At 32.6% G+C, this 72089-nt stretch overlaps 4 protein-coding genes across 4 annotated transcripts; 1 reads left to right on the top strand and 3 right to left on the bottom strand.

The window, feature by feature from the left end:
- Positions 1–24479: 24479 nt before the first annotated feature.
- Positions 24480–25489, bottom strand: BDR25DRAFT_244050 (uncharacterized protein; the record flags this gene model as incomplete). The annotated part of the gene is made up of 2 exons (XM_033685835.1): positions 24480–25087; positions 25219–25489. 2 exons carry the CDS (start codon positions 25487–25489, stop codon positions 24480–24482), a joined length of 879 nt encoding a protein of 292 aa, XP_033540786.1.
- Positions 25490–25961: 472 nt separating this feature from the next.
- On the bottom strand, positions 25962–27912 carry BDR25DRAFT_346955 (uncharacterized protein). The gene is made up of 2 exons (XM_033694211.1): positions 26948–27912; positions 25962–26853 (listed from the first exon to the last, which is right to left on the bottom strand). Exons 1-2 carry the CDS (start codon positions 27669–27671, stop codon positions 26204–26206), a joined length of 1374 nt encoding a protein of 457 aa, XP_033540787.1. The 5' UTR covers positions 27672–27912; the 3' UTR covers positions 25962–26203.
- A 648-nt stretch (positions 27913–28560) lies between these two features.
- On the bottom strand, positions 28561–29689 carry BDR25DRAFT_307483 (uncharacterized protein). The gene has a single exon (XM_033690847.1). It carries the CDS (start codon positions 29651–29653, stop codon positions 28676–28678), a length of 978 nt encoding a protein of 325 aa, XP_033540788.1. The 5' UTR covers positions 29654–29689; the 3' UTR covers positions 28561–28675.
- A 1484-nt stretch (positions 29690–31173) lies between these two features.
- BDR25DRAFT_307484 (uncharacterized protein) lies at positions 31174–32486 on the top strand. The gene has a single exon (XM_033690848.1). The coding sequence runs from the start codon at positions 31248–31250 to the stop codon at positions 32235–32237; it is 990 nt and encodes a 329-aa protein (XP_033540789.1). The 5' UTR covers positions 31174–31247; the 3' UTR covers positions 32238–32486.
- The last annotated feature ends 39603 nt before the right edge of the window (positions 32487–72089 follow it).

A 72089-nucleotide genomic window follows, 5' to 3' on the forward strand; every position in this document is an offset into this window, starting at 1 on the left:
CCTAAAAGTCTAGAACGCTTACTGTGCCTTAGTCTTCTTTTAACTAGTAATAAAATAAGCTTGTAAGAGCTTTATTATATTCTTTACACTTTTAAACTAAAACTAGTCTAATTTAGCTAGGTATCCTAGCTTTAGATAATCCTTCGCAATACTAGCTGTGTGTCTCTATATTAATGCTATGTGTGCACACTTACTTTAATAGTAATCTAAATTAATATTAAGTCTATCTATAATAAAGGCTTACTATTATTTAAATGTAGGTTCTTTGCTGTCTATAAGAATTCTAATCTTAGGCGTACATTTAGTAAGGTAGATTTACTAGGTCTAAGAGGTGCCTAAAAGGTCTCTTGCACTTAAAGTAGTAAGAGTAGTATAAAGTGTTATTAAAAGTAATTTAGTAGTTAGTAAAAGTTAACTAGTAGTTTTTAGCTAAATTAGCTGCTTAAGCTATGCTTATAATTAAGTAATCTAATTATTAATAAATATACTGCTAAAGGTTAACTTTAAATTAGGTAGAAGTATAGCTTTAGGTGCTGTAAGAGCAGGTTTAGCTATTAACATAAATTATTAATTAACTCTAGGGGGCTTGCTTTAGCTAGAGTGTATGTTAATTCTAGAATTAAAAGGTAGTAGTTAGTTAAACATTAGCAGTTATCTCTAATTCTAATAAGTTATTAGTAGTCTTTAAGTTTCTACCTTAACACTTTTTTATAACTTTTCTAAAGGTAATTCTAATTATAGAGGATAGGAAGTTCTAAACCTAAAGGCTTTAGTTAGCTAGAGGTTAATAGAATCTAGTCTATAGACTAAATAGTTTAATATAACAGTGTGTAAGTATTATAACCTAAACTAAATTAGACATGTCTTAGAGCTTAAACATAGTTAAATAAATAATTAGTGCAATATTATATAAAGCTGTTACTAGCAAAAGTAAGTTTTTTTAATATAATGTAACAGCGCAGGCAAGACAATAGGTCTAAATGCAGTAGGAATCCACTTAGAGGCATATAGAAGTGCGTGGGGACTCTAACCCTAGGAATGCTATTAACACCTATAGGCCTTGTATAAAAGGATATTAGAAAACTACTAAGCTAGCTACAAAGGCAAGGTGCAACTAAATACATAAGGGAATAGAGGTACAGCAAGAGGCAGGGCACAGTTAGGGCTAATACAGGGTCCCTTTGGATAGGTTCTGGGCGACCTGAGATGGATACGATTCATGAGAATTGAATTAGGGTCAGAGCCAATACAGGGGCCTTCCGGGCCATCCGAGATGGAACGATTCATGAGGATCGTTACAGTTCGCGCACAAGCATCATGTGACATAGCTACATAATCCTTCTCTTGCGCGATAACTATCTAGACTGTAACGCTGTTGCTACGTACAGACAAGTGTTATATATATACCTCTGCTTTCTACACTTCTAGGCTTACCTAGGTTATTAAGATCTTACCTCTGTATTTTTTAGCTTATATGTGTTACTAGTCCCTAGCTCTTTTTATTATACACACACTTAAAAAGTGCCTTACTTACTTTAACTAAGGCTATAACAGATAATGTTTTAGTATAAAAAGTAAAAGTTAATTTTTTTAACTAGTAAGTTAGCTATTTAACTTAATAAGCTTAGTATATCTACTTCTCTAGTTAAGTGCACTTCTTAGAAATTATTAGTATGCTTATGCCTACCTTATATAAAGCGTGTTATAGAGCTATCTATAAGCTCTAGCTTAGAAGTTAGCTCTAGGGTAATAAGTGCTATACATTTATTAAAAACTGTGTAAATCTTTAGTAACTTACTTATTATGCTTGTTACTTACGTAGTTACTTCTACTTTTAAGTGCTAATTCTTTAGCTAGCTAACCTAAGTTTTAATAAGCTTTTTAGTTTTTATACTTTTAAGCTTACTGTCAGATTAAAGCACTGTTTCTAGGCTTCCTGAGATGAATGATGGGTTTAGATATGATGTATGGGATGATTGATTAATTGTATTGATCGTGTTAATTTATCAATCAATTTTCTGCTCTACTTGTGTTGCTCGGCTTTTGTTTTTCCAATCCAAGTCCCTCGCGCACTAGCCCTATGCGCGACCAGCTTGCAACATGCTGCAAAATGCTGCAAAATGCTGCAATTTGCAGCAACATACTGTTCAAGCTTATTGCTCGTACTATGTAGCAGCTTTCGTCAAACGTTCCTCCTGTCTTGACAGTAGGTGCGCATATCTGACACACCCCCTCAGCTTGGACATGCTTCAAGCTGGTTCCCAATTGCGCATCCTTAGTATGCTTCCAGGGCTTCCATTCTTGCTTCAATCTCTTCCATATCCGCTTCCTAACTAACTATCCTCTCCCTAACGTCAACTAGCTGAATTTGCTAAAGAAAGCTTAGCTATTTGCTAGCTAGAAGCGCTTTAGTAAGTCTGTCTATAAGCATCTTACTAGAGGGGACATAGACAACCTTAATTGTTTGTTAAGAGACTTCCTGTTAGAGCTAGTAGTTATAGATGTTAACATGTTAGAGCTTAGTTTAAAGTTAAGATATCTCTTTATTTACTAGTTAAATTGTCTGCTTGTTAGTGCACTAGATTATAATAGTTAAATTAAGCATCTTAACCTATAGTTTATTAAAGAGCATTCTTATAAACATAGCTTCCTTAGCAACTTAGAACTGTGCAAGTAATTCTGCTTTTGTTGTTAATGTTATAACTATATCTTATTTATTTACTTGCTATGCAATCTATCTGCTAAATAGTTAAATAATATAGCCCTAAAAGCTCTTTTTATTTAGTGTATTATTTATAAATAACGCATTACTTGCTACTATAAGGTAGTCTTCTCCTCCTAATTATAGTGCGTACGTCTGTGTCGCATGTAGGTACAGAATAACTTAATTAGCTGCATCCTAATAGTTAGATGCAGGATTTGTGAGAAACTGTGCAAGGCGTAATGTAGTAAAGGCAATGTCTAGTCTTATAGTAACTACTATAAAAAGCAGAGATCTAATCTTCTACTAATATTAATTTACTTCTAATAAGGTTGTAAAACTAAATTGCAGCATAAGTTTAATCCTACTTATAGGTGTAGCGTGCTGCAGGTCCTTTCTGTTAGCTAGCCTAGCTATTTTATTAATATATAATGCCTATAACAGCTAAATTATTTGTTACTGTTAATCTTTAATAATCTTAACTCTTAGAAACTATTATAGGTCCTTGCCTTTTGTTAGAGTATACTTCTCTTGTAACTAGTCTACTACACGCTGTGCATCTGCTTTAGAGCCTTTCTTATATATAATAATAAAGTTGTTTACATAGAAAAAGATAAATATTCTAGCTTTAGTTATGTAGTAGAGTTTATGTAAGACAGCTAAAAACTTAAGGCCTTTAAGAGTTATTATAAAATAGTGTTGCTAAAGTAGAAAAGAAATTTACAGGCTATATAGTGCTTTTTAAAGCTTTAGTATTATACCTAGTTTCTAATAGCTTCTTAGCATCTGCATGTAGATATTGCAGTTAATTGCTACATGTATAAACGCGTTAGTTACATTATATTATTTAAGCTCTAAGTTAAAGTGTGCAGATATTACTATTAGCATTTAAAATAAGCGTCCTGCTAGGGTAGCAGTGTAGGTATCTTATGTAGTAATGTTTCTCTGTTAATTACTATAAACTACTAGTTACACCTTACATCTTTATAATCTGTAGTGCTTATTAAGCTTATAGGTGTACACCTACATATAATCTAAGATCTGCTGTCTAGCTGCCTTAATTAGCTTTATTTAGACCTCTGTCTAGAATTTTATTGTCTGTCACGGTATCCTCCCCAGATTCCAGACATAACTGTATTAGACGCGTACTAGAGTATTATTAGTGCACGTCTGACATAAACACAACACAACACAGACATAAACTTAAGCATAAACTGCCTTAACACTAACTAAACCTAAAACAGGCTTAATTTATACCTAAAGCGCTTAGACTTTTAAGCTAAGTATTTAATTACTAATTTCCTTTTAAACCTTCTTATTTCTTACATAACGTCTTATACCTACTATAATACCTTACATAGTAATTAAACTAGACCTCTGTAAAGCTTTATAACTTTACTTATACATAATTATAACATTACGTTGTGTTAAAACTTTAGCTAAGAATAGCCTTTAAATTTAATCTAATAAGCTTAGTACTTGCATAACTTTAAGCTATTAAAGTAAGCTAAAAAGCCTTCTAAGAAGCGCTTACTCTATAGAAAAGCTACTATGTTGTAAACTTAGAAGCTTTTTAAAAGGACTTTAAAGAACAGCTTTGTGTTGTTAAGCAGTCTATTTCTGCCTTAACTCTTATTATAGTAGTAAGAACTAAGAACTTACTAGCCTTAAAGCCTACCTAGAAGTCTAGAGATAGCTTAACTCTCTTTTATCTAACACTGCCTATAACTTGTAACTTTTTTAACTTAGTAATAAAATCTAACTAACTCTCTAATCCCCTACTGTTTAATAAAAAATAGAAAGACTTACTTTCCTTCTTATATAAGCTTTAATATAAACTTAAAGAAAACATAGACTAATTCCTCTTTAAACACTCCTAGTTACTATATACCTACTCTTAACTTAACTGCAATATAATAGCCTTAATTAACTTACTAATAAATAAAGATATTATTAACTTAGATTAATTTATAGTGTTTTTATAAGTAACTTATAGAAACTTAAATAAAAAGTTAACAGCCTTAAGTTACCTAAACACCTTATAATAAAAAAAGAAAAGCTTTACTTTACACTTTACTAAGTTCTACTAACTCGCATCTAATATAGGCCTAAATAAAATAGGTCTAATTATAGCCCTATATAACTCCCTCTTAACTAAACTGCAACGCGCTATAGTAGGAGAACCCCTTCTAAATAACCTTAACGCGTATGTAAACCTAATTACTACTTATAATAATAATATAAAGTTCCTCCTTATACAAGCTTTAATACGCCTCTAAACTAGCGCAGTTGCAAATAAGAACCCTAACATAATAAAAATTAATTTAAATTATACTTTAGTTAGTTTTAAAAAGCGTAAAGATTATAAAAAAAAAAGTTAATGCTTTAAGTGTAGTAAGTATAGTTATATCTTTTAAAACTGCTCTGTTCCCCTTTTTTAAGTCTGCGTAAGTAGTGCTGCTAGCACTTATTAAAGATCTTTACTATTTTAATCTTATTCTTATAAGGGCTTTAACTTGTCTTTAAGCTTTAATCTTTTTTACTACTCTTAACATAGCTGCAGCTATAGTAGTAGGAGCCTATAAAAAGGCTTGTCCTAGGGCTAAGTTGCCCCCTAGGACTAATTTAACACTAGATCTTTACTAACTTATAGGCTAAGTCCTCTACTAATAACTAAAAGTACTAAGTTAATATTCTTATATGTTTATAATAAAAAACTATATTAGCTTTAATATAGGCTTTTATTAACTTAAGAGTAAACAGCATAGGTTATATTAATAGAGAACTAGCATGTAAACTAAATCTTTAATTAACACTACTTACTTAAATAATTTACCTAACTAGATTTAATAGAAAATAACTTAAAAAAAGTTTTATTTTTTGTACTATAACTATTATAATTACCTACTAACACTATAAGAAGTAGATTAAACTCTATGTAATAAACATAGGACATTATAACCTAATCTTAAGACAACTATAGCTGTATTAGCATAAGGTTGCCTTTAATTACTAAAAGTAAGTTCTAAACTTTAACTTTTTTTAATGCTAAGATGTATGCTTATGCTTACACCTAAACAATACTTAAATAGTACTTAATATAGAAGGTTTTTAGACTTACTCTCTAATAACCTAGAAAAGAACTACTTAAGTAAGGCTAATAAGCTAGGCCTCTTACTAAGATAGGCTATATAAAATAATTTAACAACTACTTAAACCTAAAGAAAAGAAAGCCTTTAAGGAACCTCTACTTACTTAATTTAGACACAAACTAGAACTTAAACAGTAGATAGACATCTGCTACATAGGACCTGCCTTGTTTGTAACTCTAGCTTAATAACTAGATTATAAAATCTATGCAGTTATAATTTCTAATATAGACAAAGCTTTAGCTCCCTAAAAACGCACTAACTTAAGGATAATAGTTTTTTAAGACTACTATAACTTGTTATATGTCTTCTTTTAAAATAAGTCTAATAAGCTTTTAATACAACATCTGTATAATTACTAGATAACTTTTAAGCCTAGTAAATAACCTAGTTATAGGCTACTATATAAGATGTTACTAAATAAATTAAAAGTGCTCTAAAAATACCTTAATAAGAACCTAAAAAAAAAGTTTATTTAAGCTAGCTTTTTACTAGTAGTGTTACCTATACTATTTATAAAGAAACCTAAAAGTAAGCTTTAATTTTATGTTAACTACTAAGGACTAAACACTATTACTATTAAGAACTAATACTTAATTCTTCTTTTATAGAAAACCTTAAGCTAACTAAGCAAAGTAAAGTATTTTATAAAGTTAGATATTATTACTGCTTTTAATAAGCTAAGAATAGTAAAGGGTAATAAGTAGCTAACAGTGTTTTAGACCTAATACAGACTATTTAAGTACTTAGTAATGCCCTTTAGCTTAGCTAACACGCCTAGTACTTTTTAACATTTTATAAACAACTTGCTCTAACTCTACCTAGACATGTTCTATACTACGTATATTAATAATATTTTAATTTATAGTAATAGCCTTTTAGAGCATAAACAGTATGTACGCCTAGTGCTAAAAGCTATAGAAGAAGCAGGTCTATAACTTAATGTAGACAAATGTAAGTTCTACTAATTAAAAGTTATGTATTTAGGATATGTAATCTTTATAGATAGCATTTAAATAGACCCTGTTAAAGTTTAGACTATGCTAGATTAGTAATACCTAAAAGACATAAAAGATGTTTAAGCTTTTATAAAATTTACTAACTTTTACTAATAATTTATTAATAACTTTTTGTACCTAGTAAGCCTTATAATTACACTTACTAAGAAAGAGATTTAATTTAACTTTAACTTAAATTACTAATAGTTTTTTAACTAGCTAAAAAAAGCTTTTACTAAAGCCTTAATACTTTACTACTTTAACTTTAAACTACTAATACTTGTAGAAGCTAATGCCTTAGACTATGTAGTAGTAGAAGTTTTTTCCTAGACTAAGCTAAATAAAACTATTAGGCCTATTACATACTTCTTAAAAAGAATAAGCCTTATAAAAGGTAATTATAAGATCTATAACAAGAAATTACTTACTATAGTACACTGCTTTAAATAATAGCAACCTAAACTAGAAGGTGCAGCGCATCTAATACAGGTCTTATCTAACTATAAGAACTTATAGTACTTTGCAACTATAAAATAACTTAGCTACTAATAAGCTTGTTAGTCTAAATATCTGTTTTATTTTAATTTTAAGATTACTTATTATCTTAGTTAAGATAGAAGGAAACTAGATACTCTTATAAGGTAATCTTAAAACATCCCTGCTTAAGAAAAAGTGTAAAAGGCTTAACACTAAACTCTACTTTAACTTAAGCTATTTTTAGACCTTAACCTAAATAAAATAGATTAGATAATTAATTAAATTATTACTAATAAGTATCTAAATAATAAATTTATTTAAGAAACTTTAGACCTGCTCTAAAACAGCGCTAGTTAGTTAAAGAAAGTAACACTAGCTAACTACAAAAACTAAAATAGTAAGCTGTATTACTATAACTAACTTATAATTTCTAATTTTAACAAACTAAGAATTAAACTACTTTAAATTATACATAACTTGCCTATTAAAGGACACCTAGGCAGAGGAAAGACTCTTAACCTACTACAGAGAGAGTACTACTAGCCCCGCATGTTCTATACTGTACGCTAATATGTATTATGTTGCTATACTTACTGTAAAGTAAAAGCCTTTTAAGAAAAGTATAATAGCCTGCTTAAACTGCTCTTAATCTCTAAATAAGCTTAAAAAGACATATTAATTAATTTTATTATAGACCTACTCCTATCTAAAGGGTACATAAATATTATAGTAGTTATTAATTACTTAACTAAGTATTAACACTTAATACTATGTTCCTTTATAACTGCCTCTAATATAGCCTAGTTATTCTACTAATATGTATAAGTTTACTATAGCCTGCCTAATATAATTATATTAGACAGAGGTACACAGTTTGTCTTAGCCTTTTAAGATAAACTCTATAAACAGCTTTAAATTATTCTTTATCTATCTATAGCTTTTTACCTAGAGACTAATAGCTAGACTAAGAACATAAATACTGTAATAAAATAAGTCTTATAAGTGTACACAAACTACTAGTAGGACAACTAGGTAAAATAGTTAGCTATAGTATAGTTTAAAGCTAATAACATAACATCTAAATTAACACAAGTATCCCTATTCTTAGTAAACTATAGATACTACCCTTAAATAGAATTTAAACTACTTTTAAATACCCTTTAACTAACTTATTAATCTATATAAGTAATAGATGTAAATAAACTTATTAATAAAATCTAAAATATATTTAAATATGTTTGTAAAGAGCTTACATAGGCTTAAGCTTTTTAATAAGAGTACGTAAACTAATTTTAAACCTCTGCCTCTGCGTATGCAGCTAGCAAGAAGGTCTAGCTAGATGCTAGAAATATCTAAATAAACTAATAATTAAAGAAACTTAATTAGAAGAACTTTAGCCCTTTTATAGTAGCCTATATAGTCTTATTGCACACTTACTAATTAATCCTACCTAACAGCATAAAGATACACCCTGTGTTCCACGTATTGTTGCTGCGCTAAGCAGCCTCTAAATCTAACTATCTACCTAGACAGCTAAACCTGCTACTTAAACCTGTTATTATAAATAATAAACTAGAATATGTTATAGAAGACATTAAATAGATTTAGTTTAACAAGAAAAAACGTATCTATAAATACCTTATAAAATAGACTAGATATAATAAACTGTTGTAGAAACCTGCAGAAGCTCTGTAAGAGAACTCTACAGTAACCTAATTCTACGCCTAATACCTATCTAAACTAAACCTATACCCTAACAAAGACAACTTAATGCTAGAACTACTAATGTAAAGAATTCCCTTCCTAATAAAGGGGGGGGTACTGTTACAGTATCCTCCCTAGATTCTAGACATAACTGTATTAGACGTGTACTAGAGTATTATTAGTGCACGTCTAACATAAACATAACATAACATAGACATAAACTTAAGCATAAACTGCCTTAACACTAACTAAACCTAAAATAGGCTTAATTTATACTTAAAGCGCTTAGACTTCTAAGCTAAGTATTTAATTGCTAATTTTCTTCTAAACCTTCCTGTTTCTCACACAACGTCTTGTACCTACTATAATACCTCACATAGTAATTGAACTAGACCTCTGTGAAGCTCTATAACCTTACTTGTGCACAATCGTGACATTGTCTAATAACTGTCTAGGTGCGTTCTTTCTGCTGCCTTAAACATCTTATGTAGAGAGTACTCCTCTAGTTGCTTTTAGGTTAATAGTAAAAGTAGTAGCTAGCTTTTATAAGGTGTCTTTTTTTTAAATAGCATTTTTATTAATGCTACTTTATCTAGTGTCTTGCTGCTATGCTTTTCTACACTTCTAAATCTTATACTAGCTATAAAGGCTGCAGCCTATAGTATAGTCTTTAACAACTCTATTTAGCTTAGCTTTAGTGCTGCTCTAGCTATTAACTGCATAAGCAATGCTGCAGGTAGTAGAGTATTTAGAGAAGACAGATAGTTATCTCTAATCTTCCTTCCTTAATAGTAGCCTAGTAAGTCTACTTTATTAAAATTTAATGTATTATCTATAGTGTTGTCTTTATAAAACAACTCTGTCTTTAGCTAATAACTAGGTGTTAGAAGCTTAATTATTCTAATGTATATAGCAATTTCCTTTACTATGTTATGTATAAGGTTATTTATTAGGTCTTTAGGCTTACTACTAAAAATTAAGTGTTTGTTAAAAATAACATTACATGTATAAATTACTTTTGCTAGTAGTAGTATCTATACATAGTAGATGTTTAATAATTAGTACCTAACTAGATATTTAATCTACACCTTTAAGTCTAGCCTTTATAGCTTAGATTTGTTCTAATGTATGTTATTAGTTATTATAAATGCTTTATAGCTATAAGCTTTTAGATATATAAAGCTTAGCTTTTAAATTAACATAACAACTTTATTATTTAAAGCTGCTTATATAAAGAAGATCTTATATAGTGTCTTTTAGTTATTAGCATAGTTTAGCGTCTAATTGTATAGGTATACGCTAGCTCTAGTAATGTATAGCTATATGTCTTATAGTAGGTTAGCATCTAGTTACATAGCCTGTAACTTCTTCTTATTTACACCCTCTAAGCGTTTAGCTCCTCTGTTCTAGGCTTATGTATCTAGTGCTAAAGGCTTAACAGTTATTCTATGCAATGCTAGCTAGTGTTCTACTTCTAGTTTTACTATTATAATTTTATTGTTAGCTTTAATAACTTTTACAGTAATGTTATAATAGTTCTTTAGAAAAAAAATAAAAATTATAAGAGCTTTAATAATTAATTTAGCAGGCCTATTATCTTTAAAGTAGAGGTCCTACTAAAGGCTAGAATACTTGTTAGTAATTAGCATTTAACTTTACTCTTTTATAATGCTTTATGCTTTATATGCATAGAAATTAATTAATAGTCTTTTACTAAGTCTACTATTACTAATTTATAGTGCGCAGCTAATTTATTATTATATTTTAGCTCTGCTACATAAGTTACATTAAACTATTATAATTCCTTTAATTTACACCCCCTTAGCTTGCTATATAAGGTGTTAAAGTGTAGCTAGTCTAGGGTATCTAAGACGCTTATGCTATAGCTCTGCAGATGCCTTTTATAGACTATGTTTAGTTCTTGTGTTAATTATATGTGTATAATATAAGCCCTTTTATAGTAGATAGTACTTTAACACTTATTAGCTATAGATCTCTATAAGATCTCTAATTATTATCTTATCTAAGGCCTTTAAAGCAGTTAGCTCTGCTTATGTGTCCTACTAGATTCCTTTCTATTATAGTAGGTAAAACAAGACTAGGTTGCACAGCAGGTCTAGGCACAGTGCAGCGTTATGTAGTACAAGACTGTATGCTTAACTATGTGTTCTATGCTTACTTTTTAAGCTTAGTGTAATTAATCTATAGCTTTAAATCTATATGTAAGAGTTTCTAGACTAGATAAAGTCTTCTAGTGTTAGTAGACAATAGTTATAGATCTAATTAAAATTATTTATAATATAGCATGTTAAGCCTAAGTTAAGAATAAATAATTCTCTTAGCAGATATTTATTCTAGTTTAAATTAACTATAGCTAGCAATGCAGCTGCCTTAACTCTTAATACTTTATAGCCTTTAAGTTAGTCTTCTTGTATCTCTAGCGTAGGTGTATGTAAACTTTTTAGAATTAGTATCTTTAAATTATGTCTACGCTGCCCTCTAAGCAGGCCTTAAAATTCTAAGTTGTGCTTACGCTTTAATGCTATAAGCTTTTTAACTCTCTTATTTAGCATCTACTAGTCTAGTGCTTTGTCTAGATAGACATAGAAGCAGTCCTTTAGTGCATAGATGTGTCTGCATGTAGGACATTTAGTGCCTCCTGTTTTAGTAAGTTTCTAGCTTAAAAATAACTTCTTATTATCTTTTTAATAACATTAATATTAAGGTTTACTCTATTTTCTTAACATTGCAACTTCTGCACTATAAGTGTCCCTATTTATGCCCTAGGTAGTCTTCCTACTTTTAGTAAGATATAATAAGTTATCTGTTATAAAGGCAGCTTTATGCTTTTCTATACATATTAGATAATTTAATATTATATGTTTTTAAAAGCGCTTTATTATTTCTTTCTAATTTATATTTAGTGTAAACTGTTTGCTTTTCTAAAAGGTTATAGACTAATAAAGGGCAACTTTATTTATAGTAGTTAGAAAGTCCTTTGCTACAGTATTAAACTATATTGTTTCTAGAACATTTTGTGTCTCTGCTTCTATAGCAGCGTAATTATACTCTGCTAGCTACAGGTCCTATATGCTTGCGTTTCTTAGCAGCTTTAGAAATGCATTATATTAGTTGCGCACATGTTCTTGTTTAAATTAGTTATTAACACCTACTGTAGCTTTAAGGTTTGTAATCCACTGTCTAAGTAGTTAATCTAGGGAACAGCATGTACGCTGCAGATGCAGGCTAACTGTTAACTAGATAAAGACAATAATCTGTTAAAAGCTTAATTGCTCTTTTTTATAATTATGTCTGTTACTCTTATACTTGTTAGCCTTAATCTTGTAGTATTTAATAGCTTCTTTAAAGGCTCTAACACTGCTTATTAATAGCTTGTTTATGTGCGTAGGCGTTTTAACGTTTGAGGCTGGTGAAAACTTAGCTATTAGCGGCATCTCTGGAGCTCTTAGTTTGGAGATCATTTGGATGGTCAACTTAGGATCCACTTGCGGCCAGATGCCGTGCGCTACACATCTCGATTGCAGCTGCATCATCCAGGCTCTGTAGTCGGTGTGGTCTCGAAGGACGACTGTCGCGTCTCGAGGAGGCTGGGTGGCCATTTTGTATTGATGGAGGCACTGAGACTCTTAATTGTTAGATTAAAGCACTGTTTCTAGGCTTCCTAAGATAAATAATGGGTTTGGATATAATGCATGGGATAATTAATTGATTGTATTAATTGTGTTAATTTATCAATCCTTTTTCTGCTCTACTTGTGTTGCTCAGCTTTTGTTTTTCTGATCCGAGTCCCTCGCGCACTAGCCCTATGCGCGACCAGCTTGCAACATGCTGCAATTTGCTGCAAAATGCTGTAACATGCTGCAATTTGCTGCAATTTGCTGCAACATGCTGCAAAATGCTGCAAAATGCTGCAAAATGCTGCAAAATGCTGCAATTTGCAGCAACATACTGTTCGAGCTTATTGCTCGTACTATGTAGCAGCTTTCGTCAAACGTTCCTCCTGTCTTGACAGTAGGTGCGCATATCTAACACTTACACTTTTAAGGCTTTTAAATTAGTATGTTACTTTACTACTTATTTAACTTTTAAGGTAAAAGCTTAAAGGCTTTTTTTATATTATAAATCTTGCTTTACTTAACTATTAAAAATTTTAAAAATTTTAAAAGCTTTTTTTTAAAAAATTACTTTATTACTTTTATTTTTATAAAAGTGTGTCTTATTAAAAGCTATGTTTTTTATAGTAATTACTTAGTTAAGTAATAAAACTTATATTTTATAAATATTTAAGACTCTGTAGTTTATAAGATATTTTATATAGCCTTATAAAGTTACTTTAAAGCTTTACTTTTAACGCCTAGCTGCTTACTCCCTATTAAGTAGGTAAGCGTAATAGCTATATGTGTATATCCTGCTCTAATTAGGCCTTAGATTAGCTATAGCACTTCTTACTTACTCTAGCTTATAGTATCTAAAGTATTTAGTAAACTATATGTCTAAGACTTTATTTAGTAAGTGTAAGTTATATATGTGTAACAGGCTTATATTATACAGCTATGTTACTGCGTCTACTACTTCTAGCTAAAGCTTCTTAAAGAGTTCTACACTACTTTTTATCTTAATAAACTTTATAATTATCTTTTATTTAGCTCTTTCTGCAGCTTTATTTAGCTTATAAGTATATAGTAAAAAGCTTTTAATATTAATCTGAAATTTTTTTACTTAAAGCTTATACCTTAGCTTTTTATGCTAAAAGAGCGTAGTAGTGTTATTATTTTACTATACTTTAGTAACCTAGAGCGTATACTAATTAGACACTATGCTTTAAAGTTCTTTATTACTTTTTAGATTTTTAAAAGCGTTTTTATCTAAAGAAAGTATAAAAAATTTTACTACTATATTTATTCTTTATAATTATTATCTATAGAGCTCTACTGCGCTCTAATAGCATATTAAACATGTTCTATACAACTCTTTAGAATAGATAGAGAGCTTGCTTTTTTAGTCTTTTTAATATAACCTGCTTAGCGTGTAATTACTTTATACTTATTATTTATAGATTTCTTACGCTTTTAACTAGAGCCTATAGAGCTTTTAAGCCTAGGTATTGTGTGCACGCATGCTAAAGCTTTTCTAAGTCTAAGTGTAGAAATATAGTTTATAAGTGTTAGTGTTTTAAAAGCACACTCTACACTAGTAAGTAAAAAACATAGCTTTATATTTAATAAATATAAAGTTATGTTTTTAGTAAAGTGTTATAAGTACTCTATTCCTTTTTAGTGTGCTTATGCGCAGTGTATAGTTAAGTTTTAAATACTATTGTTCTTTTTCTCTTAAATAATCTTTTAAAATAATATTAATGTAAACAACTTTTTAGAATAGGTAGAGAGCTTGCTCTTTTAGTCTTCTTAATATAACCTGCTTAGTGTAGGTTGTTGCGCAGTGTTTACAGCGTACTTGCTCTGTACTTGTTATTTGTACATTCCTTGCGCTTTTAACTAGAGCCTATAGAGCTTTTAAGCCTAGGTGTTCTACGCGCGCATACTAAAGCTTTTTTAAGTCTAAGCGTAGAAATATAGTTGTTGCGTTTGCTAAAAGGTTAACCTCCTAGCTAGCACAGCAGAAGGATATATATAGATAGATAGCTGTACACGATAATAGTTTATAAGCATTAGCATTTTAAAAGCACACTTTATACTAGTAGATAGAAAGAGACAGCTTTATATTTAATAAACATAAAGTTATGTTTTTAGTAAAGTGTTGTAAGTACCTTATTCTTTTCTAGTGTGCTTATATGCAGTGTATAGTTAAGTTTTAAATACTATAGTTCTTTTTTTTTAAAATAAGCTTCTAATATAAAATCTTTTTACTATAACTACTTTTTATAGTGTAAGATTTTTTATGCGCTTTTTTTATACTTTTTTTAATACCTTTTTAAGCTTTTTTTGTTTTTATTTTTTAAATTAGAAATAACTAAGTGCCTACTTTTACTATATATAAACTTTAAGCTTTTTTAAATAACTTAGGTATAAGTAGCTTTGTACTATTTACTAAGTGTGTAGCACTCTTATTATCTAAAATTATACTTATAAAGAGTAGTTAAGTGTTAAAATTTATAGTTATATGCATCTCTAGTTTTACTAAAAGCTTTAGGTTAATAAGTACAGTAATAATACTTTTTAGAAATGCTAGTTTATCTAATCCTTTAATAGCTTTTAAAGTAGAGAAGGCTTTATTTAGAATTATACAGCCTTTTTTAAGTAGTATAGCTTTTACTTTTTTATACTATACTTACTTAAGCCTTTTAAGAATTTTTTAGTGTATAGTTTTACTAAGTGTTTTTAGCTTTTTAGTAACTACTAACTTAAAGTCTTTATAGTTTACTACTTTTTATAAATAAAAAGATTGCCTTAGAGCTTTATGTAAGCATAAGGAGCCTAATTAGGCTAAAATAAATTAGGCTAAATTATTATTTAATTATTTACTAAGTATTATAAATATACTTATAGCTTAGTTGCTTACGCGTAAAAAGTGCTTTTAAAGTATTATTAAAAAAATCTTACTAATTTTTTAAATTATTAAAAGTTTTTTACTAAGTGTGCTAGCTTTTATAACCCTTTAGTGCATAAAGCGCGCCTAGTCTAGTGCAAGCTTTAAAGCTAGGGCGTCTAGAAAGTCTTATGCAGCTAGCTAGCCTTCTATATTAAGAATCTTATAGGTTCTTGCCTTAGTGTATAAAAAGTGCTACTACTAGTACTAATCTTTTAAAGTTATAGTGCTATACTTTACTTTAGTAAAGTAAGCTTTATACTTTACTTATATAAAAATTTTTATACTTATGTTTATTAGTGCTAGCTTTTGTTTTAAGGCTTATATAAGTGCCTATAATTGTCACGGTATCCTCCCCGGATCCCAGACATAACTGTATTAGACGCGTACTAGAGTATTATTAGTGCACGTCTAACACAAACACAACACAACACAGACATAAACTTAAGCATAAACTGCCTTAACACTAACTAAACCTAGAATAGGCTTAATTTATACCTAAAGCGCTTAGACTTCTAAGCTAAGTATTTAATTACTAACTTCCTTCTAAACCTTCCTATTCCTTACACAACATCTTATACCTACTATAATACCTTATGTAGTAATTAAACTAGACCTTTGTAAAGCTTTATAACCTTACTTATGCATAATTATAACATTATGTTGTGTTAAAACTTTAGCTAAGAATAGCCTTTAAATCTAATCTAATAAGCTTAGTACTTGTATAACTCTAAGCTATTAAAGTAAGCTAAAAAGCCTTCTAAGAAGCGCTTACTTTATAAAAAAGCTGCTATGTTGTAAGCTTTAAAGCTTTTTAAAAAGACTTTAAAGAACAGCTTTGTATTATTAAGCAGTCTGTTTCTACCTTAACTTCTATTATAGTAGTAAGAACTAAGAACTTACTAGCCTTAAAGCTTACCTAGAAGTCTAGAGATAGCTTAACTCCCTCCTGCCTAACACTGCCTATAACTTGTAACCTTTCTAACTTAGTAATAAAATCTAACTAACTCTCTAATCCCCTGCTGTTTAACAGAAAATAGAAAGACCTACTTTTCTTCCTACATAAGCTTTAATATAAACTTAAAGGAAATATAAACTAATTCCCCTCTAAACGCTCCTAGTTACTATATGCCTACTTTTAACTTAACTGCAACATAACAGCCTTAATTAACTTACTAATAAATAAAAATATTATTAACTTAGATTAATTTATAGTGTTCTTATAAGTAACTTATAAAGACCTAAATAAAAAGTTAACAGCCCTAAGTTACCTAAACACCTTATAATAAAAAAGAAAAAGCTTTACTTTACACTTTACTAAGTTCTGCTAACTTACATTTAATATAGGCCTAAATAAGATAAGTCTAATTATAGCTTTATATAACTCTCTTTTAACTAAACTGTAACACGCTATAGTAGGAGAACCTCTTCTAAATAACTTTAACGCGTATGTAAACTTAATTGCTACTTATAATAATAACATAAGGTTCCTTCTTATATAAGCTCTAATACGCCCCTAAACTAGCGCAGTTGCAAATAAGGACTCTAACATAATAAAAATTAATTTAAATTATACTCTAGTTAGTTCTAAAAAGCGTAAAGATTATAAAAAAAAAAGTTAATACTTTAAGTGCAGTAAGCATAGTTATATCTTCTAAAACTACTTTATTCCCTTTTTTTAAGTCTACGCAAGTAGTGCTGCTAGTACTTGTTAAAAATTTTTACTATTTTATTTTTATTTTTATAAGGGCTTTAACTTATATTTAAGCTTTAATCTCTTTTACTACTCTTAACATAGCTGCAGCTATAGCAGTAAGAGCCTATAAAAAGGCTTGTCTTAGGGCTAAGTTGCTTTTTAGGACTAATTTAACACTAGATCTTTACTAACTTATAGGCTAAGTCCTCTACTAATAACTAGAAGTACTAAGTTAATATTTTTATATATTTATAATAAAAAACTATATTAGCCCTAATATAAGCTTTTATTAACTTAGAAGTAAATAGCATAGGTTACATTAATAAAGAACTAGTGCATAAACTAAATCTTTAATTAACACTGCTTACCCAAATAATTTACCTAACTAGATTTAATAAAAAATAACTTAAAAAAAGTTCTATTTTCTGTACTATAACTATTATAATTACTTACTAACACTATAAAGAGTAGATTAAACTCTATGTAATAAACATAAGATGTTATAACCTAATTCTAAGACAACTATAGCTATATTAGCATAAGGTTGCCTTTAATTACTAAAAGTAAGTTCTAAACTTTAACTTTTTTTAATACTAAGATGTATGCTTACACTTACACCTAAATAACACCTAAATAGCACTTAATACAGAAGGTCTTTAGACCTACTTCTTAATAACTTAGAAAAGAACTACCTAAGTAAGGCTAATAAGCTAGGCCTTTTACTAAGATAAGCTATGTAAAATAATTTAATAACTACTTAAACTTAAAGAAAAGAAAGCCTTTAAGAAACCTTTACTTACCTAATTTAGACACAAACTAGGACTTTAACAGCAGATAGACATCTGCTACATAGAACCTGCCTTGTTTATAACCCTAGCTTAACAACTAAATTACAAAATCTATATACTTATAATTTCTAATATAGACTAAGCTTTAGCTCTCTAAAAACACACTAACCTAAAAATAATAGTCTTTTAAGACTACTATAACTTGTTACATGTCTTCTTTTAAAACAAGTCTAATAAGCTTTTAATACAACGTTTATATAATTACTAGATAACTTTTAAGCCTAGTAAATAACCTAGTTATAGGCTACTATATAGAATGTTACTAAACAAATTAAAAGTGCTTTAAAAATACTTTAATAAGAACTTAAAAAAAAAGTTTATTTAAGCTAGCTTCTTACTAGTAGTATTACTTATACTATTTATAAAGAAACTTAAAGGTAGGCTTTAATTCTGTGTTAACTACTAAGGACTAAATGCTGTTACTATTAAAAACTAATACTTAATTCTTTTTTTATAGAAAACCTTAAGCTAACTAAGTAAAGTAAAGTATTTTATAAAGTTAGATATTATTACTGCCTTTAACAAGCTAAGAATAGTAAAAGGTAATAAGTAGCTAACAGCGTTTTAGACCTAATATAGACTATTTAAGTACCTAGTAATACTTTTTAGCTTAGCTAACGCGCTTAGTACTTTTTAACATTTTATAAATAACTTACTCTAACCCTACCTAGACATGTTCTGCACTATGTATATTAATAATATTTTAATTTATAGTAATAGCCTTTTAGAGCACAAACAGCATGTACACTTAGTGCTAAAGGCTATAGAAGAAGCAGGTCTGTAACTTAACATAGACAAATGTAAGTTCTACTAATTAAAGGTTATGTATTTAGAATATGTAATCTCTATAAATAGCATTTAAATAGACCTTGTTAAGGTTTAGACTGTGCTAGATTAGCAATACTTAAAAGACATAAAAAATGTTTAAGCCTTTATAGAATTTACTAACTTCTACTAATAATTTATTAACAACTTTTTATAGCTAGTAAGCTTTATAATTACACTTACTAAAAAAAAGGTTTAATTTAACTTTAACTTAAATTACTAATAGTCCTTTAACTAGCTAAAAAAAGCCTTTACTAAAGCTTTAATACTCTGCTACTTTAACTTTAAACTACTAATACTTATAAAAGCTAATGCCTTAAACTACATAGTAGCAGGAGTTTTTTCCTAGACTAAGCTAGACAGGACTATTAGGCTTATTATATACTTTTTAAAAAGAATAAGTCTTATAGAAGGCAATTATAAGATCTATAATAAAAAATTACTTACTATAGTACACTGCTTTAAATAATAGTAACCTAAACTAGAAGGTGCAGCGCATTTAATATAGGTTCTATCTAACTATAAGAACTTATAGTACTTTGTAACTATAAAACAACTTAGCTACTAATAAGCCTGTTAGTCTAAATACCTGTTTTGTTTTAATTTTAAGATTACTTATTATCTTAGTTAAAATAAAGGGAAACTAGATGCTCTTATAAAGCAATTCTAAGATGTCTCTGCTTAAAAAAAAGTGTAAAAGGCTTAACACTAAACTTTGCTTTAACTTAAGCTATTTTTAGACCTTAACCTAAATAAAATAGATTAGATAATTAATTAGATTATTACTAATAAGTATTTAAATAATAAATTTATCTAAAAAACTTTAAACCTGCTCTAAAACAGCACTAGTTAGTTAAAGAAGGTAACACTAGCTAACTGCAAAAACTAAAATAGTAAGCTATATTACTATAACTAACTTATAATTCTTAATTCTAATAAACTAAGAATTAAACTACTCTAAATTATATACAACTTACTTATTAGAGGACACCTAGGCAGAGGAAAGACTCTTAACCTACTACAGAGAGAGTACTACTAGCCCTGCATGTTCTATACTGTACGCTAATACGTATTATGTTGCTATACTTACTATAAAGTAAAGGCCTTTTAAGAAAGGTATAATAGCCTACTTAAACTGCTCCTAATCTCTAAATAAGCTTAAAAAGACATATTAATTAATTTTATTATAGACCTACCTTTATCTAAAAAGTATATAAATATTATAGTAGTTATTAATTACTTAACTAAGTATTAACACTTAATACTATGTTCCTTTATAACTGCCCCTAATATAGCCTAGTTATTCTACTAATATGTATAAGTTTACTATAGCCTGCTTAACATAATTATATTAGACAAAGGTACATAGTTTGTCTTAGCCTTCTAAGACAAACTCTGTAAATAGCTCTAAATTATTCTTTATCTATCTATAGCTTTTTACCTAGAGACTAATAGCTAGACTAAGAACGTAAACGCTGTAATAAAATAAGTCTTATAAGTGTATATAAACTACTAGCAAAACAACTAGGTAAAATAGTTAGCTATAGTATAGTTTAAAGCTAATAACATAACATCTAAATTAATGTAAGTATCCTTATTCTTAGTAAACTATAGATACTACTTCTAAATAGAATTTAAACTACTTATAAATACTCCCTAACTAACTTATTAATTTATATAAGTAATAAATATAAATAGACTTATTAATAAAATCTAAAACATATCCAAATACATTTGTAAAGAGCTTACATAGGCTTAAGCTCTTTAATAAGAGTACGTAAACTAATTCTAAACCCTTGCCCTTACGTATGCAGCTAGCAAGAAGGTCTAGCTAGACGCTAGAAATATCTAAATAAACTAATAATTAAAGAAACTTAATTAGAAAAACCTTAGCCCTTTTATAGTAGCTTATATAGTCTTATTACATGCTTACTAATTAATCCTACCTAACAGCATAAAGATACACCCTGTGTTTTACATATTGTTGCTGCGCTAAGTAGCCTTTAAATCTAACTATTTACCTAGACAGCTAAACCTGCTACTTAAACCTGTTATTATAAATAATAAACTAGAATATGTTGTAGAAGATGTTAAATAGATTTAGTTTAACAAAAAAAACATATCTATAAATACTTTATAAAATAAACTAGATATAACAAACTGTTGTAGGAACCTGTAGAAGCCCTATAAAAGAACTCTACAGTAACCTAATTCTACGCCTAATACCTATCTAAACTAAACCTGTACCCTAACAAAGACAACCTAATGCTAGAACTACTAATGTAAAGGATTCTCTTTCTAATAAAAGAGGGAGTACTGTTACAGTATCCTCTCTAGATTCTAAACATAACTGTATTAGACGTGTACTAGAGTATTATTAGTGCACGTCTAACATAAACATAACATAATATAGACATAAACTTAAGCATAAACTGCTTTAACACTAACTAAACCTAAAATAAGCTTAATTTATACTTAAAGCGCTTAGACTTCTAAGCTAAGTATTTAATTACTAATTTCCTTTTAAACCTTCCTGTTCCTCACACAACGTCTTATACCTACCATAATACCTCACGTAGTAATTAAACTAGACCTCTGTGAAGCTCTATAACCTTACTTGTGCACAATTGTGACAATAATAGTAGATTAGTTTTTTAATATAAGCTGTATTATTATAGGTCTAAAAAGCTTTAGTGCAATAGTTATATTAACCTAGTTCTAAATTATCTAATAATGTGTTACATAGAAAGCCTAGTTACTTAATTAAGCTTAGTACTTAGTAATATTAGTTTAGTACTATATGTTAGCCTTTTTTAGAGGGTTCTTAGCAGTAATTACTCTAAGTATAGGCATCTCTAGAGCGCTGTCTATAGGATTTAGAGCGTCTAGTCTATCTAGATTAATTATGTCTAATAGGTTTTTACTAATCGCATAGAACTAGAGCTAGATAAACTAAAGAGGCTAGCTTATGTAGTTCTTAAGCTAGTACACTTCTATTAGAAGAAAAGCATCTTAATTAGCTATAACATAGGCTTTAAAGATAATAAGAATAAGTAAAAATATAAAATAAAGCTTTTAAACAGCTTTTACTAGCGCTATAGTTATATAAAAAGAATTATCTTAAGTTCTTAAAGCGCTAGGCCTATAACTATAGAACATAAAATAGCCTAGCAGTAGCTATTTAGAAGATTAGATAAAGTAACTCTGCTATCTAAGAGAGCTAAAGGCTCTCCTTATATACACTAAGCTTTGGAACATAATATCTCTAGATCCTAAGCTGCGTCCCAGGCTCTAAGCCCCAGCCCTAGGCTCCGAGCCCCAGCTAAGGCTCTTAGTATACGCGACAACTTATAACGTACTTCATGGGCGAGTTGCTCACACACCCGAGTCGCTTACTTTTGCTAAGACCCCACTAAACTACCCTTTCTACACTAATGCATTCTCTATAACACTACTTAGGCGCGCTAAAAGAATGTTAGATACAGCTTGCGCTCTAAGCTTTTAAATAAGACATAAAACTTTTAAAGAAATGTGCTATAGCTATGTGCAGGGTCTTATAAAAGATAATAAATAACTATAGCGCTAGATAACCTTTACAAGCTAATTCTACAGCTAAATTATAGAGGCTAGGTAATAAAAAGAAGCAGGTGATTATTAAGACTATACTTAAGCTATATGCGCAAGGAATTTCCCCTTAAATAGCATTTATAGCTAATATAGCTAATTCTTTGCGCGCTAAGCGTAATCTAGGCTATGTTTACATAAACTAGCCTAGTACATTTGTAAAGTGTTATTTAGAGCTTAAAGTAACATTTAAGCGTAAGTACAACAATAAAAGAGCCCTCTATAAAAGTCCTAGGGTAATTTAGGGCAGGTTTAGCCTTATAGAGAATATTAAAGCTAAGTATAGCATCTAAGATAATAACATGTACAACTTTAGCAAAACAGGGTTTATAATTAGCTAGATATCTTTTAACTATACTTGCGCTTAAAACTTTACTTTAAGCTTTAAATAACACTTTATAAACATACTAGGCTAGTTTATGTAAACATAGCCTAGATTACGCTTAGCGCGCAAAGAATTAGCTATATTAGCTATAAATGCTATCTAAGGGGAAATTCCTCACGCATATAGCTTAAGTATAGTCTTAATAATCACCTGCTCCTTTTTATTACCTAGCCTTTATAATTTAGCTGTAAAATTAGCTTATAAAGGTTGTCTAGCGCTATAGTTATTTATTATCTTTTATAAAACCTTACACATAGCTACAGCACATTTCTTTAAGAGTTTTATGTCTTATTTAAAAGCTTAGAGCGTAAGCTGTATCTAACATTCTTTTAGCGCGTCTAAGTAGTGTTATGGGGAATGCATTAGTGTAGAAAGGGTGGTTTAGTAGGGTCTTGGCAAAAGTAAGCAACTTAGGTGTGTGAGCAACTCGCCCATGAAGTACGTTATAGTATATAAGTTATTAATTATTTTTTAAAAGACTTTATATACAGCTCTAGTATGTTACTTTAAAAGTGTTATGTTTTATTTAAAAGCTTAATGTATAAGCTATATCTAACTTTTTTTTTTAGCACATCTAAGTAGTGTTGTTAAGAATGCATTAGTGTAAGAAAGGTAGTTTAGTAGAGTCTTAGTAAAAGTAAGCAACTTAGGTGTGTAAGCAACTTGCCTGTAAAGTACGTTAGTGTATGTTATTATAGAAAAAAATATAAGATAATAGAATAGGTTAGATATATTATATAGATAATACTTAAGTAAAACAAGAGTTAGAAGCTAGTATAGTTTTAAATAGCTAGCTAACTTTAACAGAATCTATCTTTAAAGTGTAATGGTCTACATAAATAGATTAGTTATATAATTTGTTTACTATATACAAGGTAACGTTAGAGCTTTTACAATAATAGTACTATTACAATTTACTTCGCTTAGCAAAATTCTTGCGTTTATATAAACTTTAGTATTGTAATACTTGTACGCAGCTAGAATTAACGAAATCTACCGCTTGTTCATCTCGCGTTCATGTTCGATAAACTGTATTTGTGACCGTCAAGCATAACCTAGCCGCACTTTACTGGTAGTGGTCTCGTTGGTCGTGTTCACACTTGCCAGGTTTGTGACGGCAGCGGTAGTTAGTGTGACGAATACAAAGAGAAGTTTCATTTTTGATTAGGCATTTTAGGATCCTGAGCTATGGGGCTGGAGAAAGGTTTGTCTCGGTCCCATATTTGACGCCATTCGGTTTACGTGTACAAACAGTACAACGACGAGGAATGGACCTTGCGGTAATTTGGGAACGGAGGCATGGAAGCGAATCCTACGCCGCGGAAAGGGTTTACGAACAAAGCAGCAATAGTTAGCATCTTGCCAGATGACTTCCAGACACTTTTCTTTGCTAGGAGGTAACCTGTAACTATGAGATCGGTGATATTCCTAGCTCTAGGTTAGTTGGTTAAGCCCGGCTACGGTCAGCGATTTCCAACTCTTCGTTGACGAGATTAACAGTGAAGTTATTCGCCAGAAGAAGGCCCCCCCCTAGTCAATGCCTCAGGAACCCAAGTCAAGGCCTTGACGACATAGCCCATTGTATCACCTTTTGGGTGGTGCGGATAGATGATGTGGTCTCGGGACACTCTACTCCGCTCCCCAAAAGTTGTCGGGCCCTGCCATTTCCATTCCTTGACACCCTTCTTTAAGCTAGGCAGCATCCTTATTCCATCTCTCCGACCGAAGGCCCACTGATGTGGTGTCCTCGTAATCATGGCCACAATTGCGTCCACTTCCTTTACCTTTGTCTCAATGGTCTCTAACTCCAAGACAATCTCGGTGACTGAGTCGGGGAATAGCATTCGTCCCCATTCAACCACCTCATGGACTGTCAACTGGTGGGCGGTATTTTGCTCCCAGTACCACCAATCCGTGTATCGAATCGTGATAGTTACTGTTGATGGCGATATAGCGGGTCGGAGGTGATTTTGAAGGAAAACGTGGTGTATGTTTTGTGCATTTAAAGCGTATAGCTGCGCTAAAATATGAACGTGTTTAAGGGCTGACCAGTATTGGGCTCGGAATCTCCGAATGTGATGCAGTTCAAAGACCTCACCAACTCGAATATAATCTAGCCGCGAAGTTAGCCTAGACTCGATATGCAGTTTCTTATACGTCTCGCCCTTTCCTCAGTAAAGATTCTACGACTACTGGGTACGTAGTATGGCAGAACGGAGCATTAGAATATCCAATTTCTTGTACCTTTAGGAGCCCTCATCTGACTACCAAGATATATGCAGGCGACCGTATTGCTCAATGGTATCACTTTTGTTTCTTCGTACACTCTCTTACATGTCCTTAGCAATGCTACCTCAATGCGCTTCGGCCCCATTTGCCCTGGCCGAGTGTAATATGTTTCTCTAGGGTACAACGTCTCAGGGTTATCAAACTCCTGCAACGCAAGCCAGAAAATCTCGTTCCGAATCTCCGCAGGGATGACACCGAATAGTGGTGATTGGGTTTGAGAGCACATTGCTATCACGGGATTCCGCTGGCTGGTTGCTTCGACCAGCGGCCCTTGGTGTGTCTGCTTGGGAAAGAGAGTAAGTAAGATGCAGTCTCTCAAGCACATGGTCAAAGATACAAGCGCTGGCTGGAAGTGGGGCGAAATATTTCTGCTCAATACGATGACGAGTTAAATAAGGATGGAAATGGGGAATAGAGGCGGGAGGTCAGGATTAGGAGACGCAAGGCAGCAGCGTGGCGCAGCCGACGCCGGTAACACAACATGCCGCTGCCCCATTCGTTGAGAAGGCCCTCCTACCAGCACCCTTCGCATTTTGAGTTGATGGTTCCCAACCGTAAAAGTGGTAGAGGGCATTCCCAGGTGTTATATTAGAGCTCAATCAGCCTTTTCCTTATAATTATATTTGAATATTTGACTTATCATATTCATCATTCTACTGAGGGCCATCATGACTTTGTAGCTCGTAAATGATTCAGCCGTGTCGACGTAGCTAACACGTCATGCATACCCAAGGACGCCAAGGGCAGCACTATCAGTGTGGGATTTATGAGACCTATTCCTTACCACCCTCTGACATTCCACACCAGAGTAGAAGTGCATGCTCGAAATCTAATCTGAACCTAATTCCCCGTTATTCGGCATTGTGCTGAAGTCTTGCCCGCCCAATCAACCCCTTTTGAACCAGCCCTTCGACTTTAAGCCACTGTCTCTTACGGCCCTCTAGAATTTCAAAAAAATATTCGTACGTTCAGAGAAAAAGCAGTTCCCCGCCATCTCTTTGCTTAAATCTTCCATCGACGCCTCCATGCGCGCCGCACTGAAATACACGGTGTCCCTGAAATTCCGACCAATAATGTCTCCACAGAGCTGAGCCCAAGTATCCATCGCATCAAGATTGCCCAATCTTGCATCACCACGGTGTATAGGGGTGCCACACCACGTGAAATTGAGGGTCTCGACGCTCCCAAAACACTTCCGAAGAATTTGAGCAACGAATGGAATATCTTGCATGTGCAAGCCCGAGATATCCACACTCAAGATACTCAGATGAAGCTCACGAACTAGGTCTTGAATTTGGCATCTCCAGAAATACTGCATGGCCCGTGGGTAGAGCGTCAATGGTGGGTCAAACAAGTCGAAGATCGGGTCGGGGGCGAACCAGCGGATACAATGGATAGGGGCATGCTCGCCAAATGCCAGGGTAACCTTCTTGATCCACGCGCGATTTACGGGGCCGGAAAGCCACATGAAGTTCGTGAATCCCTCAGTGCCGAAGTGGAAGGTTGTAGATCGATAAATCCAGGGGACCAGGTGCTCGTTCAAACTCTTGGAGATGAGGAAGATCGTAGATAGCTTCGTCACTTTCTCCCCTGTGGGTATGCTTAGCACTAACTTTGACGCGTTGGACATGGCTGAGGGAGGGCCAGGGATGAGCTGTTAGTAAGAGTATGAGAAAGTACGTACCGAGCCTTAATTTGGCGGCAGACCTAAGATAACTGCTAAATCTTGTGCTCTGACCAGGCCTGTAAAGCTCCAGTTTGCCAACTGAATATCCCAAGATCATCTGCTGGATTTCAAGAGGGAGACGGGTAAAGTGCCGGAACAAGGGACGAATGATCACCGTGTCTTTCGCTTCAGGTTTTGGCCCAAGGAGTTCTGACTTTATCTTTTTGTACCGATCAACTTCTTCGGAATGCCCATTCGCAGGCTTGGCATGTTGAAGCTTCCGATGCGTGAAGAATTCGTTGTCCAGATACTGCCTACCCGGTATCCATCCCGCACCAGATCGCAAAAGCAGCCGATACCTACCGCCTTTGTATCTCGGCTCAAAAAGCTGGATTAATACTACCTTCCTTGCATCTGGGCTCGCGGAATCAGTGAGGATACATTTAACTGGCCTACCGAGCTTGAATTCGGATCCAGACCCATACCCATAATACAGGCTAATGGATCCATGGAAATGCGGGCTTGAATCGTGGTTGAACGACCACTCGCGAAGGTGTTGTAGATACAAACGTCGCTCCTTCTCCTCCACCCATAATGAGTTCTCGGGATTCCATGGAGACCTGCAGGCCACTGGCCTGGTAGACTTGCGTGGTGTGCGCAGTGCGGCAGGAGCATTGGTGTTCAAGAATCCCGGACGCATCCCTGGTAAGAGGTTAAAACTAGAATCAGAACGTCGTGCCATGTTTAGCGTGATGGGAGCAAGGCTGGTGGGTCCAGTTGTCTGGAGCGCTGGCCACGCGAAAGCTCTTTATGGTGCAGACACTTTTGGGCTCTCAGAGGGCATGCCTCAGGCGCGCTATGTGGTGGAAGGCGATCCTTCTGGCGGAGATGCGCGAGAACCCTCGTAGTTACGACAAAGACGTAAGACAAAGGTATCGAGCGTTGGCCGTGATGCACATCGTGGAGAAGGCTGCGAATGCGCCCAGGTGCTAGTCAAGTGAAACCTTATAGGCGTAGAGTATCAAGTAGTAAAGGGAAGACTAAATACTGATGAATGCGGCCGGTAGTGAAACTTATGACGCTGTAAGTGAGATGAAGTTGGCTGTGGCTTGTGACATTGGAGCCTTCGATAATCCATGAATGACGATGCTCGCTTAGCCATAAAGCGCTTAACCCTATTCAGCATAGTTGAAAATGCCGGTGAATGCACGTATCCAATGGTACCCATGACCACATCTGCAAGAGAACATTAATAGGAGATCTACAGGAAGTAGGCGTAGATACGTACCCTTCTGGAAAGATGATATGTTGCTTTTTGTCTGCTATTAAAAGCAATCCTTTCCCCCAACAGTCAATCAACTGTAATGGGCAACAACACAATAGGTTGACCTCCCATCAGTTCTGCTCAGGGCACGAACTGCCGCGACGACATCCTATACCCAGGTTATTATTGGAAACAGCAAGGTTGTCAGCAGGATGCCCATTTCTGTTCATTTCTACATTGTACCTAGAACACGTTTCCATTCCAGTTTTAAACAAACATGGTAGGAGGCTAAACAAAGTAAACCTGTACAAGTCGTGCCCTTTGTTATATTACCACATTTTATTCAGGAAAGGCTATAACAAGCGTTCACAATTCATGCCGTGTCGGGAAGCATTAATGGTGCTGCCTGCTGTTACAGAAATGAATCTGCACATTCCATCATTTCACCATGCAAGCAGTGGAGGGGAAGAACCAAAGCAGATTCACGCCCTTCCCTCCAGGAAGCTCGCCGCCCTCTCCAGGATACGATTAAAACTCTTCGCTGAAGCCAACAACCCTCCCGAATCAACATTCTTGGCAACATTTTCCAGCACCATCTTCAATGGGGCATATGGACCTTCGTCTTCCCTTCCCTGATGTTGCGCTTGCTTCCGTCCGCTCCGAATAGCCATCTGGATGTCGAATATTGAGTTGCTGAGCTCGTTTTGGGCGTCAAAGGCAGCCTTCTCGTAGAAGTGGTGTTCACGAATCTGATCCATCTTGACTGCGAGTTCTTGGCGCTCCCGTTGAATGGCTAGGTACTCGCGCCGCTTGTCCAACTTTTGTTTCTTGAACTTCTTGAGCCGAAGCGAGGAGCCAACAAGAGAATCATTAGCATCTTGAAGCACCATTAAGCGTTCGCCCAAAGCCTCGCTGTAAGACAAGGTGTGCATGATTTTCGTCTTAAGCTGCTTACGACGGGCAGGGTTTGTTACACGGCTGACCTTCTCTGCGTCCTTATTGATCTCGCCCAGGAGAATTTCCTCCACAAGAGACCTTGTAGAGTCAGCAGCTGTGATACTATTATTGCGAAGACCGTTGATACGCAGTACGTTGATCAATTGGGTGGGTCTGCGCCCCTTCCGTTTCCAAGACCCGTTCCTAGTCGCTTTTGTGCTCTTGGAACCATTGCCGGCTGGGTGAGGTTGTTCTGGATTTTGCACAGGGCGAGCAGGAACAGCGGGATCCTCTCCCGCCTCAGATTCGCGGTTGTCATCCGATTCTTTCTTGGCGGTCGAAACGTAATGGACGTCGAGTGCAGAATGTATACGTCTATTCCGGCTGTGGCCAACGTCAGGAGACAGCTCGTCCATCTCCGGATGCTCCTCCATCTCTTCCACATCATCCTCGGTGCCTTCTTGCCTGGATGCTTGTACATTGCTGCCTTCTGTCAGATCAGCATTATGATGCTCATCTTCCATCACAATCCTCCGATTACGGCGGCGACCGTTATATATAGACGGAGTTTCCACGTCCGCTAGTCCAGGATCAGTGTCGGGGACTTCTGCAGGGACGAGCTTCCTTGATAACTGATGTCGCCGGTGGGTTTCTCTAGATTTACCAACCCTTGGATTTGATGTTCTTAGTAGAGGGAAATTGGACTGCTTCCTATTACTATTCTTGGACAAAGTCTCTTGAACTTGCTTGACGGTGTTCGGTGGGGAGAGGTCGGCCAGAGACAACTCGTCCGCATCGCTATCATCTCTTGCATGCGACGGCGTCGGCCGCTGTACTGTGCTTGGTGTGGCTGTTGTTTTCGGCTGGAGCGGGGTGAGTTCATCCTCACTCTCATCCTCGCCTTGGTCATTGTCATGGGTCGATGTCAATGCACTCAGGCTGTCTTGTACAGCGGGTGCGGACATGCCTCGTTTCGGACGGCTGCGGGAACGATCTGCAGGTGTGACGGGTGGTGGTCCAGCGGATTCGGCCTTCTGAGCAGACCGTACTAGAGCCCGCGACACGCCAATGGGCGGGCTAACGGACGAGGCTATTGGAGTTCGTGCTGGCGGACCTTCGTTTGATGATAGGGCTTTTGCAGCGCGCGAAACCAGCGTCATTTGGTTCATCTGTGACATATCTTGGCCTATATTCTGGGCGCTATTCATGATGTCCATGCCAGTCTCTACCAAAGAAAGCTCGTCGGGGGCATAATCGACCTCTTCCTGAATGGGAGAAACTGTGGCGGCCACCCTCCTACTTTTCTCCACTGAACCGAGCGCCCTATCATGGTATTCTGGACTCAATTGGTCAATCCCATCGTCATCTTGTTCAGATTGTGCGCCGACCAACCCGCGCTTCCTCTTGCGCACGATAGGTGTAATTATAGGCTGCACTCTTTGCTGACCTGGTGTATTGTGCTGCTTTGAGGAACCGCTTCGGTGAATTGAGGCACTGCGATGTCTCGGGGCTGATCCACTGATACCCTGGCCATCGGTGGCCACTAGCGTTCGACGGGAGGATGAAGACGGTGGCGCGGAGAGTTGTCTAGAAGATCGAGGCTGTGGCGTGCTTCTGGCGGAGCGTCGTGGGTGCAGTTGTAGAGCAGGGCCGGGGATATTGAAGGAGAAACTGGTTTGAACAGCAGTGGAACTGGTGCCGTCAGCAATCAAATAATTGGGCGCGATATGATGCTCCTGACCCTGCACCGCGCATACGCTGCTGGCGACGCTCCTGACGATCTAAATGCTGGGTTAGCTAGAAAATCGTAGATTTAGGAGATATGTTTCCACATACCATTTGGCGGCATTGGAAATGTTGTGCATAACAAATGGGGAAAATGGAATGGTTAATGTGTTGTGGCGTCAGACGCGTCGTGTTGTCGGTGCGTGCTCTGTTGTGAGCGGACCTGGGTCGACGCGCTATTGCGGGGCGCACGTGAGTGGCCTTTAGTCAGCGGATCATCGATGTTCCATCCCCCGCAAAATACCTCCACCGAGGTCTTCATGAAGTCTGCGTGCACTCCAACTAGACGATTCACGTAGGACCTACCACTTCGACTGCGCATAGTCGAGCGTAATGGGTTGGCTCTGGAGCAGCGGCGAACGCAGCTCAGCCAAAGATACCCTCGACCCCTCACTCCGCGAATTCCTTGATGCAGAAGCACCTACTGGCCCAAAGCCCCCCCTTCCGTCGAAGCTATCCCCAACCACCCCTAAGCCCGCCGAATCCTTGAACCCCGACCATCGTACTTCATCGCAACTCTCTACCTCCACCGTTCCGTCGCAATCACAGTTCAAGGATGGCCGCTATGCCGACTTGTGGAAAAATTACACGCCGCAGAGTGTCATAAATGAGCGTGGGAAGAACGAACAGGATAAACTACGGGACATTGTCGACGCATACAATGAGCGAAAAAGTGATATTGGCCGTGTGGCGCTCGAGAATTGCGCCTTCGAGTACATGGCGCAGTACGAGTGCTTCAGAAGCCCGAGCTGGTACCAGACAGCTACGCTCTGCAATGCCGAGTCAAGGAGGTTTAACCGATGCTATGACTTGCAAACCAAGTTCTTGAAGGCACTAGGATACTTGACTATGGATTCTAGGAGCGCCGAAGATAGCGAGAGGATACAAATGCATGCGGACAAGCTATATCAGCAGTTCAGGGAGCAAGAGCAGCTAATTGAGAAGGCGAAGGAGGAGGGGATGCCAATTCCAAGATTCGAGAGTGTGCTTTCCAAGGACAATGTTGCGCGAGCTGTCGCAGGGAAACCTTTGTCCAATTCCCTGGCATCAGAAGAGCAGGCAACGATAGAAAGTGAGAGTGATATTTGGAGTCACATCAAGAAAGAATCCCGGGAGGAGTATGAGAAGAAAATGGCTAAAATGTCTCCTGAAGATCAGGAGATCGAGAAAAGAGCTCTCCTTGGTGAATTGGAAGCCCAAACCGGCATGGCCAGCAAGGTGGGGAAAGTTTTTGTCGAAGAGAGCATAAATCGGATGAAGCGGAGAGAAGCCGGCCAAGCCACCATTGGCGACACCATAAAACACCTTTGGGGGTGGAAATGAAGACGACATATCGCATACACGGAGTTGTGGCGTTGACATCCTGGAATAGACCTTGGTCAGGGGACCAAACAATTAATACGGTGGGATTTCCAAGTGCATCCTGTGCATTGTTTTGTACCATACACGCTTTCTATCAATGCGTATTACTCTCTTCACTCTCCACTCGTACCTTGTGGCATGATCTTGCTTTCCTTTACTGCAAATTGTTATTTACAACGGGTTACAACGAAGTCCTAAGTTAGATCACAAACACGCGTCCTCTTAACACCCTCTTTCTTTGCACAAAAGTACGAATGCGAATTGAATTCATACTAGTAATGATTTGTAGTATGCGACAACATACTCCCCAGCTCCCTCGTTTTCGTAAGGTCATCATCAGTCACCGCTCTTGCCGCATTGTCCACAACCCCGGCCAGGGATATCCCATCGGCTACAAAATGCTGCTTTGTCCTACCCCTACACATTCAAAATGTCAGTTAACCAAGCTCCATAGTCTCCACAGAACTCATGGCACGATGACTCCAATCCAGCCTCTATTTGCAAGGTTCATCACCAACGGCAAATGAACCACCGGCAGAATCGCCGGTTCCCGAAGGCATTAACAATATAGGTTGCACTTGGATCCCCTACAGTCCTGCTCCTTGCGTCGCTCTACCATTGCGTTTACCCCGCCTTGATATTTTGCCATATGCATATGAAGACAGTTCTGAGCTCGTGAATGGGGCAGATTGACTGCTCGGGGGAGTAACTAGTGCTAGAAATGAAGAGTTTGTATCCTTCCCCGTTGCGAGTCTTGAATCTAGCGTGTACATATGCATTATCCGGAACAGCTGTCAGTTTATCTGTGAAGCTAAGAGGAGCACCAGAGGCATGAGGGACTAGATTGATTGATAGAAGAGTGCTCATAGGAATCTATACATATGCGAAATCAGTGGGTAAGTCTTGGCAACATAGACTATTGTGAGATGCATACAACTATGGTGACAACACATCTAACGCATCTAACTATTATGTGACTACTGCAAACACACACCCCTAGCTTAAATCAAGCAAATGTGTGGGTAATTAAACAGAGTAAAAGCTGCATAATATAAAACTTACTTATAGGCAATTTATATAGTAAAAGGTTAAAGAGATATGCGTAACGGATAGATAGTAATTCTAAGTTAATGCTAGTACGTGGTATTGCATAGTTAGGGGTCTTCTAAGAGTGAATTAAGGTCGCATGTAACTTTAGAGTTGTTTAAGAAGATGCTAGTATAGATGTTTATAGAGATATCCTTAAGACTGTAACGATTCTCATGAATCGTTCCATCTCGGGTTGCTCGGAACCTATCCGAAGGGTCCCCGTATCGGTCCCGACCCTGACTCGACCCTGTCCCCTGCTGTTACCCCTATTCCCCCTAAGTATTTAGTTGCACCTCTCCCCTTAGATAGCTTAGTAGTTTTCTAATATCCTTTTGTACGAGGCCTATAGGTAGGAATGGAATTCCCAGGTCATTAAGTCCCCACGCACTCCTATATGCCTCTGAGTGGATTCCTACCGCATTCAGTCCCATTGTCTTGCCTGCGCTGTTACAAAGACCTAATTAGTAGATAAAATCTTTATGTTTCTATTTAGATAGTGTCTTAGTAAGCCTATCTACAGACATTTAAGCTGTAGGTTTCTAGTTAACATGTAGTTTACCTGCAGAGATCTCTTGTTGTAACTAGCGCTAGCGTATAAAATACTACGCCAATTCATAAATGTCTTAGAAAAGCGGAGCTTAGAATAGTAAGAGGCATACATTAGTAGTAAGACTTTAACTTTAACTATCTCTATTAGTTTTAATCTAAACTAGATAATTAATAGCTTATTTTAAAGCCTATTTTAACTTTTATATTTTCTCTTTATAAATTAAATTTATTACACTAATACTTAGCTAGCTAATTTAAATAGAATTAAATAATATTTAAAAGCTTATAACTTTAGAAATACTTAATAAAAGATAAAAGTAAAAAGGTAGTTTTATAGCAGCATATTTACGCTATTAGATAAGGTTAAAAAACTAAGTAAAGAAAGATTAAAAGTAGAAGTAGAAGTATATTATAAATTAAGTAACGTACTTCACAGGCAAGTTGCTTACACACCTAAGTTGCTTACTTTTGCTAAGACCCTACTACACTACTTTTCTTACACTAATGCATTTTTAATAACACTACTTAGACATGTTAAAAGAACATTAGATGCAGCTTACACTTTAAGCTTTTAAATAAGATGTAATACTTTTTAAGTAACACACTACAGCTATTTATAAAGTTTTTTAAAAGATAATAAGTAACTAACACACTAGATAACCTTTTTAAGCTAATTATATAGCTAACTTATAAAAGCTAGATAATAAGAAAAAGTAGGTAATTATTTAGCACATACTTAAGCTAGATATGTAAGGATTTCCCCTCTAGCTAGTAGCTATAGCTAATATAGCTAATTCTTTACACGCTAAGCATAATATAAGCTATATTAGTATAAACTAGCCTAATATATTTATTAAGTGCTACTTAGAGCTTAAAGTAAAGTTTAAGTATAACTATAACTATAAAAAAGCTTTTTATAAAACTTTTATAGTAATTTAAAGCTAGTTTAACTTTATAAAGAATATTAAAGCTAAGTATAGTATTTAGAATAACAACATGTATAATTTTAATAAAATAAAGTTCATAATAAGCTAAATATCTACTAGAGCAGTTATTATAAGTTTAGAGAAATAAGGACAGCTAAAAGTAGTCTAGCTAGGTAACTAGAAGTAGACAACAGCTATCTAGAGCATTAATATTAAAAAGTAGGCTATTTTACTTTTTATTATTTTTTAAAGTAGTAATTACTTTTTAAACTAGTATAAAAAAATCTACTTTAAAATTAAGTTATTACAGTCTTTAAGTGTAGCTAGACTTCTAATTAGCTTAGTTTAGACTAGTTAAAGCACTTTAATATGTATATAAAAAAGTATACTATTAGCAGCTACTATTTACTAGTTATTAATAGCTATAAAAGCTATAACTTACTTTACTTTTAGTAATACTATAAAAATAATAAAATTATTACTATTTATATAATTTTTTACTTATTACACTTTTTATAGCTACTTAATATAAGTTGTTTTACTTTTTTAAAAAAAGTGTATAAGCACTAAGCTAAAAACCTTATACATAACTAAATTACTTATATTATAAAAATAAAGTTCTTACTATGCTTTAAAGTAGCTTATAATGCTATAATTACTTTTAGTAATATTTAAGAAGAGTTTTAAAGCGCTAGATTAGTTTCTTTTAACTTATAATAAGTTATAATAAGCTTTAATATAAAGTTACGCACTTTATTACTACTACTACTTATATATAATAAGCTCTAGTAGTTGTAAACTTTAAGTAATACTTTAAAACTTAAGTTATAATTAATGCTTATAAAAATAAAAATTTAAAAGTATATAAGTAGTTTACTAACTGCTATAGTTAAAGTGTTTAAAAAAGTTTTAAAAAGAGTAGTAATAATTACGCATAAGCTAGTGTTAGTGTACTAGAAAATTACTAAGCTTTAAGTAGCTAATAAAGCTACTACATAATATAAATTATATAAAAAAAGTAGATTAAAGTAAAAAAAACTTTAATAATTTAAAAAAGCCTACGCTTAATAGCGCTAAAGAAGTTTAAAGCGTGTAGTAACAGAAAAAAGGCAAAAAAGTAGGTGTAAGCTAAAGTAGGTAAGCTATTCTAAAGGCGCTGTAGATAGTGCAATTAGACTAGGCATAACACGCAAATATGTAAGTAAGAAGTAGAAGTAGTATCTAAATAATATTCTAGGCTGTACTGTACTATATAGTGCTAGAGCAGGTTGTTATAGGCTATAATAGAGTTTGTTAGAGTGTGGTCTTAGCAAAAGTAAGCAACTTAGGTGTGTAAGCAACTCGCCTGTGAAGTATAACGATTCTACGAATTGTTCCATCTCGGGTCGCTTGGATCCTATCCGAAGGGTCCCTGTATTGGCCCCGACTATGACTTGACCTAGTCCTCTGCAGTTACCCCTATTCCCTCATGTATTTAGTCGCCCCTTGCCCTGTAGCTAGCTTAGTAGTTTTCTAATATCCTTTTATATAAGGCCTATAGGTGTTAATAGCATTCCTAGGTTTAGAGTCCCTACACACTCCTATATGCCTCTAAGTGGATTCCCTCTGCATTTAGACCTATTGTCTTGCCTGTGCTGTTATATTATATTAGAAAACTTACTTTTGCTAGTAACAGCCTTATTAATAATATTATATTAATTATTTATTTAACTACATCTAACTTTAAAAAGTGTTTAATTTAGTTTAAGTTGCAGTTTTTACACACTGTTATATTAAATTATTTAGTTATTATAAATAAGATTTTAAAAACTTTCTACTAACTAAAGCTTTTAGGTTTAGAACTTTCTATCCTTTATAATTAAGATTACTTTTAGAAAAGTTATAAAAAGTACGCTAAGGTAGAAACCTAAAGACTACTAATAACTTATTAGAATTAGAGATAACTACTAATGCCTAACTCTTAACTACTCTTAGACTTTAGTAAAAAGCTTATAACACACTTAGGCTGTAGCTAAGGTAAGATGCCTACTACTAAAGCTAAACAACTACTAACCTTAACAGCTAAACCCTCTTTTATAGGACTTAAAGCTAAAAACCTACTAGATTTAGAGTTAAACCCTAGTAGTATAGCCTTTAAAGACTAAGTTACTTAATTAAAAGCATAAATTAAACAGCTAACTAAATTAAAAACTATTAGTTTTAATTATCTTCTACTAGCTACTAAATTATCTCTAATAATACTCTAAATTACCTTTACTACACTAATAGTAAGAGACTTTTTAGGCACTTTTAAGCTTTTTTAAAGCTACTTTACTAAACGCACACCTAAGATTAAGAACCTTATAAATAGCAAAGAACCTATGTTTAAATAATAGTAACGTACCTAACAGGTTGGCCGGCCACACGGGTTGGCCGGCCACTTTTGCTAAGCCCCTACTAAAACCACCCTATTCTCTTGCAAAACAGCCCACTTTAGCCCTATATAAAGTAATATAACATAAGATATTATTTAGAGTCTACTTTTACTACTTACTTACACATATGCAAGTTATGCCTAGTCTAATTACACTGCCTATATTACCTTTAACTTAGCTTACCTTTTTTAGCGCGCACTTGTGTTTTTAGCTTCTTCCTATTACTACACGCTCTAAACTTCTTTAAAGTAGTTAGACAAGCCTTATCTTTAACTATTAAAGTCTCTTTTGCTTAAATTTGCTTTCTTTTATGCAGTCTATGTTACATAGTAGCTTTATTTACTGCTTAAATGTAAAAAACAGGGTATACACTTCGCAATTAAGAGGTGTATTGACTAACAAGGGCGTGACTGTGACATAGGAGTACAATTGGTACCCGCCTAATTCCTAAGGCAATCCTCTGCTATCTAAAGAGGGCTTCTACAACTGGCTATATACTTCTCCAGAGAGCCAGGCAGGGCAGCGCTGGTAGCGACAGATCTAGTATGCTGTAGGTCCAGTTCAAAGTATTACCTGTCTAGGATACCTGGCTTTTTAGGCAAGGTAGGCATTGTCTAGGAAGTGCAGAGTTAACAGAACAGTTTAGGAGTTGTCTAGGACTGCCTAGTGTAGTCTAGGCTAGTCTACAACAGCCTAGGAAACACCTAGATAGCTAGTTATTATAAAGCCCTATCTCTTTTTAAGGCGTAACCCTGCGCCTAAATCTAAGCCCTTTTTTAAGGTTTAGAAGTTATGTAATTTTATGTTACTTTAAATTTAATTTAAGAGGTTAAATACTTTTTACTAAGCTAAATTTTTTATTACACCTACACTCTACTCTGCGCTTTTAGTACGTATTTTAGAGAGATTTTCTGCAGGAGCCCCTAGGCCTTCCTAGGGGTTCCTAGGGTGTTCTAGGGCCCCCCTAGGCCAGAGGACCCTATATAAAGCTCTGTCTGTCCTAGAGAGTCCCTATTCTAACTGCCTTTAGATTCTTCCTTAGCCAGCCACCCTAGCTAGCTATCCCCTGTCCTATTTTTAAGGCCTCTAGTCCTGTCTATCCTAATCTAGGCCCCCCTAGGCTCCCTAAGCCTTGTTTTGCACATTTTACTACTAATAATGTCTTTTCTAGCTAGTAGGTAGTTAGACAAGATTGCTTTAGCTATAAATAAAGCCTTAGCTACTATTAATTCTTACTTAACTTACTTTAATAAAATTATAGGTAAAATTATAGCGCATAAGCTAGGTGTAATTCTACTATGCTGTTTTCTTATTAAGAAGGATTATAATATTTAGACTTGTAATACTTATATCTATTAAGGCTTATTAAAGCCTAAGCGCACTAATAACCTTTTAAAGTGCAATAGCTGCTATAAGGGTAGCAGAAACTGCTATTAAGTAGGTTATTCTAGGGCTGTTTATAGCTGTCTAGGGGTCTCTAGAGTGCTTCTTAGTTCTTTTTACTAATTCTTAGGTTATAGTGCTTAGAAAACTATTACTTAGTAATTATAACTATTATAAGCACTATTCTTAGTAGTTCTTTTTAGCTTAAGACCTAAATTAACCTTAGTAACACTTAAAAGTACTTACTAAACATTATTAAAGGTCTTTATAAAAAGGTTAATAAGGTTATTATTTATCTTAATAAGTTTATAATTTTTAGCTACTTTTTAGACTTTTTTAGGTTTCTTTAGAGGTCTTTAGGGCTTTTTAGGGGTTTTTAGACTAATTTTTGCTAGGCTTGTCTATAGCAAGATAGCTAGTAACGCTCTAACCCTTCTCTATGTTAGTAAAAAGGTGTTTAAAGACTTAAGTATTATTAGTCTTAGTAAAGTAAAAAAAAGAGCATTAGTAAAGTGTAAAAAGGGAATAAGTAATAATAACAGCTTAGAACTTTTTTCTTTAGTTTTTAAGCGCGTCTGCACTATATGTTCCCTAACCTGTACCTATCTAGGCTCTTCTAGAGCAGTCTAACTCTGTCTAGGGTACTTAGCCTTCTACTACTAATTTTAGTGTTTTTTAAGCTTAAGTCTTTTTTTTTTGCTAAAGAATTTTATAAGAGTAAGTAAAGCATATAAAAAACTAACTTTACTTATAATTTTAACACTTTTAACTTTAAGTAAAACATTTTTTAGAAATAAGGCAGGTTGTTTACTTCTATCTTTAGTCTTTTTAGCATTTTTTTTTTATATTAGTCTAGCAGATCTAGGGGTCTCTAGGCCTGTCTAGGCCTTTTAGAATAGGTTTTGCCTTTTTCTAGGTTTCTACCTGCTATTCTTTTTTTTTTAGGACAGTTTAGTTTATTTTTGCATAGCAGTAGCTTCTCTAGAAATAGTTATAGCACTTTATACTTTTTTTATATTCTTTTTAGTAGCTTACTTTTCTTTTAAGTTTTTTTAGTAAAGTTTAGGCTTTATAGTGCATCTATCCCTCTTCTTAGAGGTATCTAGGCTAGTCTAGGGGTAATCTAGACTAATCTAGTAGTATTTAAAAACAGAGATAGTAAAAAATAAGCTAAGTTTCTAAAGTTTATAGTGCTTAAAAGTTTTTTTTAAATATTCTAAGCTTTTATAAAGTTATTTAGTCTAGGTTTATTCTTTCTAGTCTAGTCCTTCTTAGCCTAATTTAGCCTTCTTTTCTCTCTCTTTGTTCTTCTTTATACTAGTAGTCCTACTTATCTCTAGAATTTATTTATAGCTCTCTTAGATATGTCTTCTGCTAGGAGTAGTTAGTTATCTTCCTCTCTAAACCCTTTTTAGTGTACTCTATATAGCTATATTTTTTTATGCAGCTCTTAGTCTATAATGTAGTCTATGTTTTATATATTTATTTCTGCTTAAAGTATTACTGCCTTAGCTAGGGGTTGTTTATAAAGTAACAGGTAACTTAAAAGTGCTAGCTTAAGAAGGCTAATGTAGAATACTAGGTAGATTTAGAAGCTAGCTAGTAAGTCTAAGTAGTAAAATTAAGTTTTATATATAGCAAAAACTTTTTAAGGGCTTATATATTTATTATCTAGCTTCTTCTTTAGCTAAAAAGTAGTAATGTTTTTAGTGCTAAGGTATACCTAGTCTTCTACTAAGTATATTTTGTGTTTATATGTCTTATTATGCTATTACTTCTAGTACTTTTATGCTATTTTAAGGTGTTTAGCTAGCTTTTACTTAGTCTAGGCTAGTTTATTACTGTCTTAGAGTGCTTATAAAGAAATACTAGCCTTTTTTACTTATTTTAGCATGTCTATAGACAGTAGATCTTTCCTATAGACAGCCTAGAATAGCAATATCCTTATAGAGCTGTAAACAGTGTTGTTGTAGGCATATTCTATGTTAGAAAGAATCTCTACTTAGTTATCCTACTTATAGTTACAGTATATTTAGAGATACTGCTTTAATATTTAGTTTTAGCGCTTAGTCTAGCTATTAGTTTATAAGTAAAAGGTAGTAAAAAAAAGTCTCTTTATTTTTAAGTAGGCTGTAAATGTCTTTTAATAAGTAAACATAAATAAGGCTCCCTAGTCTATTATAATAAAGAAGGGGGGGCTATAAAGTTTTAGAATTTCCTGCTTAAAAGTCTTAGCTAAGGCTACTGCCTTTAAGGTGCCCCTGCTAGGGATATAGTAGGCTATTTTAAAAAAATAATTAACTATAACTAAGATACTATTATAGCTCCTTTTATTTAACTAGCTAGGTAGTAGCTCTATAATAAAATCTATAGAGATATCCTCCTAGATCCTAGAAGGGACTAAGAGGGGCTAGAGTTCCCTGTACAGGGCATGTTAAGGGGATTTCACGCGTTAGCAGGCCTAGCATGTGCTAAGGTAGTCTTTAGTGTATTACTACATGCCTAGCTAATAGAAGTCCTTTTATACTTAATAAAGAGTTTTGCTAAATCTAAAATAGCCTACTAAAGGATAGTTATAGTAGGCCTAAAGGGCTTAGATTTTTACTCTTTTAAGTATATAAGTCTTCCTTTTATAAGTAAGAAGTCCTTTTTTTTTTTTTAACTACTTACCTACTTAGTCTAGTTAGTCCTTTATATCTTTTTTCTAGGCCTTTCTTACGCCTTTAGTGTGCAGATTTTCTTTAAGCCCTTTTATAATTACTCTTATTAAAGAGCTCTTTAGGCTTTAGGTTTTATCTGCTATTCTAGTAGTACTTAAGGCTTTTATCCTAGTTACTTAGGTAATAGCTGCTATTTCTAGCTGTCCTAGGCCCTTTTAGGGTAATCTTGCCCTATCTAGCTCTAGTTTACGCTGTAGATTGCAAAGTGCCTACTCTTATAATTCTAAGCTGTCTTTATTATTACCCTCTTTACTCTTTTTATAATTAGGCCTTTTTAAGGGCCTATTAGCAGGGTTAGTCTTACCTAGTTAATAATAAATTTAGAAGTTAAAAGTAGCTACTTACTTTGCCTACTAAGCCTACTTCTTAGTTAAGGTCTTAGTAGTTATAAACCCTTAGAGGTTAGTGTAGTCTGTTAGAAGTTTTATTATATAGGCAGCCTTCTTTAAATAGTAGCGCTAGTGTTTAAAGCCCTTTACTATAGTAAGTAGCTTACTGTTGTAGGTGTTGTAGTTACATTTTACTACTATTATTTTACGCAAAAAAAAGGCTATAAAGTGCTACTAGTTCTTTTCTACCCTACCTAGCCTAGGCTAGCTTAGAATTCTTAAGATTACATATCTTAAGGCATTAGTTTTAACCTAGCAGTGTAGGTTAAGATTAAAATGTACTAGTAGTAGTTCTCTAGTAAATCTGCCCTTTAGTTTATTAAAGGTAGACACTACTTAAAGACTTAGCGCTAAAAAGATAGACTTCTTTTTATATTACTAATAGCCTTCTTTAGCTAAACTTTAAGGTTGTTAGGTAAGCTAGTGTAAGAGGGTAGTAATTTATAAGAATCTTTTTATAAAGTGTTAGTAGTAGTTAGTAAACTCTAAAAAGATCTAGATTTTTCTTACAGTTCTAAAGATTAGCTACCTCTAGATAGCTTTAACTTAGTCTTCCTTTATCTAGACCCTTTCTAGGGTAATAATAAAGCCTAGGTACTCTACTTTATTTATGTAAAATTTACATTTTAAGAGCTTAGCATATAGCTTATGCTAGAGAAGCTTAGATAAGACTAAGTAAACATGCTTCTTATACTTAACTTTATTTTAAAAGTAAATAAGTATATTATTTAAGTAGATAATGTAATATATGTTAAAAAAGTTTAACAGCATAAAGTTAATATAACTTTAGAAAACTACTAAGGTGTTTGTAAGTCTAAAAGGCATTATAGTGTATTTAAAATAGCTGTAGCAGGTCTAAAAAGTAGTTTTCTACTTATCCCCCTTTTTAATCTAAATGTAGTAGTAGGTGTTGCGTAGGTCTAGTTTAAAGTAGATTTTAGCGCAGCCTAATTAATCTAAAGATTTCTTAATTAATAAAAGAGAGTATTAGTTTTTTACTATAATAGTGTTAAGGCTTTAGTAGTTTACATAAAGTTAAAGTGTCTTATTCTTCTTTTTTATAAATAAAATAGGGGCCTTTACCCTTAATGTTAAGCAGCGTATTTATCTCTATTCTAAGTTTGTCTAGATATACTTTTATAAAACTTCTACTTTAGTAGTAGAGAGACTATAAAAGGGGCTATATAAGAGTTTTTTTTTCTTATCTAAGTTAATTACAAGCTTGTGTAGGCTATAGTTAGGCAGAAGAAAAGTGTTATGTTCTAAAAATGCTTTTTAAAACTTTTTAAAGTATGCTAACAGCAGCCTAGGCTTCTTTAAAGTTAGTTAGAATGTGTAAGCAATTACTATTATAAACATGTTATTATTAGGGTTTATTAGTACTTTTATAAATACCTCTAGGCTGTCTAGACTAATCTTCTTATAAAGTTAGTAGTGTTTTTAAAAATAGACTGTCTTATATATAAAGTTAGAAGTTAGGTTTTATTCTTTTAGCTAAAGCATGCCTAATATTATACTATAACTAGAGATTCTTATTATAAAAAAAGTAAATTTACTTACTTAAGACTACTTTTTACTGTTCTTAATGTAGTAAAAGACGTTAGCCCTTCTTATAACCTCTAATAGCTGTCCTTTTAAGGATATAAAGAAGTCTAGGTTTACTAGGTTAACTACTACACCTGCTTATTTAGTAAGGTCTTAATTTAAAAAGTTTACTTCTGCCCTAGAGTCTATTATAGCTTAGTAGTAGTAAAAGAAGGTTAAACCTTTAACAGCCTTTAAAAAAAATATAAGTGTTACTTTTACAGCACTAGGCCTAGCTCTTTAGGTACTTACTACTACTGCTTTCTGCCCCTCTAAGTATTCTACCTAGCCTATAAAATGTAGGGGGGGGCGTCCTAGGGCGTAGCTTTTTCTGCTAGGTTATTCTTTTTAAAAGGGTAGTTTTTTTACATGTGGCCCTACTTATAATAGTTATAGCAGCCCTTTTTTTTTTAGTCTTTAGCTTTTTGTGCTTTTTTAGCTTCTAACTTTTAAAGCCTAGCAGCTATAAAGTTATAAGGCTTTATATTATTTTTTTAGTGTTAGTTACTCTAGAGTTTCTTATAACTTGCTTAGCTTTTTAAAGGGTGTTTTACTTCTTCTAGGGGCCTCTTGCTACCCCTACAGTTTCCTTCTACCTAGAGGACCTGCTAGTGCTAGTTAGCCTCTGTCTTTAATTTAAAGAGACTACTCTATACTTTTAGTTAGAAGTCTAGCCTGTACTGCACTTTCCTGTCTAGGGCAGAGAAAAAGTTGTGTATTAAGTTTTAATTTAAGTTATTTAGAGCTTTAATAAAGTTAATATCCTTCTACTAAGTTTTAAGATAGTTAAAGAGTTTAGTAAAAGTCTAATTTTTTTAATTTATATTTTTAATCTTTTGCTTAACTAAATTTTTTTTTTTTTAGGCATATCTAAGAAAGCTTAACAGCGTTTTCTTTATAAAGCCCTAGTGTAATTAAGTTAGGTAGTTAACTATAAGGATTGCATATACTACCCTATTCTAACAGTTACAGGGGTCCTCCCCTAGGTAGCGCTAGCAGAACTCTACCTATAATGCTGCATTTAGGAAGACTAAGAGGTTTTAAATATATTTTTTATAGCCTTTAATGTATGCTTATAGTTGCTTATAGGACTTACCTTTAAACTTTAAGGGTTAGTTAGGCTTAGGCAACTATAGCCTAAAAGGGGTGCCCACAGAAGCAGCTGTTCTAGGTAGGAACAATAAAGGTTAGCTAGTAGCTGTCTATAGGGGGGCTGCTAGCCCTAGCCCTACAGAGGTTAGGTTATTATAGAGGGAGTTATAAGGCCCTTAGAAGGATTATAATGTTTTTCTTAATTAGTTTTTTTAAAGTTATTTTAGTCTTTTTCTTTTTTTCTTTACTTTTTTTCTTAGTTCTTCTTATTAAATTTTAGCATTTAGTTAGGTAATATTACTTATTATAATCTCCTCTAAAAGTGTCTTAGCTTAGGTAAAGAGGTCTAGGGGTAGCAGTCTTTAGGGGGGTTGCGCAGATGTCCTCTTTTTATTAGGTAGTCTATCTGCAGAGGGAGTCTGTAAGTTTTATATAACGCTAGCTTAAGTAGCAACAGTTATGCTAAGTATTATTAGGTAAGTAAAGAATTATATTATAAAAAATAAGGTATACACTTTATAATTAAAAAGTGTATTAACTAATAAGGGCTTAACTATAACATAGAAGTATAATTAGTACCTGCTTAATTTCTAAAGTAATCCTCTGCTATCTAAAGAGGGCTTCTATAACTAGCTATATACTTCTCTAGAGAGCCAGGCAGGGCAGCGCTGGTAGCGACAGATCTAGTATGCTGTAGGTCTAGTTCAAAGTATTACCTGTCTAGGATACCTAGCTTTTTAGGCAAGGTAGGCATTGTCTAGGAAGTGCGGGGTTAACAGAACAGTTTAGGAGTTGTCCAGGACTGCCTAGTGCAGTCTAGGCCAGTCTACGACAGCCTAGGAAACACCTGGATAGCCGGTTGTTACATTAAAGCTTTATAATCTTATAGCCTACTTTGTTACATTAATGCTCTAGATAACTATTATCTACTTTTTATTACCTTACTATATTACCTTTAGCTGTCTTTATCTCTCTAAAGCTGTAATAACTGCTCTAGTTAATATCTAGCCTATTATAAAGCTTAACTTATTAAAGTTATACTTGTCTTTATCTTAGATACTGTACTTAGCTTTTATGTTAGCTACTAGGCAAAACTAGCCCTAGATAACCTCTAAATCCTTATAGAGCGCTTTCTTATAATTATACTTATAATTAAACTTTATTATAAACTTAGAGCAGTGCTTAACCTACATACTAGTCTAGTTTAAGCTAACCTGGCCTAGATTGCGCTCTGCGGGCAAGGAATTAGCTATATTAGCTATAGCTGCAAGCCTAGAGGGAAATCTGCGTGTAATAAGCTTAAGTATGTACTTAATAACTACCTTCTCTTTAAGCTTAGTTAGATTCCTTAATTTAGGCTAGTATTCTGCTTGTAAAGGCTGTCTAGCGCGTAAATTACTTAGTGTTGTGTGAGAGACATTATAGATAGCTGCAGCGTGTTGTAAGGAGAGTTTTAAGTCTTATTTAAGAGCCTAAAGAGTAAGCTGTATCTAACGTTCTTTAGAAGATTTAATCTAGTGTTGTTGTTAAGGCATTATGTAGATAGGTAGAGTTTAGTAGAGGCTTAGCAAAAGTGGCCGGCCAACCTGTGTGGCTGGCCAACCTGTTAGGTACGTTAAGCTTTTATTATAAATAGACTTAATATTAATTTAGATTACTATTAGAGTAAGTGTGCACGCATAGCGTTAGTATAAAGACACACTGCTAGTATCACAAAGGAATACCTAGAGCCTAGATACCTAGCTAAATTAGATAACTTTTAGTTTAGAAATATAAAAAAAATAATTAAGCTTTTATAAACTTACTTTATTACTAGTAATAAAAAGACAAAAGCGTAACAGGTGTTTTAAACTCTAAAAATAAGTAAACAAAAAGCATTTTTTGCTTTTAAAGCTTACTTTATTAGTGCTGCTGTTAAAAAGTCTATATTAAAGTTAAAATAGTTCTTCTACTTATAAAAAAAAATACTACTTAGCCTAAAAGTACTAAACTTAGGTTTTAAACACACTTAGAAGGGCTTTTTTAAGATAATAGTAGCCTACCTAATAGCCTATAACATAAAAAGAAAAAACACTTCTACTATTTTAAAGTAAACTGTTAACTATACTTAATGTAAGGCCGGATGTCCCAGAACGGGCCAGTATGGCCTCACCTGACCTGTTTGGAGGTCGTATGACCTGTGCTTCGTATATAAGCATGAATCCTGACAAGCGAAGCTTGGCAGCGATTCGTCTCTCTTCCAATACACTCCTATCTTTCTCCGAAAGCTTGCTCTCAGTGCTATCCGTGCTACTTACCGTCCCATCTTTACACTTAATAATCTAATATTAGACTTATTATAAAGCAGTCTTAGAAAGTTTCTAGTAATACATCTAAGGTAGTATACTATTTAAGTGCACTCTAACCTGCACCTATGTTAGTACCCTAATCCACCCTAGCTACCTACTAACAACCTAGCTAGACACCTGCTTTTAAAAGATAGACAACTTCTAGTAACTATTATAATTATAGTAAACTAAAATATTTTACTAGCAATTATCTTATTCCTAGATTATAAAAAATTAAAGTAGAGTAATAAAAATTTAAGAAAAAGTTTATAGATATAAATAATTATAACCTAAACTTTTCTTAAATAAAAAATAAAAATGCTTAAAAAAACTTTTTATTTTAAGCTTAAATAAGTATAACCTAGTAAATATTAACTTATTGCACTTATTTAAAAAAAACATTTTAAAGTTCTTACTATTTTATGCTTAAAAGGCATTAAAGTTTAATTAAATCTTTTAGTTAATACTAGTGTATATAGTTTTCTATTTATTAACTTAACAACTACTAAGTTCTTATTTTAATGCTTTTATGTCCTTATCTAATAACGTACTTCATGGGCGAGTCGCTCACACACCCGAGTCGCTCACTTTTGCCAAGACCCTACCCTAACAAACTCTATTATAGCCCATAACAACCCGCTCTGGCACTATATAGTACAGTACAGCCTAGAATATTATTTAGATACTACTTCTGCTTCTTGCTTACATGTTTGCGCGTTATGCCTAGTCTAATTGCACTATCTGCAGCGCCTTTAGGATAGCTTACCTACTTTAGCTTACACCTGCTTCTTTGCCTTCTTCCTATTACTGCGCGCTTTAAACTCCTTTAGAGCTATTAAGTGTAGGCTTTTTTAAATTATTAAGGTCTTTTTTACTTTAATTTACTTTTTTTTATGTAATTTATGTTATGTAGCAGCTTTATTAGCTGCTTAAAGCTTAGTAATTTCTTATTATGCTAACACTAGCTTATGTGTAATTATTGCTGCCCTTTTTAAAACTTTTTTAAACACCTTAACTATAGAAGTTAGTAAACTATTTATATACTTTTAAATTCTTATTTTTATAAGCATTAATTATAACTTAAGTTCTAAAGTATTACTTAGGGTTTACAACTGCTAGAGCTTGTTATATATAAGTAGTAGTAGTAATAGAGTGTGTAACTTTACATTAAAGCCTATTATAACTTATTATAAGTTAAAAGAAACTAATCTAGCGCCTTAGAACTTTTTTTAAATATTACTAAAAGTAATTATAGCATTATAGGCTACTTTAAAGCATAGTAAGAACTTTATTTTTATAATATAAGTAATTTAGTTATATATAAGGTTTTTAGCTTAGCGCTTATACGCCTTTTTTAAAAAAGTAAAATAACTTATATTAAGTAGCTATAAAAAGTGTAATAAGTAAAAAAGCATATAAATAGTAATAATTTTATTATTTTTATAGTATTACTAAAAATAAAGCAAGTTGTAGCTTTTATAGCTGTTAATAACTAGCAGACAGTAGCTGCTAACAGTATGCTTCTTTATATGCGTGTTAAAGTGCTTTAACTAGACTAAACTAAGCTAATTAGTAGTCTAGCTATGCTTAAAGATTATAATAACTTAATTCTAGAGTAAGTTTTTCTTTTTATACTAGTTTAAAAAGTAGTTGCTACCCTAGAAGATAATAAAAAGTGGAATAGCCTACCCTTTAGCATTAATGCCCTAGATAGCTGTTATCTACTCCTAGTTGCCTAGCTAGACTGCTTTTAGCTGTCTTTGTCTCTCTAAACTTGTAATAACTACTCTAGTAGATATCTAGCCTATTATAAACTCTGTCTTGTTAAAGTTGTACGTGTTGTTATCCTAGATGCTATACTTAGCTTTAATATTTTTTATAAAGTTAAACTAGCCTTAAATTACTACAGAATCTTTATAGAAAGCTTTTTTATAGTTATACTTACACTTAAACTTTACTTTAAGCTTTAAGTAACACTTAATAAACATATTAAGCTAGTTTATGCTAATATAGCCTATATTACGCTTAGCATGTAAAGAATTAGCTATATTAGCTATAGCTACTAGCTAGGGGGGAAATCCTTGCGCATTTAGCTTAAGTATGTGCTAAATAATTACTTGCTCTTTATTATTATCTAGCTTTTATAAGTTAGCTATATAATTAGCTTAGAAAAGTTGTCTAGTGTGTTAGTTACTTATTATCTTTTAAGAGACCCTATAGATAGCTGCAGTGTGTTAGTTAGAAAGTGTTATGTCTTATTTAAAAGCCTAAAGCATAAGCTACATTTAACATTCTTTTAACATGTTTAAGTAGTGTTATTAGGAATGCATTAGTGTAGAAAAGGTAGTGTAGTAGGGTCTTAGCAAAAGTAAGCAACTTAGGTGTGTAAGCAACTTGCCTATAAAGTACGTTATTTACTTTTTAAAGTTATAGTTAAGGGCTTTTAAGACTAAATCTAAGTTCCTGTCTACTAGTATATCTGCTTGCATATGCAAATTAATAGTAGAAGCATCTAAAACTGCCCCTTTATTATTATAAACCTTAGCTTACAAGATTATATTATTAGCATTAAATAGTTATATTATTTTAAACTCTAACTAGATATAAAAAAAAAATTAGATTATATAGCCTAATAAGTATTCTACTACTTATAAACTTTTACTGCCCTTACTTATGTAATTAAGCTAACTTGCGCGCAATAAAGAAGTAGAGTTAGATATTAAATAACACAACGCACTATAAGAAAAGAACTACATTTCGCAGTTATGCAGCCTAATAATTAACTACATTAAGAGTTTACTAAGGCTACTAAAATTATACTACTTTTTTATTACTTATAGTTTAAAGACACTTAAATTATTAATCTGCTTATCTATTAAGAAGTCTAAACTAGGTCTAAAGGACATCTATTCCCTTACTATTACTTTTATTTTAGTAAATGCTTTTTGGAACGATCCTCATGAATCGTTCCATCTCGAGTCGCCCGGAACCTCCGGAAGGCCCTCGTATCGGCCCCGACCTCGACCTGGCCCCGACCCCTGCTGTTACCCCTATTCCCTCATGTATTTAGTCGCACCTCGCCCCCGTAGCTAGCTCGGTAGTTTTCTGATATCCTACGTACAAGGCCTATAGGTGTCATTAGTATTCCCAGGTCTCTGAGTCCCCACGCACTCCCATATGCCTCTGAGTGGATTCATACCGCATTCGGACCCATTGTCTTGCCTGCGCTGTTACACTTTTTATTTTAACATAAAAAAAAACAAGTTCTTTTTAACTTTTATTTATAAAATTAAGTGTTTTATTAAAGACAAGCAAGCCCTACTATTAAATAATAGATATAAAACTAAAGTATTAGTAAACTTCTAATTACTATCTAAATACTATTAGTACTAAGATGTATTTAGCTACACTGCAGCTTACTAATTACTAGCACATTACCTATACAACTATAAGATTGTCCTTATAAAACTTCTCTCTAACAGTTACAGCCTTTTGTACAAACAGAATGTTAAGGAACTAGAGGTAATAAAAAAGTACATTATAAATAATCTAAAATATAGCTTTATTAAGTAAAGTTAAAGCCCTTTTATATCTTCTATCTTTTATGTATAAAAACTAAATAGTAACTTATGTATCTATATTAATTACTATAAACTTAATGCTATTACTTATAAGAATATGCATCTAATACTGTGTATAAACAAACTCTTATTAAGACTTATAAAAGCAGCTATTTTTACTAAGTTTAATATTTACACAGTCTTTAGTAAAATTAGGATAGACCTAAGCTCTAAAAAGTGTACAACCTTTTAGACATAATATAAAACATATAAGTATAAAGTTCTGCCTTTTAAATTATGTAATAGCCTAGTAACTTACTAGCGCTATATAAATAACATATTAATTAACTACTTAAACAACGTCTATATTACTTATCTAAATAACATTTTTATTTACTTTAAAAATAAAGCAACTTATATTCTCTATGTTAAAAAAGTTTTAGAAAGGCTATAGTAAGTAGAATTATAAGTAAAGATTAAAAAAAGTAAATTTTATGTTACTTAAATAAAGTATTTTAGCTATATACTTTTAAACAAAGGACTAGAAGTTAACCTATAGAAAGTAGAGGTGCTACGCAACTAGTAGGCGCCTACTACTATAACAAGTGTAAAATCTTTTCTAGGCTTTACTAAATTTTATTAACAATTTATTTTAGAATTTTTTTATATAGTAAAACTAATTATTACGCTTTAGAGTTCTACTACCCCTTTTATATAGACTTTAAAGTGTAATATAGCTTTTAAAAAGCTAAAGTCTAAGCTACTAAAAATACCTACACTTTACTATTTTAACTTTATATTATAAACTAAAATTAAAACTAACGCTTTTAATAAAGTAGTAGCAGAAGTCCTATCTTAGAAACATGCTTATAAAAATTAGTGCCCTGTTTTATTCTATAGTAAGGTTCTATCTAGTTTAGAGCTAAACTAGGAAATACATAATAAAGAGCTATTTATAATTATTACTATGTTTAAATAATAAAAGGCTAAGCTTATATTAGTAATAATAAGCACTTTAGTATATACTAATTATTAATTATTAAATTACTTTATAATAATAAATGTGCTAAATGCTTATTAGGTCTATTAAGCTAAAAAGTTAGCTTAGTATTACTTTTAAATTAAGTACACCCCTAGTAAAAACAATGCTAGGGCAGACATCTTTAGCTGCTATAAATAAGACATAGAAAATTTAAAAGCAGCTTAAACTAATAACTAGTTAAAAGTCCTACTTAGAATACACTAACTCTACTTTTAAATTAATAAAAAATTAGCCTAGTACTATATTACTTAAACAACAACTTAAGCAACCTTACTAAATATTATAAAAAAACTAGACTAGGTTATGTCTTTAGATTTTTTAAAATTAATTAATATATTACTTTAAAAAAATTAAGCTTTTTTTATATAAAAGTAAAACCTTTTACTCTACTATTATTAAATAGAAAATAGACTACTTTTTTATGCTAACTATTTATGTGTTCTAGTAGACTTGCTACTGTGTACCTAACTTATCTAAGAAGTCTATAACTAAGTATCTTTAGCACACTCTAGTGCTACTAAGACTTATTAGTTACTGTTCTAAAAGTACTACTAAAAAAGTATAAAGGCTACTTATAAATAATATGTATAAAATTACCTTTTTTATTATAAAGCTTATCTAAAATAGACTTAAACTCTAGAGTTTATCTACCCCCTTCTAATTCCTAATTAACTAATGCAGCACTTGTGTATTAACTTTAAGGATTTCTTTAAAAATAAGTCTAGTTATAACTAAATTATAGTTATAATTAATTATATATCTAAATAAGCTATTTTTATTCCCTACTATAAAATAATTAACGCCTAAAGAATAGCTGCTTTATTTATTTAATAAGTGTACTATTTTAGCTACACACCTAAAACTATTATCTTTAACTAGAGACTTTAGTTTATATCTAGTTTCTAGTCTAAATTTTGTTAAATTTTAAGCGTAAAAGTTAAGCTTTTTACTACTTACTATAAAAAAATAAATAGCTAAATAAAGATTATAAATAAGTATATTAATTAAAAACTAAGGCTTTTTATATTTTTTTACTAAAACAACTAGAGTTTCTTACTACTTTTGTCACGATTGTGCACGAGTAAGGTTATAGAGCTTCACGGAGGTCTAGTTTAATTACTATGTGAGGTATTATAGTAGGTACAAGACGTTGTGTGAGGAATAGGAAGGTTTAAAAGAAAATTAGTAATTAAATACTTAGCTTAAAAGTCTAAGCACTTTAGGTATAAATTAAGCTTATTCTAGGTTTAGTTAGTATTAAAGCAGTTTATGCTTAAGTTTATGTCTATGTTATGTTATGTTTATGTTAGACATGCACTAATAATACTCTAGTACATGTCTAATACAGTTATGTCTAGGATCTAAGGAGGATACTGTAACAGTACCCCCCCTTTATTAAAAAAGAAATCCTTTACATTAGTAGTTCTAGCATTAAGTTGTCTTTATTAGGGTACAGGTTTAGTTTAGATAGGTATTAGGCGTGGAATTAGGTTACTATAGAGTTCTTTTACAAAGCTTCTGCAGGTTTCTACAACAGTTTGTTGTATCTAGTCTATTTTATAAAGTATTTATAAATACATTTCTTCTTATTAAACTAAATCTATTTAATGTCTTTTATAATATATTCTAGTTTATTATTTATAATAACAGGTTTAGGTGGCAGGTTTAGCTGTCTAGGTAGATAGTTAGATTTAGAGGATGCTTAGCGCAGCAACAATACGTGGAACACAGGGTGTATCTTTATGCTGTTAGGTAGGATTAATTAGTAAGCATGCAATAAGACTATATAAGCTACTATAAAAAAGCTAAGGTTTTTCTAATTAAGTTTCTTTAATTATTAGTTTATTTAGATATTTCTAGTGTCTAGCTAGACCTTCTTACTAGCTGCATACATAGAGGCAGGAGTTTAGAATTAGTTTACGTACTCTTATTAAAAAGCTTAAGCCTATATAAGCTTTTTATAAATATATTTAAATATGTTTTAGATTTTATTAATAAGTCTATTTACATTTATTACTTATATAAATTAATAAGTTAGTTAGAGGGTATTTAAAGGTAGTTTAAATCCTATTTAAAAGTAGTATTTATAGTTTGCTAAGAATAGGGATACTTACATTAATTTAGATGTTATGTTATTAGCTTTAAACTATGCTATAGCTAACTATTTTACCTAGTTATTTTACTAGTAGTTTATGTACACTTATAGAACTTATTTTATTACAGCGTTTGCGTTCTTAGTCTAGCTATTAGTCTCTAAGTAAAAAGCTGTAGATAGATAGAGGATAATTTAGAGCTGTTTATAGAGTTTATCCTAAAAGGCTAAGACAAACTGCGTACCTCTGTCTAATATAATTATGTTAGGCAGGCTATAGTAAACTTATACATATTAGTAGAATAACTAGGCTATATTAAGGGCAGTTATAGAGAAATATAGTATTAAGTGTTAATACTTAGTTAAGTAATTAACAACTACTATAATATTTATATACTTTTTAGATAGAAGTAGGTCTATAATAAAATTAATTAATATGTTTTTCTAAGCTTATTTAAGAATTAAAAGCAGTTTAAGTAGGCTATTATACTTTTTTTAAGAGGCTTTTACTTTACAGTAAGTATAGCAACATAATATGTATTAGCGTACAGTATAGAACATGCGGGGCTAGTAGTACTCTCTCTGTAGTAGGTTAAGAGTCTTTCCTCTGCCTAGGTGTCCTCTAATAAGCAAGTTATATACAATTTAGAGTAGTTTAATTATTAGTTTATTAGAATTAAAAATTATAAGTTAGTTATAGTAATATAGCTTACTATTTTAGTTTTTATAGTTAGCTAGTGTTACCTTTTTTAACTAACTAGCGCTATTTTAGAGCAGGTTTAAGGTTTTTTAGATAAATTTATTATTTAAATACTTATTAGTAATAATTTAATTAATAATTTATTTTATTTTATTTAAGTTAAGGTCTAAAAATAGCTTAAGTTAAAGTAAAGTTTAGTGTTAAGCCTTTTACAGTTTTTTCTAAGCAAGGACGTTTTAGAATTGCCTTATAAAGGCATCTAGTTTCCCTTTATCTTAACTAGGATAATAAGTAATCTTAAAATTAAAATAAAATAAGTATTTAGACTAATAAGCTTATTAGTAGCTAAGTTATTTTGTAGTTGCAAAGTACTATAAGTTCTTATAGTTAAATAAGACCTGTATTAGATGCGCTGCACCTTCTAGTTTAGGTTGCTATTATTTAAAGTAGTGTACTATAGTAAGTAATTTCTTATTATAGATCTTATAATTACTTTCTACAAAGCTTATTCTTTTTAAAAAGTATGTAATAGGCCTAATAGTCCTGTCTAGCTTAGTCTAGAAAAGAACTCCTACTACTATGTAGTCTAAGGCATTAGCTTCTATAAGTATTAGTAGTTTAGAGTTAAAGTAGTAAAGTATTAAAGCTTTAGTAAAGGCTTTCTTTAGCTAGTTAAAGGACTATTAGTAATTTAAGTTAAAGTTAAATTAAATCTTTTTTTTAGTAAGTGTAATTATAGGGCTTACTTACTATAAAAAGTTGTTAATAAATTATTAGTAAAAGTTAGTAAATTTTATAAAAGCTTAAACATCTTTTATGTTTTTTAAGTATTGCTAATCTAGCACAGTCTAAACTTTAACAGGGTTTATTTAGATGCTATCTATAGAGATTACATATCCTAAATATATAACTTTTAATTAGTAAAACTTGCATTTATTTATGTTAAGTTATAGACCTACTTCTTCTATAGCCTTTAGCACTAGGCGTACATGCTGTTTGTGCTCTAAAAGGCTATTACTATAGATTAGAATATTATTAATATACATAGTGCAGAACATGTCTAAGTAGGGGTAAAGTAAGTTATTTATAAAATGTTAAAAAGTACTAGGCGCATTAGCTAAGCTAAAGAGCATTACTAGGTACTTAAATAGTTTATATTAGGTTTAAAACGCTGTTAGCTACTTATTACCTTTTACTATTCTTAGCTTATTAAAGGCAGCAATAATATCTAACTTTATAAAATACTTTACTTTGCTTAGTTAGCTTAAGGTTTTGTGTAAAAAAGAAATTAAGTATTAGTTTTTAATAGTAACAGTGTTTAGTCCTTAGTAGTTAACACAGAATTAAAGCCTACCTTTAGGTTTCTTTATAAATAGTATAAGTAACACTACTAGTAAAAAGCTAGCTTAAATAAACCCTTTTTCTAGGTTCTTATTAAGGTATTTTTAAAGCACTTTTAATTTATTTAGTAACATCTTATATAGTAGCCTATAACTAGGTTATTTACTAAGCTTAAAAGTTATCTAGTAATTATATAAATGTTGTATTAAAAGCTTATTAGACTTGTTTTAAAAGAAGACATGTAACAGGTTATAGTAGTTTTAAAAAACTATTATTCTTAGGTTAGTGCGTTTTTAAAAAGCTAGAGCTTAGTTTATATTAGAAATTATAACTACATAGATTTTATAATCTAGTTATTAAGCTAGAGTTATAAATAGAGCAGGTTCTATATAGCAGATGTCTATTTACTGTTTAAGTTCTAGTTTATGTCTAAATTAATGTTACAATCCTTGCTTCAGGAAGCACTCGGGTCTGTTGGTATTCCTATGGGAAAGTAGGACGGGTGGTAGGGGCCAATCCGGTAGGGTGTACAGTCCTACGTACAGGCTATTGGGCTAATAGAGGGTGGTATAGGGAGACTAGATTGTGGTTTGCCCTTAATGCAGCAGTAGGGAGGCCAGGTTAAACAGTCCTTGCAGACAGGGTTAGAGGTATATATAGTGTAAGATATATAAATAGTATTACAGCTTTTTATAAAGCTAAATGCTACTTAGTCTATGTAAAATAAACTAAATGTTAAACACACCTTCTAAAGGTTGTTTAATGTGGGAACTATATACATGTGCTAGGGACGCTAAGGGGAGTTAGGGGAGTCTATAGGAGCCTGCTAAGGGGAGCTCCTTAAGCTCCCCAGGCTCCTAATAATACGTAGCCCTGTCCGCTTATTAGACAACGCATTCTTCTATAATCGCAGGCGGCTGTGCTGCCTCTAGCTCCTTTAATTAGTTTGTAAACAAGTCCTGCCCTAACCTAGCTAGACTGTGGAGCACTGCTGGTGGGGTTACGCTGGTCCAACCGTAGACTGTAACACGCTGCCCCCTCTCCCTAGCAGTGTTCTCACCGCTCTGCTCACACAACTGTGTTAGTAAGAGTTTATTTATAAAGTAAGCGTCTGCCTACTAGAAGGCACTTCTAACATTTATTTATTTTATACTAAATAGCTTGTTAGTCTTATTTATCTTACTGTTCTTATATTACTTATTGTTTTAACCCTTTTTACTAGACAAAAATAAGGCCCTGCAGCGCTTACTAATCGTTAGAGTTGCCTTATATGTTAACTTTGTCTTTAGATAAGTGCATTAAGTGTGTAAAAAAGCATAGTAAATGCAACACTTTTATTTCTAATGCTGCATAGAATTATTTAAAGAAAGAGAGAAAAGCACTTCTTTATAAGGTAGTAGTTATAAAGGCTTATAAGTAGAAACTTAATAACTAAATGTTATATTAAGTTTAAAAGACTTTAGAGGCAAAGGCTAAGGAGTGTTCTAAATAGAATTAAATTTAAAAATTACTAAATTTGCTAGAGGCTTGTTGCGCAAAGTACTTAGAGGGGGATTTATCCTCCTTAGATAAGATAAAAGCTTTTAAGGCTAAAGTAAAGGGTTATTCTCCTTCTTAACTGTTATTAGCTAGGACTTATCTCTAAAGGCTGCTGCTATCTAATAATAATGTAGCTATTTCTTTTAATATAGGTGCTTTATTACCTAGCTAGTTTCTTTTAAACAAGCCTAAAGGTACCCCTGTACTAATAGCTACGCATTCCTTAAATTTTTAGCTAGTTTCTATATATTTTTACTAGTAAGCTATTCTTTTTATTTTACTAAAAATTCCTTTTAGTTTCTCTAATTACTAATAATGTGTTTAACTTTATATTTTATTTCTTTATCTTCCTATTTCTAAGTAGATAAGGGGACTTTCTTAAGTGCTTTTTCTAGTCTAGAGATATAAAACTATAGATGTATTTTTATGTGTAGGGGAAGCTTAAGCTTGCAGTTGTCTTATTAGGTTTAAAAGACCTTATATAGTCCTATCCTTTTCTCTGCTAGCTTCCTAGAAGGCCTAGGTATCTTAAGATTCTTAGTGTTAAAATACACATAGTCTTCTAAGTAGATTTCTAGTCCTAGTTATTATAATTTATTTATGTATTTCTCTATTATTTCTTAGCTAGATTTAGCTTTTATAGCTAATTTTTTATATATTTTATATAAGTCTATTAGCTAATCTATTAACTCTTATAAGTCTATAAGCTAATTTCTGTGTAATGTAAAGTAGGGGTTATATCTAAAATTAGCTTTATATAGTGTTTCCTTAGTTATAGCTAATTCTACATTATTAATAGCTAGCTGTGCTATTAAAAGCTATTCTATCTAATTATCTTAAGTGTAGGAAATGTACTTCCTTAAGTATTTTTTTACTTCTATGTTTATTCTTTTAGTCTAGCTATCTGTCTATAAGTAGTAGGCTGTTAATAGCTTGTGTGCTATACTAAGGTGCTACATTACTACTTTCTAGAAGCTGCTAGTAAACAGCTTGTTTTTATTAGAGATAATAATTCTAAGGCATCTATGTACTAATATTATGTTTTATTTTAATTTATAAATAAATTTTTTAGTAGTTATTGTTTTTTCTAAGGGCTAAGTGTGTAGATACTTAGTAGTTTTATCTAGGGCCACTATAATTATGTTGCACATCCTGTCTATCCCTAGTTCTTTAGATAGTAGTAATTCTGTAATAAAATTTATTATAATTATTATCTATAGTAATTTTAGTGCTTTAATTAATTAGAGGTATTTATAGGTCTTATGCCTTTATAAATTATTCTTATTGCAGGTGTTGCATTTTCTAAGCACTTCTATACATAATTACTTTACTTTTAGTATTTACTGTAGTATAGCAGTCCTTAGTTTCTTCTAAAGGGTGCTAATTCCTAGATGTCTAAATATTAAAGATTTATAATATTCTTAGATTAAGTTTTTCTATCTTTACTTACTTACTATAAGCATATAGAATTCTTTTATAAGTTAGGGCCTATTATAGATCTATCCTTTGTTAGTTTCTTTAAAGAGTGTAAACTTTTTAGTTTTTTTTTTCTTTTTATTAAAGTAATCTAGTCTTTAGCTAAGGGCGTTAGCCTGTTAGTTTTGTGCTCCTAGGACGTGCTTAATAATACAGTTAAACTAAGCTAGTTCTATTACCTATCTTATGTGCATAGGTAATAGCTTTTTTACTGTTAGGAACGTAACTAGATTTGCGTAGTTAGTTATAACATTAAATAGTTTTACTATTCTATGTAGCTTAGTAGCCTAAACTCTTATAGCATTTAATATTGCTTTTAGCTCTTTATTAGGTATACTATAGCCTGCTTTAGGTCCTAAGAACTTAGCAGAATAGTACGCAACTAGGTGCTATTTTCTGTCCTCCTGTTTCTAGTATAACACAGCTCCACTAGCTCCTAGGGATGCGTCTGTGTGGATCTTAGTATCTAATCATAAGTTGTACATTCTTAGTACTAGTTTATCTATTATAGCTTGTTTTAATGTTATAAATGCCTTATTTATTTTTAAAGTCTAGATAAACTTTACTATTACTTGTTTCTTTATAGTTGCGTTTATTAATAGTATAGTAATTTTTAAATAGTCTTTAATTATTTGTCTAACATAGCCTAATAATCCTAGGAATTCTTTTACTTTTTTAACTATTATAAGTTCTAGCTACTTAAGTACCTTTTATACTTTAGCTAGGTTAATCTTTATTTCTTCTTTATTAATTATAAATTCTAAGTATTCTATTTTAGCAACATAAAATTTACATTTAGAGAGCTACAGGTAAAGTCTATACTTTCTAAGCTATTTTAAAACTTTTTATACCTTCTGTATATAGTCTTCTAGGGTATTCTTTAAATAGATAAGGACATTATCTAGATATACTAAGGTAAAGACATTAAGGTATAAGTTAAGGGCTGTATTAATAATTTGCTAGAATGTTACTAGGGCATTTATTAGACTAAATAGCATTACTAGTAATTTATAGAGTCTCTATAGAGTTCTAAACACTGTAAGCTATTTGTCTTCTTTTTATATCCTTATTTTGTTAAATCTATTTTATACATTAAACTTTATAAAGTACTAAGTTCCTTTTAATTAATTTATAATATCTTATATAATTAGTAAAGGGAATTAGTTCTAAATTATGTTATTATTTAGAGTTTTATAGTTCTAACAAACTTAGATTTTTTCTCTTTTCTTTTTTACAAAGACTACTGCTAAGGCTATAGGGCTGTGGCTTTCTTAGATATAGCCTTATGCTAACATCCTATTAACATATTCTTATAAAGCCTCCTTCTGTACCCTAGTTAGGGGGCAGAGCCTATGCGTCTTTAGGTTGTAATCTTTTATTAGGTTAATAGTGTAATTCTAAGGCTAGTGCAGTAGTAGTTCTTTAAAGTTCTCTAGTGTTTTAAACATGTCTTTGTAGTCTTTGTACTTAACAGGGATGTAACCTTTGTTCTAGATTTAGATAACACTAATCTATTTTATATTTTTATCTATTTTAATTTTTTTGTAAGAGACTTCTTTAAGCTCCTTTTTTATTATTTATATTACCTAAGCTTTTAGCTCTTAGTAAGGGAATTTCTAGGGCTTTCTCTTCTTAGAGTAGTAGCTGCTACCCTGCTTTACTTGTTTATAGACTAGGCATTAGTTGTTATAGCATGCTAACTAGGTCATGCGCGCGTGGTTGTTAGGAGTTTTTATAGTTATAGTTCTCTAATTAATTGCAGAGTTATGTGCTCTAAGCTAGTTATAGCCTAGAATTACATTATACTTACCTTCTAGCTTAAGTATGTTTATAGATCTCTAGTTGCTTATGTTAGAAGTTTTAAAGTTTTTTTTATATGTTTCTAGGTTAATCTATCCTCTACTGTACTTAATTAATAATGCATTAGCAAGGGTTACCTTAAACAGGTTTTTCTTTATGCAGAATAGTATTTTTTATTTATCTACCTAATTCTTATTTATTACAGTAAAAGTGCATCTGCTATTTATAAGAGCTAGTCTAGGACATCCTCTGTACGTAAAGGTGGTTATTAAACTATGTCCTACCCCTTATCCTACTGCAATTACTGCTAATATGTTGTGTTTAACTTCTTTGTCTAAAAAAAAGTATAAATTAATATCTTACAGGTTGTTATTAAACTTATTTCTTCTTTCCTTATAAATTTAATGTTCTTAATTATAGTAGTTAGCTGCTTTACATTTATAATCTTTAACTAGATAATGTAATATTAGGTAGTCTTCTTTTCTTACTGCCTTCTACTAAAAATAGTAGAATTTATAGTTTTCTTATTTATTACACTTTATCTATGCCTCTTGTTTATAAAAGGGAGCTGTCTAGTAAGTGTAGCAGTTTGTAGTTTTGTAGGCTAAAGCTATTCCTTACTATAGGCAACTGTTGTGGTTCTTCTCCTATATAGGCTACTATCCTGCTTAATGTTTGTTGTTCTAGTGTTTAACATAATATTATTATGTACACTAGTACTAGGGGTACAGACATTTATTAGGTTTATATAAGGTATTAAAGAGACTTTCTTAAGTCTACTGTAGGTATTCTTTTGTTTGTACTAACTATATAGGATAATTTTTCTATTAGTAGCTGTTAGTGCTATAAGTACTACTTCTACAAAGAACGCATTATCTATAGTTCTATTATATTATAAGAGCCTTTTAGAAGATTGCTAGGCTTAGGAGCAGTGTCTCTAGTTTTTTAGGCGCTAGTTGTAGTACTTTAAACCTAGTAGGTTTACCTAGCTGTTCTAGCTTTTAATCTCTAATCTTAGTAAAAAATTACTATTATTCTTCTTTATTTATAATGTTGTACTTAACTTTAGCTATTCTCTAAATAATGTTAAACATTAAGTAGTTGTTACTAATATTTATTTAGTAAAGTAAGACTATACAGTTGCTTAGGTAGTTATGTTGTAACCTACACTTCTAGCACCTGCATCCCTAGAACTGTTAGAAAAGCTTTTTTACTAAAGTACTAAGGGTCTAGTCTTAGAGAAAGAAGCGCTCTTCTCTTTTTTAAACATTTATAATATATCCTTAGATCTAAGTCTCCTCTTTATATTCTTTAAGAATTATAAAGTCCTGCAACACTATATTAAGGCTGTTAAAATTTTAAATAACTACCTTCTAATATAGTTTAAAATAGTTATTTAAAGAATAGTTTCTTTTATATTACTAGTAGAGTCTATTATCTAGTCTTTCTTATATTTTCTTATTTATAAGGCTGTATTTAGCAGTAATAGCTTTTATTATTACAGTAGTATTTTTATTCTTCCCTTTTTAGGAGTCTAGGCAGTTTTAGCAGAAGTGTCCTACTTTTCTATAGTTTAGGCAGGCCTTATCCTCTAACTACTTCTGTTATTTCTTTATTAGAGGCGGCCTATTACGTCTTAGAACTTAGTTTTTCTTTAAGGGGGGGCTCTATGTATGCTTTGCATAACTAAGGTCTATTAGTTTTTTATTATATTATAAAAGCTTTTTCTTTTTAGAGACAAATTCTAGCTTCTAAAAAGTTCTTTTTAATTTCTTTTCTCTTTTATGTTCTTTATAATAGTTGTTATAAGTTATTGCTTTCTTAATGTAATTTTTAAAAGTAGTTAGTTAGTCTATATGCATAAACTTATCTTTTACTTTATTATTTAGTCTATTATAAAACATGCGGCATAGGGCCTTTTAATTGTTCTACCTACAGATAGCTATTTGCTCTCTAAAGCGTGCTGCATAGTTTTAGACTAGTCTACTACCTTGTTTTATATTATCTAGTCTGTTAGCTGCAATCCTTTTTTTATCTAGGGTCCTATAAATAGCTAATAGGGCTGCTTTAAAGTTTTTAACACTACTAAACACTTTTTTAGTTTTAGAGTTAAGTAGTGCGCTGTTAGCTCTAAAGTCTATCTAATTATTAGTATAAAGTTAGAACTAGATTGTAGAGGGGCTTTCTAAGTGTAATTCTATCTAGGAGATTATTTCTGCATTAGTCTAAAATGCTTTCTTGTTGTATTGCATATAAAGGTAGCATCTAGTAAAAAATAGTTAAAGGTCCTTTAACAATTCTCTAAAAGGCTTAAAAGGGGCTAGTCTTAAAGCCTTCTTAGCTATAACACTTGCTCTATCTATTAAAATGTTTTAAACTTTTGCTAGTTCTACCTATAGTTTATGTATCTAGCAGGCTTAGGCAGCGTCCTTATAGGGGTTAATAAGAGGCGGGGGGTTCTGCAAGTTTATAGTTTTTTAGTAGAGGTTAGCTATTTTCTACTTAAGTTTTAGTAGCTTGCTAACTTTATTACTAATTTACTAGAGTTTCTTAATGTTGTCCTAGATAAAGTTAATCTGTTTAGCTAGGACAGCTTTACTTTAGGTAAGAACTTCTGTAGATCCTAATAGCGCAGCGTAGGCTATGTTAGAATCTAAGTTGTGTTATAAAGTTACTATACTTTTTAAAAAGGTAGTGTTTAATGTTATAATCCTTGCTTTAGAAAGCACTTAGGTCTGTTAGTATTCCTATAGAAAAGTAGGACAGGTAGTAGGGGCTAATCTAGTAGGGTGTACAGTCCTATGTACAGGCTATTAGGCTAATAGAGGGTGGTATAGGGAGACTGGATTATGGTTTGCCCTTAATGCGGCAGTAGAGAGGCCAGGTCAAACAGTCCTTGCAGACAGGGTTAGAGGTATATATAGTGCAAGATATATAAATAGTATTACAGCTCTTTATAAAGCTAAATGCTACTTAGTCTATGTAGAATAAACTAAACATTAAACACACCTTCTAAAGGTTATTTAACGTGGGAACTATATACATGTGCTAGGGACGCTAAGGGGAGTTAGGGGAGTCTATGGGAGCCTGCTAAGGGGAGCTCCTTAAGCTCCCTGGGCTCCCAATAATACGTAGCCCTGTCCGCTCATTAGACGACGCATTCTTCCATGATCGCAGGCGGCTGTGCTGCCTCCGGCTCCTTTAATTAGTTCGTAAACAAGTCCTGCCCCAACCCAGCTAGACTGTGGAGCACTGCTGGTGGGGTTACGCTGGTCCAACCGTAGACCGTAACAATTAAATAAGTAGAGATTCCTTAAAGGCTTTCTCTTCTTTAAGTTTAGGCAGTTATTAAATTATTTTACATAGCCTATTTTAGTAAGAGGCCTAGCTTGTTAGCCTTACTTAGGTAGTTCTTTTCTAGGTTATTAAAAAGTAGGTCTAAAAACTTTTTATATTAAGTGCTACTTAGGTGTTGTTTAGGTGTAAGCATAAGCATACATCTTAGCATTAAAAAGAGTTAAAGTTTAAGACTTACTCTTAGTAATTAAAGGCAACCTTGTGCTAATATAGCTATAGTTGTTTTAAAATTAGGTTATAACATCCTATGTTTATTACATAAAGCTTAATCTACTTTTTATAGTGTTAGTAAGTAATTATAATAGTTATAGTACAAAAAATAAAACCTTCTTTAAGTTATTTTCTATTAAATTTAGTTAAGTAAATTATTTAGGTAAGTAGTGTTAATTAAAGATTTAGTTTACACACTAGTTCTCTATTAATGTAACCTATTGTTACAATTGTGCACAAGTAAGGTTATAGAGCTTCACAGAGGTCTAGTTTAATTACTACGTAAGGTATTATAGTAGGTACAAGACGTTGTGTGAGGAATAGGAAGGTTTAGGAGAAAATTAGCAATTAAATACTTAGCTTAAAAGTCTAAGCGCTTTAAGTATAAATTAAGCCTATTTTAGGTTTAGTTAGTGTTAAGGTAGTTTATGCTTAAGTTTATGTCTATGTTGTGTTATGTTTATGTTAGACGTGCACTAATAATACTCTAGTACGCGTCTAATACAGTTATGTCTGGGATCTAGGGAGGATACCGTGACAACTTTTAATTAATTAGGCTAAGATAACCTTACTTTATGTAATAATTAAAATATCTTTATATTAAGTCTTATATAGCTCTAAACTATGTTAAAGCTAGGACTAGAAACATTCTACAGAACTTATTACAGCTATAGACAAGCTAAATTATAAAGATGCTCTAGCATTAGTAACCTACATGCACGCAGCCTAGGCGTTAGCTAAGTCCTATATAGAGAAGGCCTAAAATTAGATGTAAACTGTAGTTAACTACTACTACTAGCTAGTTAACTAAAAGGTTAGTAACATAGTCTACTTAGACACTAAGAACCTAGCTGTTTAAAAACCTAGCTAAAAACTATCTAAATAATAAAAAGGCCTTTTTAAGGTACTTAAATAAGTTAAAAACTTATACTACCTAAAGCTACCTTTAGAGTTAAAGATACATAACATCTTTACACTAAACATACTTTATAAAGAACCTTAGAATCTGCTCCTAGAACAAGAACCTTTAAAACCCCCTAAAATTACTATTAATAAAGTAGAGAAGTAGAAAGTAGAGAAAATACTTACTAGTAAGCTCTACTAAAAAACGCTTAAGTACTAAGTAAAATAAGTAAAACATAACTTTAATTTAGTCTAGTATAAAGCTTTAAATTTTATAAGTTCTTCTTACTAACTAAAGGCTTTTTATAATAAGCATTTAAATTAGCTAGGACTTTTAAAAGCCTTACATAAGTAAATTAAAGCTTTTAAAGCTAGTGTAAAAGGCATAGATTACTTAGCAAATAATAAAATATAAAAGTAAAAAGTAAATTTATAGTTATAAATAATAGTATTACAACTCTATAGATATTACGCTAGGGAGGTTTAACAGTAAGCTATTAGACACCTTTAAACTCTTCTCTTTTTTTTTTTTTACTTTTCTTTCTTTTTTCTCTTCTCTTTTCTCTTCTCTTTAGACTTTTTTTAAACCCCCTCTGTCTTATTCTTAGCTGCCTAAAAGTGCTGTAATGTCTACTTAAAAGTTAGACACTAAAGCTTTTAGAGCTAAAACCTAACAAAGCAGCTTAGTGTTTTAGTAGAATAAGGCTACTTAAACACTAGCTATAGGAAGACTAGCTTCCTAACTCTTTATAACCTATACTACTTACGCTAGGTTTTAAGTAGACTTTAAAATAGCTTTAAAAGCTCTCTTTTTATCTTTCTTACTTTTTATATTTTAGGCTGCTACTTATAGCTTAAGATAGCTTTAAAAGACTAGAAATTCCTTCTTATAATATAAAAAGACCTACGCGTGTGTTAGTAAACTATACCCTAGCAGTATTAAACTATATTTATATAAAGTTGCATTTTTTATTATGTAAAGTATAATATTTATATTTCTTTAATTTAAAGAACTAATAAGAAAACTTAACTTAAAAGCTGCAGGTAAGAGCGTAGGCAGCCTAAAAGCAGATAACTTAAAACGCCTTTAAAAAGGCTCTAAAAGAGGGGCAGAGCAGCATAGTAATTTTCTTTAATGCTATAATTAGTTAGTAGACTAAGCTATAAGATGTTAGGTGCATAATAATACTTATAAAGTAAAGATTTAGATAATAGCTAAAAAAGAAACTAATAACATTAACTAGACTATATAAGTAAAGTAAGTAAACACTTATTACTATAAATAATAAATTTACTATATTAATAATAACTACACTGCTAGTTACTACTAAACAAAAACATTATAAGAAAGGCATTATATTAGTATTAGGTTTTTAGTTTATTTTTTAGTAACAGGAATTTTTAGTTAAAATAGTTATACTTATTATATTTTATTTAAATTAGTTTTAAAGCATTTCTAAATACTTTTTAAACACTATAGATAGAGACTATTAGCTTATAAAAAGGGGAGTAGTGTAATAATTCTATAAATTGTTCTATCTTAGGTTGCTTAGATCCTATCTAAAGGGTCCCTGTATTAGCCTTAACTATAGCTTAACCTAGTCCCCTGCAGTTACCCCTATTCCCTTATGTATTTAGTCGCCCCTTGCCCTGTAGCTAGCTTAGTAGTTTTCTGATATCCTTTTGTACAAGGCCTATAGGTGTTAATGGCATTCCCAGGTTCAGAGTCCCCACGCACTCCCATATGCCTCTAAGTGGATTCCCTCCGCATTCGGACCCATTGTCTTGCCTGCGCCGTTACATGAAGTACGTTAAGTTATTAATAAAATATTAAATAGTATTAATACTTAAATATTAATTTATTAGAACTGTTATACAAATTAGTCTATTAAATACTTTATATATTAAAAATCTACTAGATTAGGTATTAAACTAGATATTTACCTTTTTTATTATAATATTATAATAGCAATAGTAGTAGTAATAGTAGTATATAAAATAGTTTCTTTTTTCTAAAAGCGTTCCCCCTTCTAGAACTCTCTCTATACATAGGCAAAGCTTAGAATAGTAAAAGTAAGAGGTATATAATAGTAGTATATAAAATAGCTTTTTTTTCTAAAGGCGTTCCCCTCCAGAACCCTCTCTATACATAGGTAGAGCTTAAAATAGCACGAGGTATAGAATAGTAGTAGATGTAGTGATATATAAAGTAGTATAACGTACTTCACAGGCGAGTTGCTTACACACCTAAGTTGCTTACTTTTACTAAGACCCTACTAAACTACTCTTCCTACACTAATGCATTCCTAACAACACTACTTAGACGCACTAAAAGAATGTTAGATACAGCTTACACTCTAAGATTTTAAATAAGACATAAAACTTTTAAAAAAACATACTGCAGCTATGTACAGAGTTCTTTAAAAGATAATAAATAACTACAGCACTAGACAACCTTTACAAGCTAATTCTATAGCTAACTTATAAAGGATAGGTAAAAATAAGAAGCAAGTAATTATTAAGACTATACTTAAGCTATATATGTAAAGATTTTCCTCTTAAATAGCATTTATAGCTAATATAGCTAATTCTTTACGCGCTAAGTGTCATCTAGGCTATGTTAGCATAAAATAGCCTAGTATGTTTATAAAACATTATTTAAAGCTTAAAGTAAAGTTTTAAGCGCAAGTATAGTTAATAGATATTTAGCCTATAATAAATCCTATCTTAATAAAGTTATACATGTTATTATTCTAGATGCTATACTTAGCTTTAATATTCTCTATAAGGCTAAACCTACTCTAAATTACTTTAGAACCTTTGCAGAGAGCTCTTTTATAGTTGTACTACGCTTAAATGTTACTTTAAGCTCTAAATAACACTTCCTAAACATACAAGGCTAGTTTATGCTAACATAGCCTAGATTACACTTAGCGTGTAAAGAATTAGCTATATTAGCTATAAATGCTATCTAAGGGGAAAATCCTTGCGCATATAGCTTAAGTATAGTTTTAATAATTACCTGCTTCTTATTATTACCTAGCCTCTGTAAGTCTGCTATAGAATTAGCTTGTAAAGGTTGTCTAGTGCTGTAGTTATTTATTGTCTTTTAAAAGACTCTGTACATAGCTGCAGCATGTTTCTTTAAGAGTTTTATGTTTTATTTAAAAGCTTAAAGCGTAAGCTGTACCTAACGTTCTTTTAGCGCGTCTAAGTAGTGTTGTTAGGAATGCATTAGTGTAGGAAGAGTAGTTTAGTAGGGTCTTAGCAAAAGTAAGCAACTTAGGTGTGTGAGCAACTTGCCTGTGAAGTACATTATAAAGTAGTTTTTTTTCTAGAGCAATTACCCCTCTAGAACCCTCTCTATACATAGAGCTACTTGCAACATATCTAATGTCTACTAGAGTCTGCTGCCTGTTGCTGTAATCTACTGCAGTTTGCTGTAGTTTGCTGTAGTTTACTGCAATTTGCTATAGTTTACCGCTATTTGCTGTAGTTTGCTGCAATTTACTGCAATTTAATTTATGCCTTTCCTAACACTGCTAGGTAATCTTTTACTAACACCTCTAGGCATTAGCCTATTATATTTAAACAGCAGTTAAAGAAGTGAAACTCGCGGTTGTGCAAACAAAATAGTTAAGGGATCTATACTAGCAGCAACAAGAATCTTATCCTAGAGGCTATCATCTATAGAAGTAAATAGGTGAATAGTTGCAGGTGGTGCAGGAGGCTATAGTAGGTCATGATAGAGTCTTTGCGGTAATAGAGAGGCAGAGGCAGCTAAACAGCAAGATGTTCCTCAGCTACTAAGTAAGGCAGCCCCAGAGCTCCTAAACAGCCTAAGAAATTCCTGCTAACACAACAAGCTACACAGCTGCGGCTCTACAACTAAGGCTTTAATTCAGGCTGCACGTAATTAGAAGCTGCAGCATACTATACACAGCGTAGTGTACTTTTTAGACAGTTAATTAAGAACCTGCTTGTTAAGGTACATGTACTACATTAATCTTTGCAGCAATAAAGAGGCAGAGGCGGCGTCAGAGCTCCCCAGCCCTCTAAGAAATTCCTACAGAGTCAACAAACTACACAAGCTGCAGCTCTACAACTAGGGCTTTCATTTAGACTGCACTTAAATAGAAGCTGCAGCATACATGGCAGTATTAGGCAATAAAAGGAACAGGCGCAACGCTAGAGACTGCAAGGTGCGAAGAAGAGGAAGACTGTTGCGGGAGCGAGAACGTGTCGGGAGCGAGAACGTGTTGGGGGCGAGAACGTGTCGGAGGCGGGAACGCGTCGAGCTAGGGCTAGAATGCGTTCCCTTAATTAAAGCCAACAATTAACTGATTTCCAGATGACTAATCTTAAATTCGCATAAACCTTAGGTTTCTAAAGAGCGAATTTTGCTAAACCTAATTAGAGCCGAGAATTAGCTAGCTGTTATTTGCTCTCAAGTATTGCTTCTGTCAGATATGCGCACCTACTGTCAAGACAGGAGGAACGCTGGATGAAAGCTGCTACATAGTACGAGCAATAAGCTCGAACAGTATGTTGCAGCATTTTGCAGCATGTTGCAGCAAATTGCAGCATGTTGCAAGCTGGTCGCGCATAGGGCAAGTGCGCGAGGGACTCGGATCGGAAAAACAAAAGCCGAGCAACACAAGTAGAGCAGAAAAAAAAAGGATCGATAAATCAATACAATCAACAATCATCCCATACATCATATCCAAACCCATCATTCATCTCAGGAAGCCTAGAAACAGTGCTTCAATCTGACAGCTTCACTCGCAAGCTCGCTTCGCAATTAACACGCTTAAGCTTAGTTTAAAGCTGTAATAGATCTTTTATAATACTTTTAATTATCTGCGAATTATTGCACTAAATAGTAGAAGAATTTTTAATTAAAAGCTAAAGTTGTGTAAAGAACAGCTTCTACTACTCTATGTTAGTACCTGCTTGTAAGAGAGTGTTACGATACTAACCTAGCTTATAAGGCTAGGTACCAGCCGAGGAGATGATTAGATGGCTAGGAGTTGTAGGGTTAGCAGCGCAATTAGGTGTACAGTCCGTTGCGCTGCGTTATTAGAGAGAAGATAGCTTTTGTAGTTTGCTACTATATAAAAAGTAGATGAAGATATATGTGTGTTAAAAAGAGAGTATAAGTGTATTATGCAGTGCTATTAGAAGCTACTGTACTACTCTAGTCTATCTAATAAGAGAGATAGAAGAGGGGGTTGGTTACAGCCTTTCTAGCAATGGTTGAGGTTAAGTGTTTGCAGTAGTGACACTCGGATGCGTCGTCACCATAGTCGCACGATAGTCGGATGTTTCGTCACACGATGATGGGATGCGTCGGCACCATAATCATATGCATCTCAGCACAGTCTGTTGCTAAGACTCACCCACTTATTTCGTATATATATAGACTCCTGCAAAGGGCTCCTCTAGCAATACATTCAATGCAGTTCCTCATGCCTCTGGTGCCTCACATAGCTCTACATTAAGACTATATACATAAAGTTGCGCGCAGTGCGCGCACGCTAAGCCTTATACGCAGATATATTTCTATGCGCACTGCATGGACTTCTTAGGTGCGCGTACATTTCTGCACGCTTCTAAGATTATATGATTCCCTGTAGTGTTCTAAGACTCCTGTTGCCTGTTTCTAAAGAAACATCTTCTACTATTAGTCCTTAGACGATAGCTTAGTTCCTGCACACTTGCTTACAGTTCTATTAGGAATTGTAGCATACGCTCCTCCCTTCCTAGCAGCGTCCTCACCGCTTTGTCTACACTGCTGCGAATGTTAGAGAGTTGTACTTAACCTGTAAGTGCTGCTCCTAGGTCTGTCTGCTATTCTGCTATCTTTTCCTAACTATGCCTTGCTGTTTAGCTTACAACTGTTGCTATTATACTACTTATTATCTTAACCTATTGTCTTATACAAAGATGTGTCCCTACAGGCCTTACTATTCTTTGCACACAGAGTGCGTTTGAACCCTTTTGTCGAATAAGTGTGTGGAATGCGTAAGGAAGGGGAGTTGTTGAAACGCTTTTGTTTCTAACTAGGCTTAGAAGAGGCTTAAGCGCGACCGCTTAAGGGTGCTTCTTGTAACGGCGCAGGCAAGACAATGGGTCTGAATGCGGTAGGAATCCACTCAGAGGCATATGGGAGTGCGTGGGGACTCAATGACCTGGGAACTCCATTAACACCTATAGGCCTTGTACAAAGGATATTAGAAAACTACTAAGCTAGCTACAGGAGAGAGGTGCAACTAAATACATAGGGGAATAGAGGTAACAGCAGGGGGCAGGGCAGAGTTAGCGCTAGGTTAAGTCAGGGTTGAAGCTAGGCTAAGTTAGAGTTAGAGCTAATATAGGGACCTTTTAGATAGGTTCTAGGCAACCTAAGATAGAACAATTTATAAGACTTATTACACTACTCCTCTCTTTATAAACTAATAGCCTTTATTAGTAATTATAGTAAAACATATTACTATCTTTTCTTTTATTTTTAAACTAAATTAGGTTTAATTTAGCTAGGTGTTTTTATTGTAAAATATTTTTTATACTACTAGCAGTGTTCTCTAAACTAAATGCTACACATGTAGTTATTAATTATTAAGGTAGTAAAAGTAACTTATTAATTAAAAATAATTTAAATAGAATAATAAAGTCTTTTTTATAAGTCTTTCTTTTTAGATTATATGCTGTAAAGTAGGCTACTATAGCTTTAAAAAAGTTTACTTAGGTATGTTTAAAACTATAGTTTAGTACTTATAGGCTAAAAGAAAGCTTCTTTTATAAGTAGAAAGACTAATTTAACTAAAATACTTTTTTCTTAATAGTTACACTAATAAAGCGCGCTTTAAATATAAAAAAACACTTTCTTTTTATTTATTTTAAAAGTTTAGAATGCTTATTATACTTTAGTTTTTTTTTTAACTAGTAATAAAATAAGCTTATAAAAGCTTTATTATATTCTTTACACTTTTAAAATAAAACTAGTCTAATTTAGCTGGGTATCCTAGCTCTAGATAATCCTTTGTAATACTAGCTATATGTCTCTATATTAACGCTATGTGTGCGCGCTTACTTTAATAGTAGTCTAAATTAATGTTAAGTCTATCTATAATAAAGGCTTACTATTATTTAAACATAAGTGCTTTACTATCTATAAGAATTTTAATTTTAAGTATATATTTAGTAAAGTAAATTTACTAGGTCTAAAAGGTGCCTAAAAAGTCTTTTACACTTAAGGTAGTAAAAGTAGTATAAAGTGTTATTAAAAGTAATTTAGTAGTTAGTAAAAGTTAACTAGTA

The sequence above is a fragment of the Lindgomyces ingoldianus genome (assembly GCF_010093535.1).
Source record: "Lindgomyces ingoldianus strain ATCC 200398 unplaced genomic scaffold BDR25scaffold_52, whole genome shotgun sequence".
Lineage (NCBI taxonomy): Eukaryota > Fungi > Ascomycota > Dothideomycetes > Pleosporales > Lindgomycetaceae > Lindgomyces > Lindgomyces ingoldianus.

What these genes read in the sequence shown, in the direction of transcription:
- BDR25DRAFT_346955 (XM_033694211.1), bottom strand. Translation starts at nt 27,671, where the DNA reads ATGGCACGACGTTCTGATTCTAGTTTTAACCTCTTACCAGGGATGCGT. An exon ending in TGCCGCCAAATTAAGGCTCG is followed by an intron (nt 26,854 to 26,947) that starts GTACGTACTTTC and finishes GCATACCCACAG; the next exon opens with GGGAGAAAGTGACGAAGCTA.
- BDR25DRAFT_307483 (XM_033690847.1), bottom strand. Translation starts at nt 29,653, where the DNA reads ATGGAAGATGAGCATCATAATGCTGATCTGACAGAAGGCAGCAATGTA.
- BDR25DRAFT_307484 (XM_033690848.1), top strand. Translation starts at nt 31,248, where the DNA reads ATGGGTTGGCTCTGGAGCAGCGGCGAACGCAGCTCAGCCAAAGATACC.